This window comes from Lepisma saccharinum, chromosome 2 (genome assembly GCF_977018435.1).
Source record: "Lepisma saccharinum chromosome 2, izLepSacc3.1, whole genome shotgun sequence".
Taxonomy (NCBI): Eukaryota; Metazoa; Arthropoda; class Insecta; order Zygentoma; family Lepismatidae; genus Lepisma; species Lepisma saccharinum.
The window spans coordinates 97,234,099-97,306,187 of NC_139230.1; positions in this window are offsets into that span (position 1 = coordinate 97,234,099).

The following is a 72,089-nucleotide window of genomic DNA, read 5'->3' on the forward strand; positions in this document are numbered from 1 at the left end:
GGTCGACAGAGTTTTGAAGAAAATTCTACACCACGGAAGAGTGCGCTTAATATTGGGGAAAATCAACATCTCGTTCCCTAAATTGAAACTTTCATTCGATTTTGCTCAACACAATTCGAGCGGAACATGTATTCGTGTTCTACTGCTTGAGACTACAGCATGAAACGAGCCACGGTGTTCAGGTTCCTTTACTAGAGCACCCTCAATAGAACATTCAACACAATATTTCTGTTTTTGCACATCAAGAAACTATGATGGATGAAAATATATATATAAAAAAAACTACAATATGGGCTAACTTTGCGGATATCTAACACCCTGTTTGTAATTATAACTGTAAAAATTATTTACGTAATATACAATGATTGTTGTGGAATCTATGGCATCACAGTCAATAGGTGAGGGAGAATTAAATTAGTAATTTCAAATATCGAAAACCTAGCATATTTCGAAATCTTCTATTAATAAAATTAAAATGTAACATACGAGGGTCACTATTTATATTTTGAGCCTAACAATGAAAAAACAGGAATTTGGCATTGAAAACTGCTTTATTGTTTTTCGAAGTATCCTCCTTTATGGTCAATACACTTTTGCATTCGTTCGAACCATTTGTCAAAGCACTCTTTCAAATCTTCTTGAGACACCTCCATAATATGGTTTTTGAACGCATCAACGGCATCTTCCGCCGACGAAAATCGTTGTCCACGCAATTTATTCTTGACATTCGGGAACAAGAAGAAGTCATTGGGTGCCAAATCAGGACTGTACGGCGGATGACCCATCAATTCGATATTTTGACTGTTCATAAAGTCGGTTGTTAGACGAGATGTGTGACAGCTGGCATTGTCTTGATGAAGAATGATCCGACGGCGTTTGTTTGTTTTCCGTATTTGAACGAAGACCTCTGGCAAACAAATTGTTGTGTACCATTCAGAGTTGACCGTTCTACGTTCCTCTAAAGGCATAGTTGCCACATGACCAGTTTTCCCGAAAAAACAGGCGACCATTTGTTTCGATGTGCTTCGAGCGCGAACAACTTTTGTTGGATTGGGTTCATCTTGAAACACCCATACAGTCGACTGCTGTTTACGTTCCGGCTCATATGCATATATCCATGATTCGTCACCTGTTACAATCTTATATACGTCTTTTGAAGCACCACGATTGTATTTATTGAGCATTTGTTTGCACCAATTGACGCGAGCGTCTTTTTGAGTTTTTATCAAATTGTGTGGGATCCAACGAGAACATACCTTTCTCACAGCTAAATGATCATGTAATATTTTATATATGCTGGTGGAACTAATGCCTATGGTTGCCTCAATCTCACAGTATGTCACATGACGATCTTGCAGTATTAGGTTTTTCACAGCATCAATGTTTTCTTGAACAAAACTGATTTTGGACGACCTTCGCGAATCTCGTCGGTGAGCGAATGGCGGCCACGATTAAATTCGTTATACCAGCGTTTCACAGTGGCAAAGGATGGGGCTTCTTCGCCAAATGTGGAAGTAAGTTGATCGATGCACTCTTGTCTTGATAATCCACGTCGAAAATCGTAAAAAATCATCGCACGAAAATGTTCACGAGTTAATTCCATTTTATTGTTGTCGCGCAATCTCCAAGGCAACATAAACAACACGAATCAAGCTATTGGCAAAACATTTGAAGTATGTTATGGTCAGTAATGCCAGACGATTCCGTGCAAACGTCAAATCGCGCCTAACTTCAATCAGTGTTGCCAAGGCTCAAAATATAAATAGTGGCCCTCGTACAATTGTAATATACACACATAAAACACAAGACGTCCTGCGCATCTGTGAACGTATTTTGAGCAATGCAAGTATGCAGAAATATTTGTAAATAACGTAACGCTTTCAGACCATTTGCCTTTAATGGATTCGTTTGTTATCCTACTATAACTTCCAATAAAATAATGATGTTAATGACAGGTGGTGAACACAGTCCTGGAATATATAATAATTCTGATTCTTTATTCAACATTAAGCCGGCCTCCGTGGAGTTATTAGCACAGCGTGCTACGACGTCAGGGGTTCCGGGTTTGAATCCCGGCCTGGGCATTGGTGTTTTTTGTACGTATCCCTTCATCAATTTCATCAAGTCATTACTGATCCTCATAGTCGCGACTAGTCAATAGTGAAAGAAATGGACGTTAAATAACAACAATGAAATCAAATCAAATCATTTATGCAACATTAAAAAAAAAATGAGGAGTATAGTTCATGCAGAAAGGAGGATGCATGCCATGAATCTGAAGAAAGGGGGTCTAATGGATATTAATCTTCAACATTATGAAACCCAAACTTCCATAAATGTAAAATGTTTGAGCTGATATGAGTGATATGCAATGTGTGAATTTTCCATTCGAACGTAATTTGCAAATGTGATAAAGATAGCTGCTGAAGGTTTTCAACGAACGTCGATGGGTTTTATTTTCTTATCTTTTAAACATATATCGGAGTATTCGCAGTAAGCAACTGAATAATGTGGCCATTCTAGGGAAGTAAAGCAGAAAAATTCGAACACACTTGGCACGGTTCATGCACGTAACCAATATTTTGTATTTAGTGTGATATAACATACATAAGTCTCCATTCTGAGCAGTTATTATTATCATTATTATTTATTTTTTTTACTTTTTGAATATACCAATAGGAGCAATTCCGGAAATTGGAATATATTTAAGATTTTAAAAATTTATAATACAATTATGTTATTTTCTTCATTCGTCACAGTGCCTTTAAAAACCTTATTCTAGGTTCCTAGTACTTATTCAAATACTCCAGTCAAAATGATCTTTCTACGCCTTAATCTGGAATTTCAGCGAAAAACAAATGTTTCTCTCTTCCCTGATTTTTCTCAACTTACAAGACCACAGGGGTTGAATGCTCGGTCGATATTATAAGGCCCTTGCAGGCAAACTGAAGCTACTGTTTATAAACGGAAAAGTCAAATCCTTTTCTCATTTCCGATATCCAAAACGAGCTGAGATGAAACGGAGGAAGAGTATCCAGAAGAGTCTAGGTTTCGTGCCAAATCTTTAATTACTTCACTTTCGATCAGACAAAACAACCCAGGAAAGTTCCATGACTCTGCCCCTGGTGGAATAACCGACATTGGAACACGGAGATTTTGCGGAACGAACTGTTTATTTGAACTTCCTCTTCCCCTCTTCGAGTGAATTTAGTACTATATAGAAGGATATTTTAATTAATAAAAGAAAATTCAAATTCCTTAGAAAAAATGATTTTACTCTTTTTCAGATCTACTTCTTCTCCTCTCGTTTTCTCTTTTCCTCTCCAATCTCCTCTTGTCATATCATCTCATCTTGTTTTTCACCTCTCTTCTCCTCCTTGCTCTACTTTCCTCATATCTTTTCGCATTTTTCCTTTCTTCTCATTACTTCTCGTCTCCTCTTCTATCCTCTCTTTTCTTCCCTTCTCTACTTTTCTTCTTCTCCAACCGCTTCCTCTGTTCTCCTCTCCTTTCTCCCCTTTCCTTTCGTATTTTCTCTTATTTTCCTTTGTGAACACTCATCAGCGATGAAATAGTAGAAAATCGATTTTCTTTCCTTCAGAAAGTATGTTGTCACTTGTGATACGATACTCATATTTTTACATTTTATACGCATAATACTTGGTTATATTGCTTTTGCGTATTTCATACATATACAGGGTGTTACAAAATACCTGTAACAACTCTTGGGAGGTGATTCGACAAGTAAAAACAAGAAAAAATGTCATGTGAAAAAATGTTGAGATCGGTATCGTTTGCGAGTGACAGGCGTGTGAAAATGGCCTCACACCATGTTTAGAGCACAATAACTCAAGAAGGTAGAAAGATATCAATGTCGCAATAAAAGAATACAAAGAATGTCGTACCTGACGAATACAATGGTGCAGTAATTGAGGCTAAGTGTAAATTGCGCAAGGGGACTCTCAAAGAAAGTGGGGAATCCACTGATGGAAAATACAGGAAATTTACTACTATTTTCTACATAATGTTGAGATCGGAATTTAGTCACTAAAAAATGACGACATCTATCCACATGTCCCACTACCGCTAGGACACCGTCCCACACTCGGTAAATAGGAAAATATCTGCAAATCTCCTGTTGCTCACGGTTCACATTGCTGTACGAAGAAGAAAATATACCAATTTGTCGCATGTCCCACTACTGCTGGGACACCATCCCAAATGGAAAAAAAGATACGGGAAAACCAGGAATATACGTTTCCAATCCCCTAATGTTGACACACTACTTTGCAGAACGAAAAACAAAAGTTAAACAATGGCCACATGTCGTCAGGCTGTACATACTACAAGAGAGCTCCCCAAAGAAAGTGGGTAATCCTCGAATGAATGAAGACGGAGAATGGCGAAGAAACGCACACAATGGCATGTAACATTTCCAGGCACACCACATCTTGAAGGGATTCCCCTGAGAAGCCCACAACCTCCGCACATGCAGATCGACGGTATGTAGTACAGCGATCTCCAGCATCTTCACTCTCACCTTTCACTAAAGGACACTATGCGGTGCTGATAGGGGCTCACAAACACCGGTATACTCAGAGACGCTGTTGAAAATGTCCGCCATTGACATCAAGACAAAGCTGGCATCGGCGTAGCACTGATTGCTGGTACGCGCAAATACCTCTGTCTCACCGGGACCTTTGGTACATGACCTCTGTTTGACATTTAGTCCGGAGACCGAAGTCCCCTTCCTAGGTGTCGGGCCCAGCTAACGGTTTTGATTCCAGGGTACGTGTGACCGAATCGGTTTTTACCCCCGACGAATAGCCGACTCGTGCATAAAGTGACGTTGAATAATAATAATAATAATCAATAATAATAATAATAATAATAATGACGTAGATAATAATACTAATTGATGTTAGCCAGCAGAAATGCTTTCTGACTTAACGCTGAACTAAAACATAAATACCAACAGTTATGAGGATAAGTATACTATATGTTCAAACACAAATCATAGTCAAATCATATATAACAATAATGTATATTATATAACACACAAAAAATAGACACATTACACAACCCCTCACTATCATTCCACATTCACACACTCATTCAACTTCAGGGGAACAATTACATTAAAATAAGTACATTGGCCCTTTTTTAGACACCATGCAATATTTAGTTTTTCTTATGAATATTAAACTGCGCCCGAAGACGTTAATTTGCTTAGAATTAAAGATACTAAACTTTCATCTGCGCGTGCTCATTACATTCTGCCAACGGGCATGACACGTAAACTTATTATTCTTGCAATTTATTTAGACATTTAAATAATTGTTGTAGAATTATCACTAATGCGCCTTGGAACTTCAATAACATTAGGCATAGATATCAACTGCAAGGCACACATGTTTACAGACTGAAAAGTGAAGACACTTATGTATGAATATATTAAAAATAGCACGAACTTAACTTACTTCCTCACTTAGCAAACTTGAGAGGTGATCTCTGCAAGAGATACACGATTTATGCCGTTTTAAACAAATATTTACCGAGTAAAGCATATAAGGTGACATAAATAAACATTTTTACTCAACAGTTCGGCGCAGAGCGTGGAAAAACAACAGTATGCTGTGAATATATCTTCCGAATTAGCAATTGTCGTGAAATTTAGATGATGCTGGCGAGAAATAATTATAATCAATACCTTCGCGACTTTTAATTTTAAATACTGGTATCTTTTCGTCCGACGGCCGATCTTTGGAGGCTTGGGTAGATGATCACTCACACATATAGAAAATGAACAGTAGTATACTATACCATCTCGGCGTTCTAGACGTTTCAGCGACGTTTACCGTAGTCCTCTAAACGGCGGCGGGACGTCGATCCGCGGTCCTCTTTGCAACACTAACACTTCCCCACGCTACTTCTTTGTAGCGGCACTTCGCAATCTTCTACGCTTTTACATCACGGCGATAATAAACGAGGGAAAACAGCCTCTCTGTCATCTTGTCGGCCTCGTAATGAAGCGATTAATTGATTCGCATCGTCTCTCTCTCTACTCGGGGGACGGCGAAAAACGGGCGAAGTTCCTTTACCGGGGGTACTCGTGGATTCTCGCTGCTAATCTCACGCGGGACGTCGGCGTCGTCTCAAGACGCAGTAGGTGTCGCTTCATTATCTCAATCTTCTCTTCTAGACGGTAGATCTAAGTGTGGGCTGGTGTCGCTTCATCTTCCAATTTCTCTCTCTCTCTCTCTCTCCGTAGAATTCTCGTCGGGCGTCGGTGTCGGCGTCGAAGTACTCTAGGAATGCTGTTTCGACTGGCGGCTTTCGGCGGTATCATTTCATGGCTTCTAATCGGGCTGTGGGCGTCGTTTGTGGCGATGTGTCGTTTGTGGCTTTTGTAGCGCTTGTGGCGGCGTTTTAGTGGTGTGGCGTCGCGACGCTGAGCGATGATCTGCCGCGTTGTCGGCTTCATGCAGGCTAGGAAGACCCAAGGCCCTCCTTCTCTTGATTTTAGCCCGCCATAGTTGTATTAATGATCCTCGTCACAAAACGAATAACGCGAATCCAGTGCACAGGTCACAAATTAACACGGCGTATTCGTACAAGTAGTCACTGTCACTCACTCACGCAGGTTAAAATACACGGCGCGGTAGAAAAAGACAAAGTCCCGAATCTTTACTCCGACTGTCGCAGAGGTGTTGTCGGTTCGAAAACTGGCGGTAGACTGTACTTGTTTGTTCGTTCTGCCACTATATAAAGACAGCTTGAAACTTCGAATACAACGGACTGACTTTTAGGCGCGGGAATCTGAAGTTACGACGTTGGTGGTCAAGCGTCCATTTTTTGCCTGGTCCACCTTCTTCAAGCACACGTGTTGCGTTAGAATGGGGTGAAAAGAATAGTTCTACCCTCATCCGGTACGTAACATGTTCCTTCAGTAATTGGCCTCCCAAGTTGACTTTCCGTCGCCAAATGCACAAAAGTCGCTCAAAAACAGTGAAAGATTTATCACAGCACATTGTTGGTTCCGAGCTCCAACGACCGAAAGGGGGAAAAGTTGACAAAAGCAGAGAAACACAAAAGGTTCAGAAACGTGGTGTTTTTTCTACCGAAGCTTCAAGCGGATACGAAGGTTACAGAAAAATATAAAATAACGAAAACCTAGGATAAAAAAAGTAGGTGACAAAAACTGATTGTCATATCTCGCCCCCCCTAACTTCAAAAAAAATTGTAGGCTTAAAAATCGCTCTCGGCTGGGGAGATTTTTGAAGGTTACACATTTTTTTAAAAACACCCTGTATATGAATACTTTTTTTTGAAACATCCTGTATATGAATCTATACATGAAAAATATTTTTTATGTGAGCACCCTGTATATAAAATTTCACACAAATTCCTTGATAATTCACAATAATAATACACAAGTAAACATGGCTCAAATAATACATAATACCAAAATACATAATGTTGAAAAATAGCAATGATATTAATAATATAGAAATAAGTGATACGAAAATAATAATACAAAACAAATCAAATTGTACATTCCCTTCACAATGTCTCTTAAGTGCCCAATGGCAAATTGCAGATTTCGCGATACCTTTTCATCCAAACTTCCCGTCTCTTCAGAGCAGTTCCATCGTTTGCAATTCTCCACGTGCTGCGGCGCGAGTTGTTTACGCAATCATCAAGATCCAAGATGTTCGTTGCAGGTTTGCCCTTACAGAAATATGGTCCATCGTACATGAAAAATAACTTCTTTATTTTTCCTTCGACCTGCGAGCTCAGGCCGTGGTTCTTTACAAGCACGAGATCTCCTTGATTGATCTCAGCGCCGGTTCGCATCGCCTTTTCATTCGCCTTTCTCCTGGCGCTCTTGGCACGCTCTACGGCCATCATGATTTTGTCACTGACCTTCGGGTCGCGGTCATCCTCCTGTAACCCGAAGTGACGTATCACATCTCCTCGTTGGACACTTCCGAAGTGAAGCTCTGCGGGTGTAAATCCTAACCTGTCGGACTCGGTGTTGTGTGAAGTGACATGCTTGCTCCATTCCTGGTGGTTACCGTGGCAGAACACTCGCAGCAGTCGGTTCATCTCGCAGTGCATCTGCTCCACCTGGTTCGCCTGCGGCCTGTAAGACGGTGTCCAGAGGGGTTTCACACCGTAAGCTTCAAGGGTATCTTTCCAGACACTGCTGCTGAACTGTGGCCCTCGGTCTTCCATTAAGCCTCGCAAAACCAGGATCCTTTCATTATCCCCTAAGGACAGCTCCTCTGAGGTAGTTTCAAATCCCTCCAAAAATGCAGACGGTAAAACCCGATCAGCCCCGTTGAATCTTTTGAAATGGGTTTTATATTCAAGAGGAAAAATAGCTCTTCTCGCAATTGTGGGTACCGAATAATGACCTTCGCTGCTGGTGGTCGCTAGTCGAGTGGGTAAACCGGGGAAACTCTCATTTACCGCTAGCTCATTGATACTTTTCAATTCAGGCAAACGGTCTTCGTTATTGCTGGTGGTCGAAGTATCTGGGTTCGTCCTCGTAGCGGTGGACGTTTCTCGTCTCTGAGGGTGAGAAAGGTCCAAACTGCCCATTCTTTTTTCCAAAGCCTGTATCTTTTGGGAATGGTCATCAACGTCGCCTATTGTTTTCGCCAGGCGCTCTCTCAAACCTTGCGAGTCCTCGTGACAGCTCGCCTCAAGTAGTGCCAGTTCCTCGTCCGTCTGGTCTGTCCGTCGCGACAGTGTTGCCAACTGCTGGTCCTGGTCATCAACACGGGAATCCAAGCGATCGACTTCTGCGTCGAGTTTCTCCTCATTGTCTTGCAAGCGCGTGGAAAAACGTTCAGTTATTTGTTCCGCCGAAACACGCACCACTTCCTGAAATCGGATCTCAAGTTCTTCGATTCGCGCTTGCGTTTTCACATTAGCTGCGTTTATCCTCTCATGGAGCCTCCCTTCCAGTTTCGCGTGTTCCGCTTGCAACAATTGCCGTAGCATTTCAAAAACTTCGTCATTGGTGCCGGTGCTTTTGTTCGACACATCAGTGGCCGGGATGGCTTCTTTCGGGGCAGGGGGGTAGCGGTGGATTCAGTATTTACAACTAAGCCCCCGTGTCCTGACGAAATAACACAATTACTACAACGCGGCTGCGCTTCGTTCAACGGGTCTATTTCACCTAATGGGATTTCAATCCCACAAATTACACAATTCCGTGCTTCGCTCATGTTTCCGTAAATAATTTTATCACTTCTCAATTTCATTAGATTCTAAAAGCACTCACTATGTCCTGAGGTTGTCAGAAAGTAAGTCTACACTTCAAAAACATGAAACGCACTACAGAAAAAACAATACAAACAAATAACTATCAAAAGTGCAGAGAGGAGGGCACGACGGGTCCCCTTTCTGCTACCTACATAAAAGCCTACGCGCACACACACAAAAGAAAGTCGCCACTAAATTTGCATGAAATAATTCCTAGAAAATTCGCCCTTGCCGATATTCGCCTACATAATTGCCCTTACTTTAATTCAAATTCGCGCCAAGAATGAATAACGCAAACACAAAATACTAAATGACACAAAAAATAATAAAAACGCCTCAAGAATACACGTAAACACAAAATACCTAATGAAATTTTTTCCAAAGCAATGAAAAAATCCTCACGCTATCTATCAATTAAAAAAAATGAAAATGTACTTCCCTCGACGAGGGTAAAAGATAGAACGGTCCCTGTTCGGGATGCCAAATTCTCACCGGGACCTTTGGTACATGACCTCTGTTTGACACTTAGTCCGGAGACCGAAGTCCCCTTCCTAGGTGTCGGGCCCAGCTAACGGTTTTGATTCCAGGGTACGTGTGACCGGATCGGTTTTTACCCCCGACGAATAGCCGACTCGTGCATAAAGTGACGTTGAATAATAATAATAATAATCAATAATAATAATAATAATCATAATGACGTAGATAATAATACTAATTGATGTTAGCCAGCAGAAATGCTTTCTGACTTAACGCTGAACTAAAACATAAATACCAACAGTTATGAGGATAAGTATACTATATGTTTAAACACAAATCATAGTCAAATCATATATAACAATAATGTATATTATATAACACACAAAAAATAGACACATTACACAACCCCTCACTATCATTCCACATTCACACACTCATTCAACTTCAGGGGAACAATTACATTAAAATAAGTACATTGGCCCTTTTTTAGACACCATGCAATATTTAGTTTTTCTTATGAATATTAAACTGCGCCCGAAGACGTTAATTTGCTTAGAATTAAAGATACTAAACTTTCATCTGCGCGTGCTCATTACATTCTGCCAACGGGCATGACACGTAAACTTATTATTCTTGCAATTTATTTAGACATTTAAATAATTGTTGTAGAATTATCACTAATGCGCCTTGGAACTTCAATAACATTAGGCATAGATATCAACTGCAAGGCACACATGTTTACAGACTGAAAAGTGAAGACACTTATGTATGAATATATTAAAAATAGCACGAACTTAACTTACTTCCTCACTTAGCAAACTTGAGAGGTGATCTCTGCAAGAGATACACGATTTATGCCGTTTTAAACAAATATTTACCGAGTAAAGCATATAAGGTGACATAAATAAACATTTTTACTCAACAGTTCGGCGCAGAGCGTGGAAAAACAACAGTATGCTGTGAATATATCTTCCGAATTAGCAATTGTCGTGAAATTTAGATGATGCTGGCGAGAAATAATTATAATCAATACCTTCGCGACTTTTAATTTTAAATACTGGTATCTTTTCGTCCGACGGCCGATCTTTGGAGGCTTGGGTAGATGATCACTCACACATATAGAAAATGAACAGTAGTATACTATACCATCTCGGCGTTCTAGACGTTTCAGCGACGTTTACCGTAGTCCTCTAAACGGCGGCGGGACGTCGATCCGCGGTCCTCTTTGCAACACTAACACTTCCCCACGCTACTTCTTTGTAGCGGCACTTCGCAATCTTCTTTGACCCACTTTCCTTCTACGCTTTTACATCACGGCGATCATAGACGAGGGAAAACAGCCTCTCTGTCATCTTGTCGGCCTCGTAATGAAGCGATTAATTGATTCGCATCGTCTCTCTCTCTACTCGGGGGACGGCGAAAAACGGGCGAAGTTCCTTTACCGGGGGTACTCGTGGATTCTCGCTGCTAATCTCACGCGGGACGTCGGCGTCGTCTCAAGACGCAGTAGGTGTCGCTTCATTATCTCAATCTTCTCTTCTAGACGGTAGATCTAAGTGTGGGCTGGTGTCGCTTCATCTTCCAATTTCTCTCTCTCTCTCTCCCTCTCCGTAGAATTCTCGTCGGGCGTCGGTGTCGGCGTCGAAGTACTCTAGGAATGCTGTTTCGACTGGCGGCTTTCGGCGGTATCATTTCATGGCTTCTAATCGGGCTGTGGGCGTCGTTTGTGGCGATGTGTCGTTTGTGGCTTTTGTAGCGCTTGTGGCGGCGTTTTAGTGGTGTGGCGTCGCGACGCTGAGCGATGATCTGCCGCGTTGTCGGCTTCATGCAGGCTAGGAAGACCCAAGGCCCTCCTTCTCTTGATTTTAGCCCGCCATAGTTGTATTAATGTTCCTCGTCACAAAACGAATAACGCGAATCCAGTGCACAGGTCACAAATTAACACGGCGTATTCGTACAAGTAGTCACTGTCACTCACTCACGCAGGTTAAAATACACGGCGCGGTAGAAAAAGACAAAGTCCCGAATCTTTACTCCGACTGTCGCAGAGGTGTTGTCGGTTCGAAAACTGGCGGTAGACTGTACTTGTTTGTTCGTTCTGCCACTATATAAAGACAGCTTGAAACTTCGAATACAACGGACTGACTTTTAGGCGCGGGAATCTGAAGTTACGACGTTGGTGGTCAAGCGTCCATTTTTTGCCTGGTCCACCTTCTTCAAGCACACGTGTTGCGTTAGAATGGGGTGAAAAGAATAGTTCTACCCTCATCCGGTACGTAACATGTTCCTTCAGTAATTGGCCTCCCAAGTTGACTTTCCGTCGCCAAATGCACAAAAGTCGCTCAAAAACAGTGAAAGATTTATCACAGCACATTGTTGGTTCCGAGCTCCTACGACCGAAAGGGGGAAAAGTTGACAAAAGCAGAGAAACACAAAAGGTTCAGAAACGTGGTGTTTTTTCTACCGAAGCTTCAAGCGGATACGAAGGTTACAGAAAAATATAAAATAACGAAAACCTAGGATAAAAAAAGTAGGTGACAAAAACTGATTGTCATATCTGGCATGTCACCAATTGTCCCAGAAGCGGCACTAACACGAGCAACGAGGTTCTCAGCACTTTCCACAGGAGTGTCATATACAAGCCTTTTCATATCTCCCCACACAAAGAAATTTAGTCGTGTGAGGTCAGGGCAGCGAGGTGGCCACGGTAAAGGTCCACCCATGTCAATCCAACGATCATCAAAAATATCGTTGAGTAAGGCTCTGGCTCCCTGGTCGAAATGCACTGGGGCGCCGTGGAGTTGAAACCAGATACGTGGTCTACCTGTCTGTCGCACGTTTTCCAAAAGTTAAGGTAATACATCATGTAGAAACATCCGATAATTCCCACCACACCAAGTAGAATGCAAAATGTACGGGCCTATTAAGTGATCACCTATTACGCAACACCACACATTCACTGCGAACCTATGTTGATGAGGGCGCACAATGATTGCATTCGGATTGTTCATATCCCAGACGTGGTTGTTGTGGCTATTGAACATGCCGTTTCTGGTGAACATTGCCTCATTGGTCCACAAAGCCATTGTTGGGGAATCTGGAATAGCAAGTGTTTGTTGCACGTACCATTGGCATAAATCTATGCTTAGGGGAAAGTCCGTGGGCAGTATGTGGTGCACCTTATGCAATTTGTATGGGTGCAATCCCTCCTCCTGAAGAACACGGAACACATTGCTATGGTGGGTTTTTCGCGTACGAGCAATGACACGTGTGCTGGTGCCAGGACGGTCTCGTATAGTGTGCAATACGTCCTCTTCAAATTGCACAGTCCGCAAAGTGTAGTAGAGTAGTAGAGATCCAGTTTCACGCAGTCGAGCATCAAGTCTTTGAAAGAGTGCATGTTCTGGTAACCGCCAATTGGGAAAACGTTCGTGATACGAACGCCGTGCTTCACGGCTGTTTCGGTTTGCCTCTCCATAAACGAGATGCATATCAGCAAGCTCGTGGGTAGAGTACTCCGCCATTGTCCTGTTCGAGAACTAACCAGCAACGGGGCCACTTTCCATCCGAGTGACGGATCACAAATACCGTAATTAGCAAGCACGTAATGTCACACAGGTGTCTACGCAGTTGTTGAAAACCGAGAAAGAACAATGGAATACGTACTCTACGTACAATACTCATTGGCGCACACGCCAGACTAAACTCCACGCTGCGACACGCAGAACATACAGGAAGAACAACGGTGGACTACACTCTCTACGTAGTATCCACCAACTCTAATACGAAACAGGTGATCTACCCCCCGCGCCTCTAGTGGGGTTTTCTGTATCACTTAGCTGAAATCAATCTCAGCGTAATCTGACGTCATAGCGTCATTTCCGGGTAAATTTCCTATTTCCCGAGTGTGAGACGGTGTCCCAGCAGTAGTGGGGCATGTGGACATACGTCGTCATATTTTACTGGTTACATTCCGATCTCAACATTATGTAGAAAATAGTAGTAAATTTCTTGTATTTTCCATCAGGGGATTTCCCACTTTCTTTGAGAGTCCCCTTTCGCAATTTACACTTGGCCTCAATTGCTGCACAGTTGTATTCCTCAGGTACGACTTTCTTTGTATTATTTTAATCCGACATTGATATCTTTCTTCCTTCTTGAGTTATTGTGCTTTAAACATGGTGTGAGGCGATTGTTGCACGCCTGTAACTCGCAAACGGTGCCGATTTCGACATTTTTTCACATGACATTGTTTTCTTGTTTTTACTTGTCGAATCACCTCCCAATCGTTGTAACAGGTATTTAACAACACCCTGTGTGTGTGTGTGTGTGTGTGTGTGTGTGTGTGTATATATATATATATATATATATATATATATATATATATATATATTACCGTTACCATTATTTATTACTTTATTTTTTTTTATTTAGGATATGTATATTCGTGCTGCCGATGCATAAAATGAAATGTTGTCCTTTGCTCAGATTCCACCCTAACTGTCTTTGCAATAATATATTTTCACTTTGTAAATACATTGAAATAATTTTGGCTAGAATAAGTAACTCTTTGCAAGAATGTGAAATAACAATCTAAAGAGAATTACATTATTCCAAACAATATTTCCACTATGAATGTCCTTTAAAATTCTTAAATAAATTAAATTAATATTTATGACTCCTAGGTACAAAGTTACTCAAAAACCAACTACATTCTGCTAGATATTGTATGCTTTTTGTATTACAACGAGTCTTCGAGAAATTATTTATTTATTTATTTATTTATTTCGTCTTCTTTTACATGGCGAAGTTAAGGCTGTGGAGCCTTTTCTTCCACTTGACCATGTTTACAAAACAAATTCAATATGAAATAATTAAAATATTAAAAAAAGAAAGAAAAAAATATAAAAATTACAGAGAAATAAAAAATACAAAGAAAAATTACATATAAGAAAGGTAATCTAACCTATAGATACGGGCACACACACTCACACACACACATACATATTTTTGCCCTTACACACGTACAAGCAAATACATAACACTACACTTACTTAAGCACAGTCCAATATTACACATACTTAAAACACAGTCCAAAACGATATACTTTGACGATAATTCATTGTTACGAGCGAACGTTGCGTTCGAATATGGTTCTTCTTTCACTTTGACTGGCGTATCTGGCATGTTCTCGTGTTGTGGGGATGCGATTTAATTTATTCTGGGAAGCAAACAGATTGCATCGAGGCCATAAATCTTGAGCTGAGCTGGAACCTAGATCCTGGAGCAATTGAAGACTTGAATTTCCGAGGTCCAACTAGTCTTTTGTCAAGATGGTTTGATTAATGGTCTGGCAGTACGAGAGAAGAAAATTAAAACCAAACATCCGAGGAAAGAGTCTCGTCTAATCAATTTTCATCGGCCAATTCATTGGAAACGATCTTCTTGGATGGCATAATAATACAAAAGAAACTCATCAAGGAAAGTCAAAATATGGCCATCACTTATGGATTTAACGTGCAACAAAAACGTTGTCGTAATTACTAATGTTATCAACCAAAGTTGCACTGAATAAGTATCCAAGCTGCAGTACAAGCTAGGTTTAGAATACTGCATTAATGAAAATGTATACTGGAGAGTTTGGGCTACTTTTAACAAACCAGCGTCAACAAAAGACTTGTACAAGTTGTACGTACAGTCTCGGACTGTTCAGGGTCTAACGAACCCATCGTAAATTGGTTTGTTACAACACAGAAGTGCCTGTGACTGTACAACTGTTCTTAGTCCTCTTCTAATACAACAGTAACAGTGAAATCATTCTTGAAATCTACCTACATGTGTGTGTTTCGTATCCTGTAGTTAATCCGGAAAATATAAAGTTCTCTATACTTTTGTTATTTTATGTATGTGTTATAGAATGGACTATGGAATAATTTTATTTAATAATCATTTGCTAAGGAATTTTTACGAATCAATATGAATATTCACACTGGGAAGAAAGCTTTCCTCTTCACTCCATTTCAGCACATTGTTTATTGTCAACTACGACCATAAGATGTTATAATCATATGGTGTTTGTTTTATATGTATTACTACTATTTCTTCATGGTTGTTGTATTGTAGTATTAAATGTATAAATTCCCTTTTTTCTTATATGAACCGTAATTACTCTGTGAGCGAATCTCACAGGAACTTTGTTTTCCGAAGAGTGCACAAAGAAACTTGACAAGTCAAATCATCATTTGCAAATAATAATAATAATAATAATAATAAGTAATAGAAAATGATACTCTCGTATCACACTTGAATAATGTACTCTCAGCTCATTACTGGTATGAGTGGAATCCCTTCTATCGTCTGCGATCCATACAGCCATAGAGAATTGCCAATTTACATACATGTGCTCTATCCCACACAATAACGTGTATTATTATTATTATCATAATCCTCATCATCATCATTATTATGTGCCTATTCGTTATCGTGATACGTGGAATGCTTATTGAAATGAGGACTATAAGTGGTAAACGTTGTAAGTTCCAAAAGCGAAAGTGTTGGGAAATCGCATCGTTACGCACATCAGCCCGTAAGAACGTTCACACTAGTGACCTCTTTACACGCCTTTGAACTACTTAGAGGGCTACCAGCCACTTTTCACAGTTTAACGTGGAAAGCGGTGTTTGAATTATTTTGGCACTTACAGCTTTTACTAATTTTAGTCTTCAAATCGTAAAGTAGATTTTTTTAAAAAAAAAAAAGTGAGAATGCATTGTTGGTAGTCAGGTGGCTACTTTTTTTACAAAGCAATAGGAACTTCCGCCAATTTCCAGAACTCAGCAAAAGAATAATTGGTCAAATACGGAATATGATATACGCACAACCCATCCTGTTTCCGCACCTATCACGTGATATCTGATTGTCTGCTGACCTTGAGATCGCTGTATGCTATCCTAACCTTACCGTCCCTTCAAAGAAATAAATATTTAGTTTATAAATATTTAGTCAAACGCCCGGTGCTTTCTGAATAAGATTTTGACTGAGAATCCAACCTTGGACCTCCCTGTAGAAGTCGGGCAAGTTACCGCTTGCCAGGGGCGGCGCTACAGGTTGATTAGGGAGGACTTCCGTCAAAACAGGCCTCATCCCCCATGTAGTCCCCCTAGATTTTTATAGTACGGTAGATGTATTTTTACGGAAAATCAGAAAAACAAAAAGCTTTCTTATACATTAAAATTTTCCATTATAAAACAGTGCCATGGGCCAAGGCCATTAGTCTTCAAGTACATTTTCCACTTTTGTAAGATCGAAATATTACTTTATTACCATGTTTTCTACGTGCTCTTAGTTGTTCAGAAGCAGTACATAGCAACGCTCATATTCAAGTATGATGAAAATCCTAATATAGATTATGTGCTTCTGAAAATTATTGCAATACTGATTTCAACAATTTACTCCATGCTTTCATTGAAATACATTGTGGACAAGCGCAACATACTATTTTTTATAGGTCATTTTAACGTTCGCTGTATAACAAACACTAATTACAATTAAGACCACTCGATGTTCTTGTTAAGCGGCTATAATATATTTGTGTTAACTAGCGAACTCTAGGGTTAAATATACGAAGTAGAAATGACGTCAGGCGTGATCTGATTGGTGCTGCGCAATACGAGCTCGAGTGTTCAAGAGCGACCAGGAATTCTGGGACACACGAGTTCGGAGTAGCACGCCGAACAGTTACATTGCACGCTCACTCAAGACATTAATGTAAAGGTAGAGGTCATTAGATCTAATTTGTAAAACAGTAGAGAGTTGTTCTGTGTATTTAAGTTAACTTATGTGTTAAATGGAACGAGAGAATGGTTCCAAGGATTTCTGTTAACTTTAGTATATTTTGAAATTGGTTTTCAACAGACGTGTAATAAAGGTCATGTTAATAGATACATTTATCTGCTTTCCTTGAAGCATGCTGGTAGTAATTTTAATATCTTAATTTCCAATGAACATCCTCCAGATACATAGAAGACTCTATAATACACTCCACTGCGCGGTCACATCAGCCTCGATTCCTCCCGGGAGTTTTCCTCTAAGGAATCGAGGGTGGTGATAAGAGAGAGCGTGGTTGATCGTGTGTTTTCGAGGCATGTTCCATTGACCTTGTGAACCGGCTGCTAGTTTGCTCCGCTCGTTACAGTGAAAAGGGTCATTATTCACTCTGTTGATCATAAACAAAAAGGAAAATAACGACTACTTTGTTATAGAACAAAAATGGGGGAGAGAGAACATTAGAATTCAGTATTAACGTATGTTTCTAATTACAGATTTGCAATAAAAGAAAATGGATGGTGTGAATTATTTAATAACTTAGATCAGGTGGGATATTAGAACCTCACGCAATACCGTGAGCCTTTTTCTTCAACTCTTAACAGAGACCAGCGATCTGAAAGTTATGAGAATAATCTTATTAGTGTACTCGACCAAAGAAATGTAGAGGTGCAACCTAGTTTTAGAGTCCCGATCAGGACTTCATGGGTAAATAGACGCCCTCGTCATAATTTAATACAATTCTCTCGTTCAGACGAAGAAGCTAGACTGAATATTAATGATAGAAGTAACAATAGTGTTATTTTTACTGACTGTGTGTTGAGCAAGTTAAGTAATCATATTGCACAAACTACGTAAAGTCAAGCTATTGCTGATGTTCCACTCCATGTATCCTAATCGTCGGATAATATATTTCAATTTTTGCTAGCAATTGAGAAAATTGTGGAAAAGGGGTTGTTTCTGTTGAGAGAAATCATGTTGTCAGTGTTAATTAAATAAAGTGGGTCAAAAATTGTATATTTTGTGTGTGACTTGTACTTCAAGGAACAGCACGTGGCAAGAAGTTGTAAGTAAAATATTGGATATTCATGTGACGTCCCAAGTTCGTCATTGTGAACTATGTATTGAACAGGCAGTATAATTGGGAAGACCCAATAGAATTCTTAGAAACTAGATTAAGAAGAGCCCGAGTTTGGCAAGTTTGGTGGACAGATCCGGAATTTTGTGTCTTGTTGGTCACAAGACTGTTGCCTAGGTATTCCGAGAAATTTCTTATAATGAATGAAGTTCCTGACTTTCTTGAAACATTCAAATCGATTCCAAAAAGAATGCAGAAACATCATGTTATTGCAAGTGAATTTTACGCGGGAAAAGATAGGATAAACTTGTATCCCGCCACTTGCCTAAAGACAAAGTTCCAATGCAATGCAGATTTTGTACAAACTTGAATCATAAAGAATCAAATTGCCCCTTAAAAGACAGGCGTATATAATGAATAGAGATCTTTCTATTGCTACAAATAAACAGGGGCTGCAAGCCATTTTCATTGACTGTTCTGTGGAAAGGGTACCAGTTTTGGCTTGTGTTGATACCGGTTGCTCTGAGAACAATGTTAAAGACAGTATTTGGAAATTAATTAAAGAAAAAATAAATTTTCAAGAGCATGACGTAGACATTAATGCTACAGTGGATAATTCTTCCAGTTTACATTTTTATAAAAGAGTGACAGTTGGAATTCAAATTAATGAAATGTCGTTGCCAGTAGATATGTACACTTCTGTTCACAAAAGTGGCACACTCATTTGAGTTGAAGTCCAGCTTCTTAGGCTATCGTGTCTGGCAGTACAGCCGAAGTAAGTGTTCGAAAAGCAGAAGGGTAACTTACTATCAAACATTTTAAATACATGCAGAGAATTTTGTGTCTCTCAGACTCAAAGATAAGGGCTACCGGAAGGATTGCAGCGTAAATATAAATTAACTGGACTGTCCACGTCTACACTGAAAGTAATGTAGATGCGAAAAATTCGTGAGAAATATATTAAAACAACACGTTTTTGACGTTCGTGAAGAAGTGGTTATCACAATGCGTTAGAATGTGAGGGCCCCGGGTTCGAATTTGGCCTGAGCGTGAGTGTTCTTCTTGTGTCTCTCTTCATCGTTGCGAGTAGCCGAAATGGGAGAAAAGCAACACTAAATATCGAAATAGAAAGTAATCAAAGTAAGCGAGCGAAAATAGTGTTGTTGTAATTCCTTAAAATGATGCAAATAAACTTATCTTCTCTCTCGGAAAATATGTTATTCTATATTCTTGAAGAATACATAAACTCCGTCCCCATCGACTCTGGCAAAGAGAAACGCAAAGTCCGCACTGAATATGCGATGGGAAAAATTATAGAAATCCGAAAGCAAGAAGAGTTTATGTCACAGCCAGGGAGGCACACAAAAGAGTCATCCACGCTATTAACAATACGTCGATGATTTTCCTCTCATTTAACTTTAACAGTAAATGAAATTTTTGTAAAATAAAAATTGTCGGGCTTTCTTTTTTTACACGTGCACGTTGTTCTCGTAATGGAGCACAAAAATAGAATGGTGATTCAGTACCGGCTGAATGAATGTCTCCGTAGATTCCAAAATAATAACTCTTCTTTTTAAATAAATAGTTTAAAAATAATATAATATCTGTGCCGTTGGTTAATAAGATTCGTCGTCACATAGAAGAATTCGCTATGTTGATGGAAGCTAATTCACGATGATCATTGATGGTTATAAACACTAACGTTCCACAAGAGCACAACATCCCAATGTCTTCATTAATTTTCATGCACAGGCTTGGCTTGTATTCTGTCAGCAATGTGCACAGCATGCAAACACTAACTGATGAAGCATATTGCTTTCAAGTGAATGTAATTAGCGAGAAGCGACATCAAAAGTTTCGAGCTTGACAGGAAAGATGCAATCTTATGGAGATATTACCTGAATAGCTTGGTTTCCTCACCGTGGTTTGTGGCCATGTTCAGTCAGTGCTTGAGGACGGGAGAGGCAGGTCGAAGCTAAGCAGTCGTGCGGGCTTAGATAACGCGTGACGCGTAAAACCGAGTGCGAGTGTTGGGCCAAGTGGAAAATAGGACTCTGATAGGTAATAGTATTGACAATAGTTAATAAGAACAAAAAGGTTAGGAATGGATCGTGAAAATACCATTTTGATAAATTTCGCATATGGAGCAGGAAAACCTAGTGTAATGGACTTGCATGAGTTCATTTACAGTCAGTTTAAACTTAGTATTGATGAAATTTAACAATACAAATACCGACAACTGCGCGGGGTGTTTATTTGAAATTAGTGCGACAACGTACTATGTTAAAATTGCTAGAACAGTACCCAGGTGAATTAGAATTTAAGTATGATAATGGGAACGTAGTGAAAGTAAAAATTAGCGACCCAAGTCGAATAGTGAAATACGTACGTGTATTTAATTTACCTATGGAAGTTGAATTAAGACAAGTGCACGAGAAATTCAGTGAATATGGAACAGTGGATGATGTGATAGAAGAAATGCGGAGTGAAAATTTCGTTACACTGTGCCTAGTGGCGTACGTATGGTAAAAATGCCATTAAAGAAGCCAAGACCATCATTCGTAACTATTGGCAAATATAAGGCCCACGTGATATATACGGGACAAATTCCAACGTGTGAGTTTTGTGGTTCGGATGAACATTTAAGATACAGATGTAACCAGCGGCAAATGACTACCCTACGGGTCCCACCGAAAGTAAAGGTAACCTACAGTAAGGCAGTATTGCCCAATGAAACCGACATAGTAAGCTCGGAGGGATCAGCAAGTGCATCACATCAGCAGAGAAATGAGGTTACCTCACAAATGAAGCCAACCTGTAATAACGAGATGGATAAACAAATAGGAAGAACATCAGAGGCGAGAGCAAATAAAAAAAAACGACAGAACCTAAAGAAAAAAAACACTCGAAGGAAGAAAAAGAATCAAGCGAATTATTGAAGAGTGAGGAGAAAAAGGAAGAATTTATGGACACATCCCTCCCCCCACTACCTTATTAACAGAGGAAACTGCATCCGCCACTAAATCACTGAGTGACAAACAAGAATCAGAAGAAGATAGTGATCTCATTTTCACTTGCGGGAGTGAGAATAGTAATCAAATGAAGGTAAGTGAAACTAAGCTTAAACGAAAAACAAAAACAAAAAAACTCTATTGCAAAACGGCGTTCTACCAGACGATTAGGAAATAACTTTTCAAATAGTGCTCCAATTATCGGATTAAATGCTTCAGCAGGGAAGATGGGGAATGGTAATAGAAGTGAAGAAAGTGAAAAGGAAGCTCAAGAAAATAGTAGTTAGAGTAACTTATTTATATGGAAAATATGTATTATACAAAAGTGTGGATTATTTTAATACTATTAATAGCATTATATAGAAATATGGAAACATCAGAAATACGAGTAGCAAATATAAATATAAATAATATACAAATTGAAACAAAGTTAAAATCACTACGTAGTTTCTTACGTCAAAAATGTATAGATGTTTCGATGTTGCAAGAAGTAGGGCGAAATTCGCTCGAATGTAATCAAAATTACATAGAATATAATAATTATAATTCAAGTGGTACAAGAACTGCAATTTTAGTTCGTAAAGGACTATCATTTATTAAAGTACAAAAAGAATCCAGTGGAAGATTAATCATGGTGAAATTGGGAGACTTGACATTAATTAACGTTTATGCCCCGTCGGGATCAAGATACCGGAACGAAAGAAGTATTTTTTATACGAGGCGTATTCGTAAAGTAAGGACCGTTTGCAAATGTTGCCGATGTAGCGATGCAGTCCCGACCGTGTGAGTTCTCGCTGACGTCATTCATCCGTTAGTTAGCCACAGGCACGAGTGGGAGCAGGTCAAGCTTTTTCTTCGAAGTTTTCTGAAGGTTTGAAATGTTCAAGAAAATCAATTGGCCCGCCGACTGTGAAGTCCGGTCTGTGATTTGTTTTCTCAATGCAAGAATGGTTGAATTCTTGCTTAGAGGACAGACCACCAACAAAGATGCCTGCTGTGACATATTAATCTGGCTGCGTCGTGCAATTCAAAACGAAAGACGCATGACTCCCAACAAAATAAATAGGGTAAGGACGGGGCAAACGGACACCCTAAGGATATATTGCAAAATAACTATCAAGCTGTTTATTGAAAAAATACAATTATGGTCGATATAGAAAGTGTGAACATTGAGCTAACAAATAGTACAATGTATAATTCAAAATAATGAACCTTGTCCTCCAAATTGTTAAATGAATCAATGTGTGTAGTAGTGTCCGTTTGCCCCACTATGGCGGGGCAAACGGACATGTTAGAGGTGCAAATGGACACTAGCTCATTTATGGACTGTCATGTCTCTCAGAAGAAGAACACACAAAGTATGGGTCATTTCCATTCGCAACGCACTTTACGTGGAACCAGACAGAACACACTAAGCACTGCACCCAGTGTTGACCCTGCTTGTACACAACGTTGCATACACGGCACACATCTTGTGCGGTGCGTTTAACATGCTTTCCCAGTCTTGTTGTTTGATTAGCTGCAGTCAGTTTTTCTCTTTGAGGCGAGCGATGAAAGAAGGATCCGTTAATAAGTGCGATTCCCCCGTTTTTCGTTTCCTGCTCGAGGTCCCAGAAGTGGATGTCAAGGGGTTGAGTTCTTGTCATCTTCCTTGGGATGAGACATCGTCTGTCGCTAAAGGTTCTGGTGATCGCTGATCTTGACCATTCACTTCATGGACAGTTCCAGGAATAAATGCGTGTTCAGGCAGGCGTTGTGGATTAAATGGATGAATCCCACACGCATGAAACCCATTTACTGCATTCCCCACTGTGGCCGCACGATTTCAAGCCTCTGCAAAAATGCCACCAAAGGCCACTTTATGGATAGCTTTCCCCGGATTTCTTCGCACGTAAACTCTACAGCCGTCGTTGTAAAATGTTTTAAGTGACCCAAAGAACGAAACGTCGAGCGGCTGAAGTTTGTGTGTGCTGTGTGGAGATAAACACAGAAGGTACATGTCATTGGCTAATGCCTTCTACAGAGTTGGGGATCTGAACAATGCGATCCGTGTCCATCAAGAATGAGCACTACAGGAGCAGGGGGTTTGACACTAATAAAATGAGCAAACTATTCCCATTGCATGTAGCCACTATCCGAAAGAACTATTTTCGTCCCAGGAGGCATGCCAATTTCATAGTTCTCGTTATATCTTTAACCCTTCATGATAACAAAAGTAGGCACATAGTGGCCAGTTGCAGATACACATGCCATAACACTGACTGTTTCTCCCCTTTCACAATCCGTTTGGCTCACGACTTCTCTTGCCCCGCATTGATATGACTCGTTTTGGTTTGTAGATCAGTTACATGCCTGTCACGTCACAGTTGTATATGTTGGCAGGTTTGTCCCACATATTGTGATCGTCTAGCAACTTTGATAAATTATTGTAAAAGATGTTAACACTTGCCTTAGATAATCCTTTAGCGCGAGCATATGGCAGAGCCTCTGCAACACGCAAGCTGAGTTACTTGTGACGATCTAAAAATCCTTGTATCCAGTCCTTCCCTGCCATTTGTAGATCATTAAAGGAATGGGGCACACCATTTGTAAATGCATACCGATATACCAAACTGCGGAGTTCCTTATAGGTCAGACCATATCCTATAGAATCAAGTTTCAGAAGGTGCTCCACCAGTTATACCTCCACTGCATTTGAAAGCGTAGTGTGCTGGCCAAATTTCGGAATTTGCACGTTCCTACTCACCCGTCTCTGTAAAGTGATCCTCGGAACAGACAATGTTCTTTCGGCTGTAGCTAGAGGCATGCCATCTTATACTGCATTAACAGCCCTCTGCATATTGTCATCTGTCCAGGAACAGCGGTCTGTGGATCGTTCACGATGTCGCACTATCCTGTAACAAGGACATATTATTTTAGAAAGGCATACATCTGAAGGGTAAAACATGCATTACATACAATTCACACATGCCCTTTCGTCTTTGAGTTAAATGTAGATTAGTTGCTGAATTACATAATACCTTATAGTATTTAAATGATATGCACTTTATGCATGTCCGTTTGCCCCAACACAAGCCTGTCCGTTCGCCCCGCCTGTAGCCTTGGGCTTTACATTTTCGAAAAAGCCCACCAGATGGCAGCAGCATGTTGACACAGGCTGTGTATGTAGAGGAGGCAATGACATATCGACACTACAAAGCGCAACTTTGGCGGGACCATCATAATCCAAGCAATCCTTATGTTCCACACACAGATTTTTACTGTTTAGGTTTTTGCTAGTACAAATATCCTTACCTGGTCAGGTTTTACGGCTGGATTGGCGTTTTTCTTCAAGATTTCAACCGATGTTCAACACACCTTCTCGCCAACGTTCTGCTTCAAATCACAACGCCAACCGATGCACTGTTGCAAACTTCAAAGCCAAATTATTCGTATTTTTCTTAGGGACTGTCCGTTTGCCCCGGTGTCCGTTTGCCCCGTCCTTACCCTACCTCGTAGCGGTTGATTAATCACAGGCATTTGATAGAGTAGGACATAATTTCTTGCTAAAAACAATACAAAAGATAGGTATTCATGGACAAATGTACGAAAATATCAGAACATTAGTGACAAATATAAGCTTAAAGGCAAAAGCAATGGGTCTTTAACTAATGAATACATAGTCAACAGAGGACTTCCGCAAGGAAGCCCATTACTTTTTGTAATGGCCTTGGCACCTTTCCTTCAACACTGTCGCACGACTGTAAATGATAACAATAAAGGAACGAAATTTACGATTGGAGCTTATATCGACGATGTCACAGTCATATGCCAAAATCAGGCAGCGATTAAGAACTTAATGGAATGTATGTGAAAATATGAAATAGAATCTGGTGCCTTAGTGAATATGACTAAAAAACAACATGAACAGTTACCTGACGTGATATTTAAAAAAGTGGATCAAGTTAAAATCCTAGGAGTGTTTCTTACAAATGACACTACAAAAAGCATAAAATTTAGTTATGATAATATATATCTGAATATTAATTATACCATACACAAATTTATATAACGACCCTTCACTTTATGTACGCGAGTCAAAATAGCAAATGTATATATTTTATCAAGATTGTGGTATGTAGCCCAAATTTGGCCATGTGATAATCGTAACTTAGCACGAAGAAAGAAAGGTTTAAACCGGTTCCTTTGGGCAGGAAATGTTTTCCGAGTGAATCAGCAGACACTTAGCTCACAAAAACAGCAAGGAGGAATGAGTTTGATGGGTGTTGTTAAAAAAAAAAAAGATTTGTTTAATCATCGGTATTTTTTAATGATTCAATCTAAATAAAAGGTCCAGGACGTTCCAGGATATACATATATAAGAGATATTCCATTAGAAGCACCAGTGAATGAGATAAAAATTCCCACTTCCGAAAGAGTATATCAAGAAGCTATAATGGAATATTTATATGGACTCATAAAGAAAATAGACTATAATGAGCTAACAGTGAAAGATTTGTATAAACAATACCTTACTCAAAATAAGGATACGGCTCAATATAATTGGAAAAGAATTTTTACCAATATTTCGGCAAAATATTTATCCAATATACAATGCAGTCAATGGTACCATGTTGTTAACGAACTAATTGATAATAAAGCAAAACGACATCGGCTGGGGTTTAGTTCGGACCCTAATCGTGAGCAGTGTTTAGTAGAAGATACAATAGCACATAGGATGACGCACTGTGGAAAGGCAAAACAAGACTGACCGGTACACCAAAAAATGATAGCACATGTAAGTCGATCATCAGTTTAGTGTATTACTCCGAAATTAATAATTTTTCCGGAATTTAATTTTTTCCCTGCTACAAAGCATCGTGCGATACAATGGATTATAGGTAAGTACATGATATATATTTTTTTTCAAAGGACAAACAGGAAACAATATAAGGGACTATTACCGCAGTGAATATGGAAAAAATTTACCTATTAAAAAAAAAGTTATATGCAAATTATAATCAAAATACACTGTATGATTCAACAATATAATGTAAGATTGGTGAATGTAACTACAAATGTAGTATGGTTAAACCCTGTTAAAAAGTAGTAGTATGTAATAGAGTTATATTGTTAATAAAAAAAATGTCTGTTAAAGGTCAGCTTTGTAAGCTGAAATCCAAGGTTCGATTCCCCTTGTGGTTGCTTTTTTTTTACAAACTTGTAACACATTAATTATTTCATTTTCCTTGTATTTAAGTGCTTTAAAGTGTGATGCAAACCACTATGTGCCTTGACCTTGTATCGATCACGGGACCTCCTGATTACGAGTCGTCACACCGAATGTATCGTTATATTTGGTTATTCTTCGTGTGGCAAGATGAAAATAAAAATATGACACCAACAGATCTTCTGACAGTCCAGATAATTTTGAGTGTAAAGCATGTTTTATTTTCTTCATTGTGTTGCATCTAAAACTCGCTGCTTACAATAATCAATACTAAAAACGCGTTGTTAAATTCAACTGAAGATGAAACGTTCAATATTCTTTGGAAGAAGAGTCAGTGAATTTAACTTCAAAAATTGTGAGTTACATAAAAATATTATTTCGTCATACATATGCCTGTTTGTTTGAGTTCGGCGTTTAAGTCTACTTGATGCACAGGAAGGATAATCGGAACTGGTCTTACAGTTTACAATTGGATCCAAACGACGATCTACCAGCAATAGACCCGGGACATTATCTATGTTTCCTTCTTCTCGTGTAAACGTAGACACAAACATTATACAGTAGTAATACTCCTTGGCGCGACAACTATGTAAAGGCCTTGGCCTATCTCGTGACTGCCAGTCTCCCTCCACAATCCTACCTAGAGGTGTGGAGTTCTTCAACTGGTAATGGGGTACGTGGGGTCAGCACGTCGAACTTCCAGAGACACATACTATATGTAGGTAGATATATAGACACAAGTGAGTGTCTGGGTGCACGTTCGCTTCTGTATCACATTTTTTTACGGAAGTTGTCACATCAAGATATGTCTTACCCTCTGGCTGCAGGGTGTTTTTATTAGCATACATAGCTGTCTTGTATCTACAGTAAAGTAACCGATGAAAATGGAATTCGTGTTTGACTTCAGTATCCGAAATTGACCGTTTTAAAAAATATTCATGTAATGCGACATCCTAGGATCCCATTTCGAATTTACACATTTTTGGTTTTAAACAACTAGCAGGAGGCTGTTGTTGTGTTGCAAAGTCATATGCATATTGTGTTAACTGCATTAGTTTAACTATTTTAAATAGTGAAATCGTAAAATCATTTACTATCTGCTGCAAACGTTTGGCCAAGCAATCAGACAAACGTAAATTATACACATATATGGAAACTTCTACTAGGGTTATGGCATTTCATTCTTCTGCGTGAAAAAGAAAACTGTTTCAACCAGGGTTCGAACTTACGAACGGAGATTATCTGTTCCTTTCACAAAAGTGAAGCGCCACGAAGCATGCGCTCTATATAGAGAGAACGTTGCTCGCAGTTCGGTTCCTGCTTTTTGAGGCTTACAGATGGTCATGCGTTACGTGGTTTGTGTTTATCGGCTGTTCTACGGCCTTGGCCGAGCAAAACCACTTGAAGTGATCTGAGAATAGTAGGTTTTTGGCAGAGAAAAATACCACCATGTGTTATATTTGTCAGGGCTTTCTTCGGTTTTAGTTTCCAACTATTTAAATCTTTGATAATACATTAATACACATTGGTTTTCAATACATTTCTTCTTCTACGCTTTTCATTCATGTCATGGTTCTACAGGCGCTTCGCTCTTATATCCGGCGCGGGAACAGCCTTAATGGCAGAGTCCCCCTGTTACCGCGTTTCCCTGCAAAGGAACTCATGGTCAAATAGCCATTTAGGCCTAGTGTTTGCACAAGAAGCGACAACGTTAAAAACCCCCCTCCCCAAAGCAACCAGTAGAGAAACAGGAATTTGGCTCCACAATCTGGACAAAGTAACACTAAAACTGAGGCAGAAACTGAAGAAAACGTATGTTAGCTACAAAGGGCAAAAACATGCAATTTTGACCAAAATCGCTTTTATGAAGTCACTAGTATTCAGATCCTAATTGTTACTGTACGTAATGTTTAAAATGGGATTCGCACCTAGGTGCATTGAATCTGGAATCCCTTGATTACCGGACAACGGTGTTGCCAGTACGCCATTGGGTAGGCACGCATATACAGCTCGCAAGGCAAATAAAAATTAGTAGTTAGAAGCAAAGCCAATATTTCTCCCTCGTCTGCTACATCATGAAATATTATCTAACTAGCTGCGAAATATAGCATTCACAACTGAAACGGCAAGAGAAGGAGGCCAGCCACAACTAGCTAAGAGTCAACATTTCTGTTTCTTAAAAATTTAAAAGATAAGTAACTTCGCATATTGATAAATACCCCCAATCAAAATAACCGTCTTTTCCACAACTCTGTCCTCACGCTGTATGAACAACAGAGAAATCAATGTTGGTCATCTGAATAATCCAGAAGCAAATAGTCGTTCTTTGTATGACCGTCCTTCTCTTTCTCGAAAAGTCTCTTCTTTGCTCAAGGAGAAAAGGCGAGTTGCAATGTAGCTGCACCCCAGTAACTTGAGCCCGGGAAAACGACAAACTCTTCTTAATACGTTATTCGTTCCTTTATTCTGCGTAGGATATTTACGTCAGTTTTCTACCTCTTGTGGTAAACGCGACAACCTCAATAATGCTTCCATCAGTTACCCGTGTTCAATCCTGGGACTTCTTGCTTTGTAACAAGTCACACTGATTATTTCGCTACAGAAACTGGCAGCTCAAATTAGTTACTCGTCATAGCATGCTCACCAAAAAAACCCAGAGAAGTTGCCTTGCCATATCATATTATAATATAATTTATATTATAGTGAGGAATATGTTGTTCCTACTTATTATATTAAGACACGTAAAACCAGTCATCAGAAAATTGGTTTCTTGGAGCAGTATATTCAAAGGCTGCAATTAAGAGATTGTAGTTCGATACTCGGTGGAGGCATATGAAATAATGTTCAGATCTCACTTAAAACTGTAGGTTCAGTCCCGAATATCCTTGCATGTGCATCAAGTGGACTTCAACGCCAAACTCTAACAAACAAGCATATGTATGACGAAATAATATTTTTATGTAACTCACAATATTTGCAGTTTATTTCAGTGACTCGTTCTCCAAAGAATATTGAACATTTCATCTTCAGTTGTATTTCTCAACGCGTTTTTAGTACTGATTATTGTAAGCAGTGAGTTTTAGACGCAACACGATGAAGAAACTAAAACATGCTTTACACTCAAAATTATCTGGACTGTCAGAAAATCTGTTGTTGTCATATTTATAATTTCATCTTGCCACACGAAGAATAACCAAATATAACGCTACAATCGGTGTGACGACTTGTAATCAGGAGGTCCCCTGCTCGATACAAGGTCAAGGCACATAGTGGTTCGCATCACACATTAGAACATTAAAATACAAGGACAATGAAGTAATTAATGTGTTACAAGTTGGTAAAAAAACCGACCACAAGGGGAATCGGACCATAGGATATCAGCTTACAAAGCTGACCTGTAACCGACATGGCCACAATCCACGGTGATGAAACCAAGTTATTCAGGTAATTTCTATATAAGATTGCATCTTTTCCTATCCAGCTCGAAACTTTTGATGTCGCTTCTCGCTAATTACATTCACTTGAAAGCAATACGCTTCATCAGATAGTGTTTGAATGCTGTGCACATTGCTGACAGAATACAAGCCAAGCCTGTGCATGAAAATTAATGAAGACATTGGTATGTCGTGCTCTTGTGGAACGTTAGTGTTTCCAACCCTAATTGATCATCGTGATGTAGCTTCCATCAACATAGCGGATTCTGCTATGTGACGACGAATCTTATTAACCAACGGCACAGATATTATATTATTTTTAAACTATTTATTGAAAAAGAATAATCATTATTCTGGAATTTACGGAGACATGCATTCAGCCGGTACTGAATCACCATTCTATTTTTGTGTTCCATTACGAAACAAACGTGCACGTGTAAAAAAGAAAGCCCGACAATTTTTGTTTTACAAAAATTTCATTTACTGTTATAGTTAAATGAGAGGGAAACCATCGACTTATTGATAATAGCGTGGATGACTATTTTGTGTTGGGGGAGGGGCTACCTGCTCTCATGTGCATCCCTGGCTGTGACATAAACTCTTCTTGCTTTCGGATTTCTATATTTTTTCCCATCTCATATGCAGTGTGGACTTGCGATTATGTTTGCCAGAGTGAATGGGGAAGGAATTTATATTTTCTTGAAGCCTTCTCGCGGTCTATGAGCAAGAACTAGGTAAGCTCAAAAGTAATATTCTGATGTACTTACTGATAATGATATAGGATGTATAAAATATTATAAATATCATATAAAGCAAAAAGATACAACTTCCGTTAAAGTCAATCCATATCCAGTAACTCTTGAAAAAATATTAGAAATTGAATAAATTGTTCAAGAGTTATTAGAAAAGGGGAATTATAGAAGAGTGCCAAAGTAAGTACTGTTCACCTTGCTTCATAGTGAAAGGCAAAAACAATAAAAGTAGTCTTGTTTTGTAACTACTCTGAAGTCAATAAACACATACTGTTTGATGTCATTTATAACACTGTGCACACTGTGCTAGAAGAAAGTTTGATGTCAATTAGCCAAGGAAATGTGTATAGTGTGCTAGACATTATTTGATTTGATTTTGATTTGATTTGATTTAGTTTATTTTACTTCGCGTTTTGTGCCTCTTGGCTAATTTGCGAAGATGGGGATGAGTGATGGAATGATGAAATTGATGAATGGACATTCACAAACAACCAAGCCCGACCGGGATTCGAACCCGGGACCCTTGGCGTCGCAGCGCGATGTGCTAACCACTCGGCCACAGGGTCGGGCTGTGCTAGACATTAAAAATGTCTTTCATCACTGAAACACCCAGGGTTCGACCACACATACGCCCTCGGTACAACGTTGCGGTTGCGGTATCTCAGAATAGTACTTGACTGCAACGTACCGGGTTCGACTTTGTGACGGGGAACATTATTCAGTTTTACCCATGATGTTAGCTCTTTTCTAGCCGGAGATATGATGTTCTTATACACTCAGGGTTCGGGTATATATATATGTATATAATGAAAGTCAGCTTCGACTGGGGTGAAATTAGATATTCGCACAAAACAAAGTCACAATCCTGATAAGATTTCACTGCACTTTTGTCGTTCTTGAAGTTCCAGGTTCGAATCTCCTCTGCAGATGTCTTGAAGAGGGAGGACAGGGACCATTCAATTTTTCTCCAGTGGGGAATAAAGGACCTTATTTTTCTTTAAGGGCATTGGGTCGCCTCTGTGCTGACTTGGGGACAATAGGGCATTAATTAAACGACTCAAGGAACATTTAAATCTGCTTTCCTAGTAAAGAGTAATATCAACATAGCATCAGAAATTTACTATAAGCTTACAAAGGATAATGCTTAGTTAAACTTTATTTACTTTAATTACTTGAATAATGCTAAGCTGAAGGCAGTAATAAAACACTGCTCATTTTTCCCTTAATGAAAAATTAACTAACGATGATCACCCTTCGTATAATCTACCTGGTAGGCCAAGAAATATTGCTATCGCTCGTATAATCTACCAGAGTAGGCCACACTGTAAGAAGCCCTCTTTTATCCCTAAGCACCCGTGTGCTTGCAATGCTGGGCTATTTGCGGGAGCAGAGCTATCAAACTAACAGTTTGATATAACTTGGCATAAATGTTATTAATATAAATGAAACTGTATATATGATTAATGACGATGTCTGTCTCTGGCTGCCACATACAAAAATCCCCGACTGAGTATGATCAAAGTAATTTACTAACAAACAAATGAAAACATTCTCTTCGCATCCTTCCTGCAGTTACGTATGAAAATATTCCGGAAATTTTAAATAGGTCTACTGTATTTTGGAACACCAGGAAAGAAATGGATAATTTAATATCTCCCATGTTCATCGTAATTCTTATTTACATGTGTTAAAATTTTGAAACTATTAATCAAACCTGATACTGCACATGCATAGTGATTAATACGCCGAACTGAACATAAGAAGTTATTTTCTCGTCTTAGAAGGCACACAGACACAATAAGATTGAACAAAAGAAAAATAAGTCGCTTCACAGACTATCTCACACAAAATTAACGTGGACATATTTGAGTATGACAATGTTTGGAAACATAACATTTTAACACTTTCCCTTACTCAAATATGCATACATACATATGACCATAATTATTTTAAACCTTACTGTGATGCATATTTGTCATGCACAATTTTAGATACATATTGTTAATAAATCTGCAATCATGTCATTCGTTGGTTGATAAACGAAATGAAAATCTCCTTGTTGAACAGCATCTTTAATATAATGATGTCGTACATCAATGTGTTTTGTACGCCTATGGTGCTGAGAATTTTCAACAATTTTATGAGCACTAAAATTATCATTACAAATTGTAATTGGCACCTTAATATCAATTATCTCTAATTACAAATTTTTCATGCCTCTTTGACGGCATCACCCAAATTATAATACTCTGCCTCGGTACTTGAGTAAGCAATGGTACGTTGTTTCCTCGATTCACAATTTACAATTGAACCTCCTAATTTTACAACAAGACCACTGATGATTTATGATCTACCAAATCATTAGCCCAGTCAGCATCTGTGTACATTTTTACTTCATTTCCACCTTTTTGAAACTTAAGTTTAAAACTTAAGTTGCCAAATATCTCAAAACTCTTTTTGCTGCAACCCAATGTCTTACATCATAACAATTATTGAATTGACTGAGTTTACAACAAGCCAAAGCAATATCTGGTCGCTTTCAAACTGCCAGATACATGAGACTACCTACCAATTGCTGATAGGGAAATTTGGTTTCACATTTCTCAGCTTTCTCTAATTTTACATTTAGCCGCATAGGAGTTGAAACTGTTTTGTAATTATTCATACCAAAACGTGTAAGCAACTGTTTAGTATACTTCTTCTGAGATAAAGTCAGAGTATTCAGTTTCTTATTCCTGTCAACCTCCATTCCTAGACTGGTTTTACTGGTTCCAGTAGTTTGACATCAAAATTTTCTTTCAGTACATTGATCAACTTTTGTTTTTGACATGCATCTTCATTAAATACAAAAATATCATCAACATATAATGCATAATAACACATAATAACAATCATCTTTTCAGCCTTTATACATTTTGTATACACACAAGGTTCACATTTTGATTCATTGTATTTCATTTTGATTAACACATCATTTATCTTTTGATTCCAAGCTCGATGTGCTTGTTTTAGACCATACATACAAACTCTTTTTGAGTAGACATAGTTTATTATCAACCTTATAACCTTGTGGTTCTTCCATAAAATTGTCTCATTTAAATCACCATTCAGGAACGCAGTACTTATATCTATATGCTCTATGTTCATATTGTATTCTACACCAATAGCAAACAAAAGTCTGAGAGTAGAGTGTCTTACAACAGGTGCAAACGTCTCTTCATAATCGATACAGTATCGTTGCGTAAAGCTCTGTGCTACTAATAGAGCTTTGTACCTATCTACATATCCATTTTCATCTGTTTTTACTTTATATACCCATTTACATTTAACTACACTCTGGTCCCTTGGACGATCTACTAATTCCCAAACTACATTTTTTAAGAGTGATTTATATTCATCATCCATCGCTCTCTTCCATTTGGAATGTTCTTTGCATGTTGTGGCATCTTCAAAACTTACAGGTTCTTCAAAGCCCATAAAAGATGTGTCGGACAAATCATAATCCTTTGTCCAAATTGGTAATTGCTTATTTCTAACAGGTCTAACATTTTCTTCTTCTACATTTTGGAATAAATTACTATCTACATTTGAACATTCAGCAGATTCTGAATTTGTTACTTCTGATAATTGGGCCTCCCCCATGGCGCAGTGGTAGCGTCATTACCTTGTAATCGAGGGCTCCCGGGTTCGATACCCGGTGGAGGCACAAGTGGTTCGGATCCCACTTTAAACTGTAGGTCCAGTCCCGATTAGCCTTACTGTGCATAAAGTGGGCTTAAAACACCAACTCAAACCAAACTTCTGATAATTTACTGACATTACTATCTACAACATTTTGACTGTCATTGTTTTTAACTTGTGATCGATTATATGGTATCTGTACAGTCAGATGTAAAATTACATCGGAAGACATGTCAGTGTTGACATCTGTCCCATCGACACATGATCCTGCAACATTTTCCAGGAATATAACACTTCTTGCTTTAATAACCGTACCAGGATTTGAAGCATCAGCTAATCTATATCCTTTTGTAAACTCACAGTAGCCTACCATAATGTACGATTTTGACTTGGTAGCCATCTTCTTTCGTTGATGGTTTGGGGTCAAAACATACGCTGTACAACCAAATACACGAAGATGACTTAAATTAACTTTATGTCCTGTCCACTTTTCCTCTGGAGTAGCATCTTTAATTGCAACCGTCGGACAAACATTTCTCAGGTACACACCGGTTGAAATTGCTTCAGCCCAATATCTCTTACTGAGATTAGCATCGTGAAGCATGGTTCTAGCTTTTTCTACAATTGTTCTGTTTAGTCTCTCAGCAACTCCATTTTGTTGCGGAGTATGTGGAACACTTGTCTCATGGATTATACCATGTTCACTGAGATATGCAGAATTTTTTTTTGTTACAGTATTCTGTACCATTATCTGATCTAAATTTCTTGATCTTTAAATTACACTGATTTTCTACAAAAGCTTTGAACTCTACAAATTTTTCAAATGCTTCATGCTTAAATTTAAGAAAATATACAAAACTCTTCCGAGTATAATCATCACTAAAAGTAACAAAATATCGTGCACCAACGCAACTTGATTCGGACATTGGTCCACAAATTACAGAATGTATTAACTCTAGTTTTTGTTTAGGTCTTTTTGCCATTCCCTTGGGTAAAGATGCAGTTTTCTGCTTCCCCTCAAAATACATGGTTTTGGGGTGTAATCCTGAAAACATATTCCATCAGCTAAATCATCTCTTAATTATATCATTCCTCTTAGACTCAAATGACCTAAAAGTTGATGACATACATGTTGTGAAGCATTAATTGTCTCTTCACAATTTTCAAGAGAATTTACAGTAGTATTGTTTAAATTCATCATGGACAAATTTTCAGCCTTGTCTAATTTATAAATACCACCTACCTTTGTTGCTGTAAATTTTGGAGTAGCCTTAATCTCAATATCAGGTACATCGTAACCACTATACCTTCTGTTATCAAAAAGCATAACACAACCTATTTCAGTAACTTTGTTAACAGACAACAAATTAGCTGTACTATCTGGAACATACATCACTTCAGATATTAACTTCTGCACATTATTTTTGAGATTTACTTTCACATCACCAATTCCATTACTTATCAACTTTTGATTTTTTGCAATGGTAATTTCAGATGATTTAGAATTTGAATAATTAACAAACCAAGCTTTACGTTTACTCATATGTGAAGTACACCCTGAATCTAGTAACCAGTCACCATCATTAAACATTGTAAGCACTGTGTGTAGTCAATAACAATGAACTGTTGTGTTGCGAAGAACTTGGTCCTTGCTTCGTAACTGTGGATTTCTTCATCCGCTTCTTAGACTTCTGTAGTTGAGGACATCTTGGTTTTATGGGGCCTTCCTTCTTGCAATGATGGCAAATAGGCACAAATGGACCCTTCTTCTTATCTGAAGCTAAATATGCAGAATCCTTCGAAACACTTTCACTTCGTCACCCTGCATGAGCCGTGACTTCACATACTCGCATCTAAGTTTCGTCTGAGTCCATTCAATACCCATTACCAAAGGATAAAACTCTTCAGGCAATCCAATCAACATAATTTCGGCGTTTTCTTCATCATCGATACTGCATCCCACGTTCGCTAACTTGTTTCAATGAGATGATTTCACCCAGGTACAAGTCCATTGAAGGAAAATCTTCATAACGTACTCTGGCCAGTCTTCTTTTAATTGCTAACCGCCTAGTTTTACCTTGGTTTTCGTAAGCTGCCTTCAGATTATCCCATGCTGCCCTCCCAATTTTCACATTTCTAACATGTGGGTAGCAAGGAAAATGCACGCACAAGGAAATCTTGACAGACGCTTTCTGGTTTCGAACTGGATCCACTGGAGTAGTAGCTTCGATGCAGTCCCATAAACCACTATCGATCACAGTTAATTTCATTAAGAACTTCAACGTGGCGTAATTCTTAACACCTTCCACCAGGGTTGTTAAAGGTCCAGGAATTTTAAATAAATTTAATTCCGCTCCAGGAGAGAAAATGAGCAAGCGTAAATGGGTCTGGACCGTAAAGATCCTTTATTCCAGGATCAATTTAAGTACGGTCCAGGAACCTTTTTCTGAATGAATTTAAATACGGTCCAGGAACCTTTATTCCTGATGAAATTAAATACGGTCCGGGAACCTTTTTTCCGAACCAATTTAATTCGGTCCAGGAACCTTTATTCCAGGATCAATTTAAATACGGTCCAGGAACCTTTTTTTCCGAATCAGTTTAAATAGGGTCCAAGTTCCGTATTGAAATGAAACAATACGCAACTTGGAACAAATACGGACCTGACGATAAACAATTATCAACTTGTGAGCATGAAAGACTAATCCAGGTGCTGGCTGTCTCGAGAATGTAAGGTACAAGGTAGAAATGGGCGACACGTAAACGAAGCAGTCACGTTACCACTCTCCATATAGCCCCATTCTATCGCGCGCGTTCCTTCACTTGGTTGTAGCAGCACTGCCGTTCCCTGTTGTAATATCGGCTGGGAACACAGCAGCCTCACGTTACCTCTACGACGGCTCCTAATGGCTGCGGTTCCTGGATCGGATGCCGGAGCTACACGTGACGGGTTTGTTTGAACTCAATGTGACGCTATGCAATCCATTGCGTTATGTACAGTAACCAGAGGCGTCTCGTGAACGCATGCGTCAATTGTAGGAAAAAAGACAGCTTGCTCTGCGACGACATTCATGAGCATTTCTACATTCTAATTTCTTCATATAGGAGATGTATTTATTTTACACGAGAGCGCTGAACTAAGCTTATATTACATTTCTTCGATCTGAAGTGACGCATGCATCAATTGTGGGAAAATAATTATTACTTTTTTTCACTTCAGATCCAAGAATTGTAATATAAGCTTAGTTCAGCGCTCTCGTGTAAAATAAATACTTCTCCTATATGAAGAAATTAGAATGTAGAAATGCTCATGAATGTCGTCGCAGAGCAAGCTGTCCTTTTTCACACAATTAACGCATGCGCAGCATGCACCGCATGCGTTCACGAGACGCCTCTGACAGTAACTCTTCGACAAGAGAGTTTTTTAATCTAGCCCACGAGAGAACAACAGCGTTTTGATTTATTCCCTGCGCTACGTTTTCTACAACCGCAGTGTGACATTCCAATGTAAATCGTACTCGCGGACATTTTTAGAAGGCAACTTTTAATCCGTGAAGCCTGGTCAGTAATTGTAAATAAATTTAATTCCGGACTGGAAGAGAAAATCAGCAATCGTAAATGAGTTCTAGACAGTGCATAACCTTTTCATATTTAAATCATATCAATTCAGTCCAGGAACCTTCTTTCCGGATGAATTTAAATTCGGTTCAGGAACCTTTTTTAAAGAAGCATTAAAATACGGTCCAGGTACCTTTTATCAATGTAACAATACGCAACTTAGACCGAATTTAAATTGTGCGAGAAAAAAGGTTCCGGTCCTGCTGCGGGACCCAATAGAGCCCATTAGAATTTATGGGTTCCTGGACCTTTAGCAACCTTGCCTTCCAGTTTCTCGATGTTCGGCTGTCCACCACTATTAATCACGATTGGAGTAGTCATTGTTCTAAGTCTATGTAGTATCGAATTTGTTTCAATTTTCTTGTCACCGTACTTTCTAGGTTACATACAAGAAAAATTACATAGCACAAATTTCGATTCAAAACTTCACAAGCACTACATGCTTTATCATATCATGTGATAAGTCATGAATACATAACAAAATTTACCACTGTGATGAAAAAAACTCCAAAGTACATTGCAGCACAGTTTTTTAACACCTGGGCTGGGCCTATAACCTGTTAAAATTTGAAGCCATTAATAAAACCTGATACTTCATATGCATAATGATTAATACGCCGATCTGAACATAAGAAGTTTTATTTTTTTTCTTAGAAGCCACACAGACAAAGTAAGATTGAACAAAAAGAATTAAGTCGCTTTACAGACTATCTCACACTATGAAAAATTTACGTGGACATATTTGAGTATGACAATGTTTGGAAATAAAACATTTTAACAACATATTATCTTCAAGTAATAATATGGTATGCAAAATAACAACTTTTACATTCGTTCTGATTAAAAAGAAAGAGTCATTAAGAAGCACTAAAATACAGAGGTGACTAAATTTTCATATGCAACAGTTCTATGGGTTTGAGAATAAGCTACCTAATTATTGAGTTGATAAGAAGTAGGGTGCGGATTTTTGCCTATTTGTCTTACTTCAGCTTTTTTAACCCGCATTTGGCTTTTTCTATATTGAGAAGGTAAGCCTTTGGGCCCGTTCCGAACGTTGCACGAGTTTAACGCGTTAAACTAGTTATTGCAACTGGCCGTCCCATATGTTCTTCTGTGTGCTTCGTGAGGTTCATTATGCTGTCCGAAAAGTCACATTCCGTGCGTTTCGTGCAAGAACGAGATTCACCCAACGCACGGGCCAGGAGGCTGGTTTGTTCGGTGAGAATAGTCTGCTGCTTGCAGACAACGCGCGTGCATGATAGCTTCAAACTGCACTAGTTCGGAAAATGTATAACAACTTCCAACAGATAGCAATATGATGCACAAGATGAGTGTGCTTCAACTGTTCTTGCAATGTGATTAAAATGAGTAACAGAATCAGTATCAGCAGTAGAGTTTATTTCTGCCCGAAGGACATGTCTTCCCTTGGTGGCAATGCAGAAACTTTCTCTAAACAAAACGCTGCGCCTGCGCTTTTGCCTAGAGCGTCCCATAAGTCTGTAAAATAACCGATTTCACCAGATTCACAAGCCCAGTTATCTTAGTGGAATTCGTTCGTTTCCTTAAGACTTTTGTAACGGAACTTTTTTTGTTTTGAGCTGTTTGAAACCTGTAATTCCCAAGATTTGAGGGTCTCAAGGGATGTCAGATCTTTAGAAATACCAAATGTCCTTGATTCAATGTAAGCAAACTGGACAACTGGTTGGTAACTCATACCTGGCCAAAACTACTCCAACCCACCCACCCCCTTTTCACCACCTAAAAGCTTGTAAGAGTCAATCAGTACTCATTTGTTTTATTTTGTGTGTGAAAGGAAGTAGGTAGTTATCTGTGGAGATATTTTTCAAAATGCGAAAGCCTGAGGCGACTTGTTTTACCACTGACGGGAAATGTGATTGTTGTTATTTAGAGTCGCTTTTCTCAACGTTTTATTAATCGCAACGATGAGGATTAGTGATGATGAAATTGATGAACGTACACTCACACAGAACACTAAGCATGGTTCTTCATATTATTACGACACTTGGCTGTCTTTACAGCAACAAATCAGGGGGTTGCGTATGGTCATATGAACACACAGGATTTTGAAGAAATAAACAAGTTCGTCTCTCTGAGCGAAATTTGTGGGAAGGAGGGAAGTCGAGGTATTTTCTACTCTTACGGCGGCCGATCAGTATTTCATATCTCAGTCAATATGAAAACCCATGCTACGCTGCCGCCCACTCCCCCGAGTTTTATTACACATGATTTAAATTATTTACAAAGGCTACCTTTTATTAACATGTGATTCTACAGCGGCAGTAACTGCTGCGAAAATAAATAAATAAACGGCATAGTAATTATTTTTGGAAACATAAAATAAAATGTATCCATTCAAAGAAAAAAAAATGTTAAAGGTTTCCACCATTATATAAAATTTTAATTTCAAACTGTGAAATACGAGATATATAATTTCTCAATTTTCAATTGAAATCATAATATTTGTATTCGACACTTTTATTCTCGCCATTTCTACCATTGCCATTTTCTCCCTTTGTCATTTTTTCCTTTGCCATTTTTACCTAAATTTAAATTGGGATTTCTTGTAAACTTGCATCAATGGTTATAAAACAAAAGCTGCTTTCAAATTTTCTAAGAAGGGACACTGGTTTCTAAGAAACTAAAGCACACTTAAAACACGAATATTAAAAGATAAAAAAATTGTACAAAAATTAATAAATAAATTAATAAAACGAAGGCATGTGTTATCTCAAAATTTTATATATTTGTTTCAAATTCATGTTTAGAAGTTAGTTCGTACTTGTGTGGTTTTAATTTACATATCGATTCATATATCTCTCAATGTATTACTCTTTAAGGTCTATATCCATTAAGGACTTTATAGTTATTTAATTGTTCTTTCTGTGTCAAAGTACAGCTGTTCTATTCAAGTGAAAATATCTGCTGGAAAATAAAGTACCAGCAGTTCTCCTTTTCCGCGGAAACTTTCGTATGAATCATCCAGCGCATTCTAAATGGTTCAATAAGCACGCACAGCGTCCAAAAGCAGGGAGGAATGTGGGTAATTCTTGGAATCAAGCTTGAATTCCATTCGACGTGATGTAAAATAGTATGCAATGTAAGCTAGAACGGGAAGAAACCATTACTGAAAAAATAGAAACTTTATTTTGAATGAACGAAATTTATAATATTTTTCTTGAAAACAAAAATTAATGATATTTAATCGTACGTATCTCCTTGAGTCACGCCATTGGGCACGCCATTACCCTCACCCTCACTCAGCCTACATCATTCTTCACATGTCCTCACCCTCCATCGCCCTCCACACGCCCTCACCCTCCACCACCCTCCACACGCCTTCCCCTCCACTCACCCTCACCCTCCACCACCCTCCACACGCCCTCACCCTCCAACACCCTCCACACGCCCTCGTCCTCCACCACCCTCACCCTCCGAGATTTCAGTCGCTCTCGCCTTCCACCGCCCGCACCCTCCGAAATCGCAGTCGCCCTCGCCCTCCCATGCCCTCACCCTCCGAGATCGCAGTCGCCCTCAACCTCACGAGTCTTTGGGAGGGTGAGGGTGAGGTCTGCTCTCAAGAGGGTCGCCCTGCAGAGGGTGAACACCTCTGGTTCTGGTTAGCACGCCGAACAGATACACTGCACGTTCACTCACGAGAGTTCGTTAGATCTAATTTGTAAAACAGTGGGTTAACTTATGTGTTTAATGGAACGAGAGAATGGTTCCAAAGGATTTCTGTTAACTTTAGTATATTTTGAAATTTGTCTTCAACAGACGTGTAATAAAAGTCATGTTAATATATATATTTATCTGCTTTCCTTGAAGCATGTTGGTAGTAATTTTAACATCTTAATTTCCAATGAACATCCTCCAGACACATAGGACTCTCTATAATACACTCCACTGCGCGGCTACATCAGCCTCGATTCCTCCCGAGAGTTTTCCTCTAAGAAATCGATGGTTGTGATATAATCTTATCGAGTCAACTCTCGCATGTCGCGACCTGTATAATTTTATGTATTTCTACTAATTAATTACACAAAACAATGTTCAAAATAACAACAACAAAACCCTGGATCTCGTAGATGCAAACGTTTCTAGAGGACAACACCATCCGTGTCTCGTTTTAGAAGTGAAGCATATAAAGCAAACACCTTGAAAACACTCATAGAGCAATTAGGTAAAACAAAAACCAAATCACCACAAACAGTGGAAACAATGTATAGGTGACCCGACTTACCATGATAATAAATTTAGAGAAAGCAGATCACTTGTAAAATAAAGAAATATCCGCGGCATATGATACCTATTTATTAAATGTTGGAAATAATATACAGGATGCCACTTCTCTCTCGTGGACATATATAAATAGGAATTAATGTGACAAACAAAAACAACCTGTTTCTGAGGATTTGCAACGCGGTTGCAGAAGAATTTCCGAAACATTTTCAGTCTGTGTACACAGACAAAGTGTTGTAAAAAGCGCGACGACGGGTTCAGAAGTAATCAATTAAAGTAAAATGTGCACTAATTAATTAATTAATTCAATAATGTAAAGTATAACTGCACTCAAGCCATAAGGAATAATAATAATATCATAATGAATATTGTCTCAGGGATCGTGTTTACGCAGTTGGACCTTTAAAGCGAGGTAACTATGTTTATACTGTTATATTATTCAATCCTGTAAATTACGTAACACAAGAAAATAGGTTTGAAATCTATGTAATTAAATAAATCAATTCACATGATACAAGCTGCCCTCTTACGCACAAACCACACACTCACTCACGCATTCATCGGCAGATAACACAATACTAATCCTACTACAAATACTTTCATTTTTCTGAAATAATATCATTGTCTAGCTTTCATTTAAATACGGTGGTCAGCAACCTTTCAAGCAATGTGATTTTAAGATTGATAATTATACTCAAATGATTAGAATATTATTTATTTAGGGTTTGGATCCATTATAAAATTACTTTCTCAGTTCACAAAGGAATAACTACGGCGAAATGTTAGTATGCGAAGTAGATAATGTTTATGTCAATTTGGCTACGGAATATTGTGTAATCCAATATTTAGAATCACGCGCTGATATTCTGGATCGATATCCGACGGTCATAAAAATGCTTTCTTACCTTACGGCTGGACTTGGGTCATTGCTACCTGGGATGACATCTCAGATGGACACTCGATTAACGGAATCACTTTCACTTCCAGTACTTAACTTACGATTGTCAACCCGTATTCCTCTCTTCCTTTCTCTGGAGTAATCTTCGTTGAAGCACGGATCTTAAGTTCGCTCAACAATGAATCGGCATCTCAACAATGGTTCGGCATCTCAACAGTGGATTGGCACATCAACAATGGTTCAGCATCTCAACAATGGATCGACATCTCGACAATGGATCTGGATTGGCACTTCAACAATGGTTCAGCATCTCAACAACGGATCGACATCTCGACAATGGATCTGGATTGGCACTTCAACAATGGTTCAGCATCTCAACAATGGTTCGGCATCTCAACAGTGGATTGGCACATCAACAATGGTTCAGCATCTCAACAATGGATCGACATCTCGACAATGGATCTGGATTGGCACTTCAACAATGGTTTGGCATATCAACAGTTCACGATCTCTCACACATTGAAATCAGAGTTCACAGGGCTACGAATGCGGCGGTTAGCTTTAAATAGTTCGGGCGGCGTTTCTACGATGTTATGCAATTATCGGGCTATAATTTATCACGACGGTAATCAAATTCTCGCGACGACAGATGGAATTTTGTCGCAGACGTAGGCGCGATCGGAAGGGGGAGAAAACCCCTTGGGCTCTGTAGCGTTCTACTCACCCATGATGTGGCTGTTCAACGTGTCGAAAACTAACAAAGACTCTTTCGCGAAATCAACCAGCACGGATGTGATCCGAACGAATATTCCACTAGTACTGTCTTTTCCTTCAGCTTCGCGCGAAGACTTCCATGTCTAGCCTCTATGCTTAAGTCCTTTTCTACTTTCCCTCCAGAAAAACTTGTTATCCGCCATCTACCCCTGTATTGATGAAATGCACCCTTGAAGAGATTAGGTGATTGACCCGTTCATTGTCCATCAGCATGGAAAGTAGGACAGCTCAGCGTGAATGCTATCTTCTCAAGCGTCCTTTTGTTATCTTCTGTGATTTTTGATCCTCAATTACGGCCTTATCCTTCACTCGATTTTTATTAAACTTCGGAATCTTGACTTTTAGAATGTGTTTTACTAGTATTAAGTGTAGAATTATACTGAATAAGTTTCTTAATTGGAATAATTTAATCTATAATTATTTTAATCAGATTGGTTAATCTGTAAGGCGTGATTTTCCGTTATAAACTTTCCCCCTCTTACACATGAATTTTTTCTGGAATTAGCTTTGCTGACTAGAGGAAAATTCATCCCACAATAAATTTCATAATAACGTAAAATTATGCCTACTTTTTCTTAAATTTAAAACGTCCGAATCAGGGACTCGAACCCTGGACTGTTTACATCATTTTCATAAACAATTTCATAAGCACAATTATCATTACTATAAATCATTACCTTACATATTAAATATTTGCAAATGAATATTAAATATTTCTCATTCGTCGAATAAGTGAACTTATATATATATAAACCTTTAGACATACCTACGCTTGATTTTCAAAAATGAATACAATTACCACACTTAAACCTAATGATTATATGCGTAAATCAATTTTCATAACTTGAGTAAAACATGGAAAATTATATACTTATAACTAATTTAGTTTTCATGAAGTAGACATGGTTATATAAATGTGATTAATTAACAATTCTTTAAACCTTTCACTTCATTATGTTATATTTATATATATATATATTTATACTGTATGATATATATATAGATATTTGCTATATACAAGTTAATCTACATGTAGCTTTCAGCTTGGTCGTTGGTAGGATTTGTTTGGTTCATTTTTAGCTGTTGAATCCACGAATCTCTCTTTCCTGTCGAACAATTCCCTTTTTTTTTTTACATTATCGATGTGCTGAGGTGTAGTTTCTTTGCCATTTTTGCAGTTCGTGAGTTTTAAGATGTTATTTCCTAATCTAATGATGTCCCCATCTAACATCTGCCTCAGCTGCTTTCGTATCTCGCCCCTGTAGGAGTAGGCCACCGGATATACACGTGACACGACTGGTTCGTCACCTTCAACTTTGATCTCATGAGTGTATACTCTGCATCTGCCTGGTTTCTCTGAAAAGATCTCTGCATGCTCTCGTAGGATGTTTCTGAATTTCTCTCGGGCTTCCATGTTTATTTCGTTGAGATTAGACACTAATACATCAATTTTTTCCTCAGGGCTTAAGGTAGCGCAATTTTCTGTAGCATTAAAACACTTTCCTTCCTCTGGGAAGTACATTCTATTATTTATAAATTCAGCTTCCTGCTGACTGGCGTCGTCACATAAACGTAACGTCCCTCTACGTAGGTTCAAATCTGCGCTATACTGTATAAGGAACTCCATGCCTAAAATAGCATCCACATTCAATTCTCGAACGACGTAAAAATCTATTAGAGTCTCCATGTCTCCTATTTTGCCACCTACTACCACGTGCCCTAGTGGTCGCTGTCTAACCTTGCCTGAGAAATCTACTATAGCCTGACAAGTTAAGTCCCGATATGCGCAGATCGCTGCGGAGCACTTCCTATTACGTCATCCTCCCCACCACTCTTCTACTCACTGGTCTGGCGTTGAGAGTACCAGTGGTGCCAACTCAGCAAAATTAAACTAGAACATATATGACGATTTTCATGTTACCGTGGCTCTCAGCAACAGACAAACCTGCAAACGAAACTGAAATCGATGCGGAGAATAGAGTGAAAGCATTGTGAACAATAAACAAAAGGAAATTGTACTTAAAAATTCAAAGTGTACCTTATGTGAAACAGTATGCGATTGACACGAAATTTAGAAACGCGGGTCACACCATAATACGACTTCCGCCTTACCACGCAGACTTAAATCCCATTGAACTTGTGTGGGGGGGAAATCAAGGGTAAGGCAAGGGAATTCATTTCGGATTCACTGGACGCAAAGAATGATTTGCTGGGAAAATTATTTAGTGGATATTCTTTACAGAAATGGATTAAATGTTGTGAACACGTGAAAAAAATTGAAGATTCTTACTTTGAAAGAGATGGACTTATGGACGAGCGTGTAGATGAACTGGTAATTAGACTTGGTGAAGCCGATTCAGACACGGACACAGATTCATCGGTAGACACAGACTCGGATGAGTGGGAGAGTGAAACTGAAGTAGGAGAACTGGTAAACATTTAGAAGGTGAGCTCAGTTCTATCGTTTATATATTTTTCATTTTTCTATCATTTTATTTGTTACGTTTCTTATGCTGGTAAGAAATATCCCTAATATAACTTAATTCATTTAAGGTTTAAAGGGAAAATATCAAAATGTATTTTGAATTTAGCGTAATCAATAGGTAGCGTAGGTGAGGGGATACTAATTCATGTCTTTCACATTCAAATTTCGTTGAAAATTCTCAGACGATTCTTCTCCCTCCACGTTTGCAACACTGCGAACGAACGTCGCCGCAGACAATGGGGTGGGGAAATGTGATGCGAGGTGCGCAAACAATGGATTGCAGCGTCTTGTTTTTAAACTTGTCAAGTTATAGCCTAATGTCCTTACTGCTACTAAGCTGCGGTTTCGTTATATCCTTAGAGATTTTCTTCCAGATCTGTTCCCCACATAAGTTCAATTCCGACCCAGTGTCCACGATGGCATTAATAGAGTGTTCTCCTATTTTTAACTGTATTTGAGGCGTTTGAGATGGCCATAATTTCCTGCTCGAATTCTCTGCAGCATCGCTTTCATCATCATCTTCTGATAAGTTATTTATGAACCAACAACTTCTTACTTCTATGTCTGTCATTTTGTGTCGTCGATTCACAGGTGAGGATTGTGGCTCTAGAACCTTTTGCATATCAGATTCTCCGCCGACACGAGCCGAGCTGTCGTCGGAAGGTGTTAGTTTTCCGCTCTTGCGCCGTGGCTGTTATCCTGACGAGTACCTGACTGGTAATCTGGCGCGTTGGGATTGAGTCCCCTACTCGTTGATGGTTGAGGCCATTGTTCGTCAGTTTCTTGCTTCTCATTGTTGTAGGCTGTTCTTACTAAGTGAATAGCTTGTGTTCTGCCTTCTTCCATACGATTGTCTTCCTCCCGGCGTGAAAATCGTATGTCGCCACGCCTTCGATAACCTGCGTTTGTGTTCTGTCTGCCTCCACGGTAGTTTCCTCGATTCGAGCGTTTGGTAACCCTGTCTCGCTGTCTTGGAGGACTGTACTGCGATTGTTCTTGTCGATTGAATTGTTGTCGACGTCCATTGTATGTATTGCGTGTAGTCGCCATTTGCACTCGTGGAGAATTTTCTCCTCTCTTCCTATCAAAATTATTATTCCCTCTTCTGCTCGATTGATCTTCCCATCGATGTTTTTCGTTCTCCTTCAGCAAATCCATGTCTTCAAGGATAAGCGACATTCGGTCAAAATTTTCTAACACATCTCCTGTAAGCTGCCTCTGTACGTAGCTCGGGTACATCGCTCTGATGGCCGTGAGGATTTCTATCACTTCGGTTCCGGGCTTAAGCGAACGGAATTCATTCACCCTCTGCCAGAAAAACTGTTTGTATGTGAGCTTTCCGTTGACGTCGTACCGCTTGTTTCTTAACTGGGTAACCTTCCTCTCTACCAATGATCTGCACTGAAATTGTTCAATGAAAGCTTTTTCGAAGGTGCTAAAGGTCTTGAACGCTGGTACCTGGTGGTCTAACCAAATGCGTGCGGAACCGCGAAGAAGTTTCTGGATGAGCTTCAGGTAATCCTCTTCGTGAATCCCATATAAAATGCAATCTCTTTTGAATTCTTGAAGAAACGTGGATGGCAAAGTTTCTGTCTTCTCTTGGTCGAAAATCATAAAGTTGTCCAGTGAAAACTTCGAGAAGATGGCACGCCTGCCTATTTCCGAGGTGGCCACACTGGTCTGTACCACGGAGTGGACTCGCGAGCAACTGCTATCCTGCTCCATGACGTCATCGCCCGTGGACTGACTCCCCGATCGAGATGGTTTCTGTGCTGATGTCGCCAGGGGCGTTGATTCTCGCTGTTCTTCCTCGTTCCTCGTTCGTGGTGACGTAATAACGATTGAAGAAGTCTCTCTCTGCATCGTTTCTTTGATTCGTGTGACGTCTTGGCGTAAGTCTTGTGTCATGTTTTTTATCTTCCTCCATTGCTGTTGTTCTGAGGTCATCTTTGCTTCGATTTGTCCGAATCTTTCTTCCACCATTCTGGAATCCGCTGCAAGTCGACGATCAACCATTCGGAATTCCTCTTCCATTCTCTTTTCCACGTCATTCTTCTTTTCTTCTATCTTCTCTCCCAGGTGTGTCATGTGTTCATGGATCTGCCTGACTTCAGTTTCCACTGTTTTTTCCAGGTTCTCAATGTCTTTCGAGTTATCACGATGTCTTTCAACACACTCTTCTTGGGCTTTTTCTATTTTCTCATCATTCTTTTTTAATGCTTGTAGAAACTGATCCATCATCTCTCGGTGTTGTTGTTCTTTCTCTCTTCTTCGCAATTCTTTTTGCCTTTCTTTCTCTTCCTCTTTCAATTTTCTTTTCTTCTCCTTCTCTTCTTCTTCCAATTTTCTCTTCTTCTCCTTCTCTTCTTCTTCCAATTTTCTCTTCTTCTCCTTCTCTTCTTCTTCCAATTTTCTCTTCGTTTCTTTCTCTTCTCTTCGACGTTCTTTCCCTTCTTCTTGTTGCTTCATCATCGTAGTGAAGAGCGCCATTATCGCTTGAACATCCATGGTGCCTTGGGTTGGTAACACTGCCGTTGGCTGCTCACTTTCAGGGATAACGGTATTCTCCGGAGCACGGTTGCTTTCTCCTCCCTGGTCGCCTTCCAGTAACGTCACTTCCTCTCCTTCCTTTGGATTGTCCATTTCTTCAATCTTCTTCCTTTGTCGAGTTATTCTCTCCATCACCCTTCTCCTCGGTCGTTATTCTCTCTCTCTTCTTCCTTGGATTCGATGCGTTCTCGCAGCGAGATATAAATTTCTCTTTTCTATTTCATAAATAGAGCCTACGGGGTTCCACTTTCTTCCATCGGCCTAGTCGTTTTCCGTACCGCTGGATTGCTCAAAAATTTAATTCTTCGCCCATTTAATTGTTGATCGATAAGCCCAAAATATATATACACACATGCAACATAATAGTATTCACAAAATCCTCTATATACTCTTTAACTACACTAACCACTACAAATATCAAAATACAATAAACAAAACATGCAAATATTCCAGAATACCTCAATAAATGATAAACATCCTAAGTTTGTGTTTGTTACGTAATTATTCAAACTCAATTAATTTGGTTACGCGTTCATTGTTATTATTCTATTATTTAGCTTAATAAAATTTTCTCACAAGCTCCTTTCGCTTTAACGTCCCGTCGCTAAACATGGCAGGTTTATGGCTTATAAAAATATTCAATCAAATTTCAATTCTTGAAATTACAGTTATACTAGCAACAACAAATGAAACAGTTTACTTTCCTATCCATACTGCCTACGATTATCTTAACATATTCCTTTTTCAGTTACCACAGCCCACTCAGGCCTACCTATCTGATCAGCTGATTTAGAACGCAAATACGACACATTAGCCTAAACGTAACTATGTTCGACCTGTCCTATCGCATGTTCGACCTGCCCTGTAGCATGTTCGGCCTGCCCTGTCGCATGTTCGGGCTGCCCCGTCGCATGTTCGGCCTGCCCTGTCGCATGTTCGGGCGCCATCTTGTAAAAAGCGCGACGACGGGTTCAGTGGTAAGCAATTAAAGTAAAATGTGCACTAATTAATTAATTAATTCAATAATGTAAAGTATAACTGCACTCAAGCCATAAGGAATAATAATAATATCATAATGAATATTGTCTCAGGGATCGTGTTTACGCAGTTGGACCTTTAAAGCGAGGTAACTATGTTTATACTGTTATATTATTCAATCCTGTAAATTACGTAACACAAGAAAATAGGTTTGAAATCTATGTAATTAAATAAATCAATTCACATGATACAAGCTGCCCTCTTACGCACAAACCACACACTCACTCACGCATTCATCGGCAGATAACACAATACTAATCCTACTACAAATACTTTCATTTTTCTGAAATAATATCATTGTCTAGCTTTCATTTAAATACGGTGGTCAGCAACCTTTCAAGCAATGTGATTTTAAGATTGATAATTATACTCAAATGATTAGAATATTATTTATTTAGGGTTTGGATCCATTATAAAATTACTTTCTCAGTTCACAAAGGAATAACTACGGCGAAATGTTAGTATGCGAAGTAGATAATGTTTATGTCAATTTGGCTACGGAATATTGTGTAATCCAATATTTAGAATCACGCGCTGATATTCTGGATCGATATCCGACGGTCATAAAAATGCTTTCTTACCTTACGGCTGGACTTGGGTCATTGCTACCTGGGATGACATCTCAGATGGACACTCGATTAACGGAATCACTTTCACTTCCAGTACTTAACTTACGATTGTCAACCCGTATTCCTCTCTTCCTTTCTCTGGAGTAATCTTCGTTGAAGCACGGATCTTAAGTTCGCTCAACAATGAATCGGCATCTCAACAATGGTTCGGCATCTCAACAGTGGATTGGCACATCAACAATGGTTCAGCATCTCAACAATGGATCGACATCTCGACAATGGATCTGGATTGGCACTTCAACAATGGTTCAGCATCTCAACAACGGATCGACATCTCGACAATGGATCTGGATTGGCACTTCAACAATGGTTCAGCATCTCAACAATGGTTCGGCATCTCAACAGTGGATTGGCACATCAACAATGGTTCAGCATCTCAACAATGGATCGACATCTCGACAATGGATCTGGATTGGCACTTCAACAATGGTTTGGCATATCAACAGTTCACGATCTCTCACACATTGAAATCAGAGTTCACAGGGCTACGAATGCGGCGGTTAGCTTTAAATAGTTCGGGCGGCGTTTCTACGATGTTATGCAATTATGGGGCTATAATTTATCACGACGGTAATCAAATTCTCGCGACGACAGATGGAATTTTGTCGCAGACGTAGGCGCGATCGGAAGGGTGAGAAGTAGTGCAGGTTGGGGAGTTCTGCGCCCGAAAGTGAGGCTCGGTGAGGCTCGCAGTGTTGCCAACCGCTTATTCGAAAAAATCACCAAGGTTTTTGGTCTAACCTAACCTAAAACAGCAAGGAGTTGGCAACTTTGCTTGAGAGTTCAGAAAACCGGAAGTGAGGCTCGGTGAGGCTCGCAGTGTTGCAAACATTTTACTCGAAAAAAAATCACCAAAGTTCTTGGTCTAACCTAACCTAAAGCAAGAAGCTGGCAATTTTGCTTGAGAGCTCTGCAACCGAAAATGGGACTCGCAGTGTTGCCAACATCTTACTCGAAAAAAATCACCAAGGTTTTTGTCTTGGTCTAACCTAACCTAAAGCAAGAAGCTGGCAACCTTGCTTGAGAGTTCTGCAACCGAAAATGGGACTCGCAGTGTTGCCAACATCTTACTCGAAAAAATCACCAAGGTTCTTGGTCTAACCTAACCTAAAGCAAGAAACTGGCAACCTTGCTTGAGGCTTGTTTTACAGTGCATAAAGCAATTTTTACCAACCTACATATACTAAACAAAGAGAGCCGGCACTGCCGTAAAAGAGAGAGATGGATGGATGGGAACACTACACGGGTTCAACGTCATCAAATAAAAATCGCCTTAATGGTTTTTTCTTGTAAGGCATGATCTCTATTTTCTCGCAGTGCTGCCAACTCCTACCTACACTTTTTTTTAGTTGGCAAGGGCTAGAGAGAGAGAAAAACTTATAGCTGGGAACAGTAATGAGCGAATGTGCCATATCGTAATTTTCCAACTCCCGGGGGCCAATGTTTGTATATCGTGACCTTTGTAAACCTCTCTCTCTCGGGGGAACGACGTGCCACACACACACACACACACACACACACACGCACGCACGCACGCGCGCGCGTATGTATTGTAACACAAGCAAACAAACAAAATAATAATTGTTGTTTTTTTAGGAGGCCTGGCCCCTATAACCTCGCCAGGGTGCGTGGTGCCCAACCAAAAATGTAAAAGTTTTCTAATGGCTGCGGTTATAGATTACCGCACCTCTGTAGAGTTTCACGTGTTTTTTTTTTCTGAAAATAAAAAATGTGTGTATGGAAAAAAAATACGATTGTGTAATTTTTTATGATGTATGTTTGCATGTAAAAATAAGTATACCTGAAAGTTTTAGAATTTCAAAATAGCTATATATATATATATTTGCTATTATATCAGCCGAAACAATAGAATATATATAAACAAGTACATTTTCATAGTTTCATACCTCTACTAGATTGGTAGAAAAATATACTAATGGGCAATAAAATCTGAAGAAGATTCGTGTCTAGCAAAAAATAAACTAAATAGAATTACACATGCATACAATATTTATTGTGCTTTTTCCTATCTACAATCATATTTTTCTTATATATTTTTTTAAATTTTTTTACAGGGTTTATTTTGTAAACACTCTACCACCAACAGATCACATATAAATAAACATACCCCCCAAAAAAATGCGCTCCATGAAAAGTTGTCCTGTGTGCAAGGAAACCAAATCAAGCAAAAATTTTGCAAGACATTGCCGTACCTGCGTGCCAGGCAAGCATTTGGCTGCCACTGAACTATGTTCCGGATGCAATATACAGATCACAATTGCGTATGTCAAGGAGCATAAGCTTAATTGTCTAAGCAAAAATACATCTGGGGCCCAGCCTTCGACCTCCACCAAGAGGAAGGCAGAAGCAGCCTCCATCAATGCACCACCCACGAAACGCGTCAAGTCTGTGGCGAAAGCGAACCAGACTGCTTTCCAGCGTTTGTTAGAGGACTTTGTCCTCACTTCGGAGGGCTCATGCGACGTGCGTAGTTTTTTGGAGAACGTGCAAGCCGAAATTATTTCCATCCTCGGCGATGCGCTTGCAACGCACTCCACTAAATTCTACGCATCGCTACGTTGCCAGTACAAGAAGCCGTCCGATGAAATTTACAGCTTCTGCCACAACACCAAGGCGAAGACAACCTCGAGGTCATCTACAACCAGTTTACCGATGAGCTGGTGGCAAAACAGGAGGAACATCAAGCTAAAGGCTCGGGGGGTTCGCTGTGTGGCGAGCCTCACGAACTGTGCGTCAAACTTTGTAAGTTCATACCTCTCTCCGCCTCCAGCTACGCCCTCTTACCACCTACCATTGTGGCAAAGAAGGCTGTCCTGAACATTCAGAACAATGACGACAAGTGCTTTCTCTGGTCGGTGCTTGCAGCGTTGCACCCAGTTGAGCGAAAAAACCATCCACACCGAGTTAGCCACTACCGACCCTACGAGGCAGAGCTGGAAGTTGCGATGGCTGGGATCAACTACCCGGTGGCGCTTTCGGACATTCGAAAGTTTGAGGTTCGTGCGCGGTTGGCTATCAACGTTTACGGTCTCACTGACGAAAATGCGGTGTACCCCATCAGGGTGAGCGACGTAAATGTTGATGGTGCGCAGGAAATTCACCTTCTGCTCATCAAGGACGAGACCCAGCACCACTACACCCTTATCCGTTCCCTCTCTCGGTTGGTGTCGAGCCAAACAAGCAAGCATCATGGTAGCATAGAAGTTTGTCGCAGGTGCTTGTCAACTTTTGACAATCGAGAACAGCAGGATTATCAGAGCATCAGAGGTCCCAACATCGCTGCAGAGAAGCTCGCTCGCCACAAGTTCTACTGTAGTAACAACGAGCCTGGTGTGGCAGTCTTGCCCAAACCTGGCACTGTGGAGCGTTTCCACATGCACGGTGCCATGGTAGAACATCCCGCTATCATCATCGCGGATTTCGAAGCCTTCCTCAAACCCCTGTCCACTTGTGATCCCGATCCCGAAGTTTCTTCCACCACCCCTTACCAACTCCACGAGGCTTCGAGTTATGCATACGTTGTGGTGAGACGAGACCAGCACATCGCCCCCGAGCCCTACGTGTATCGCGGTCCCGACGCAGCCAAACACTTCCTCGAGAGGATGGTTGTCGAGGCCAACGAGATAGGGAAGGTACTGTTGGCCCCCAAGTCTATGCTCCCACTATCCCCCGACGATCAACGTAGACACGACGAGTCCATCGCTTGCCCTGTCTGCGTCAAGGAGTACACCGCCAACAACCGTAAAGTCCAACACCATGATCACTTTAACGGTAGGTATGTTGGTCCATGGTGCAACGGATGCAACCTCATGGCCCGGGACCCGCGATTTATCCCTGTGTTTTTTCATAATGGCTCGGGATACGACTTCCACCATCTGGTGCCTCACTTTGGGTACGACGACATGCGAATCAACGTCCTGGCGCAGAACGAGGAGCGTTACATTAGCTTGAGCAAGTGGGTGCGAATCTCAGAATTACGCTCTACCGTCGAGCTTCGCTTCCTCGACTCTCTGAGGTTCCTCCCGGCCAGCCTCGATGCTCTCGCAGGGAAGCTTAGCGACGAGCAAATGCTCATCACCTCCGCGAACTTTCCGAACTTGGACGCAGGTCTCTTCAGGCGTAAGGGGGTCTATCCCTACGAATACATCACAGACCCTTCCAAGTTCGCAGAGACGTCGCTACCTCCTCGAGCAAACTTCTACAGCAAGCTGCGAGGCTCGAACATCACCGACGAGGAATATCACCACGCCCAGTCCATGTGGCGCGAGCTGGGCTGTCGAACTCTCGGGGACTACCACGACGCCTACCTCAGACTTGATGTGACGCTCCTCGCCGACGTGTTCCAGACGTTCCGTGCAACTGCGAAGACCATCTACAAGCTGGACCCTGCCTACTTCTACAGTCTCCCCGGACTGGCGTGGTCAGCCATGTTTCTGGTGACGAAGATCGAGCTGGAGCTTCTTTCGGACGTGAACATGATGCTGTTTGTAGAACGTGCCGTGCGGGGTGGAATGGTCCAGGTGTCCCAGCGACACTCGCACGCCAACAATCACCACATGTCCACCGGTTACGACCCCTCACAACCGTCCAGCTACATCATGTACACGGACGTCAATAACCTCTACGGACACTCCATGATGCAGCCACTCCCCTTTAGAGGCTTCGAGTGGGCTGACCCTTCCAACTTCGACGTCGAAGCTTTCGACGATTCGGAACATGGGTTCTTCGCCGAGGTGGACCTTGAGTTCTCCGAGAAGCTGCAGGATTTGTTCTGCGATCTTCCCCCTGCACCCGAGTTCAAGTGTCCACCCGATTCCAACCAGAAGAAGCTCGTCATGGATTTCGAGTCCAAAGAGCGTTATGTCCTGCACTACCAAAACCTCCGGTGGTTGATGAAGCAAGGGGTTACCGTCCGCACAGTTCACCGCATCCTCAAGTTCGAGCATTCTCCATGGTTGAAGCCATACATCGAGCTCAACACCGAACATCGCACAGTCGCCACTTCTGATTTCGATCGCGATTTCTTCAAGTTAATGAATAATGCGGTGTTTGGCAAAACTATGGAGAATGTACGGAATCGCATGGACATAAAATTGGTAACGAGGGAAGCACAATGTCGCAGGCTCGTAGCAAACCCATTATTTAAATCGAGGACCATTTATAATGAGCAGCTTGCTCTGGTGCATATGAGGAAGAGTGAGGTGAGGCTCGACAAGCCAATTTATGTTGGTGCCTCAGTATTAGACCTGAGCAAGCTGCACATGTTCGAGACGTACTACGACATATTACGTCCACATTATAGCCACAACATCTCGCTTCTCTACACGGACACGGACAGCTTGGTGTACCACGTCCACTCAGCCGATGCATACAGGGATATAATCAAGGCACCAGCTTTGGTTAACCTCTTCGACACCTCGGGCTATCCCCAGCCGAACCAGTACGGCATCCTGCCCCGAAACAAAAAAGTACCTGGCAAACTCAAAGACGAGAAGGACGGTGATGTAATTCTCGAGTTTGCAGGTCTTCGTGCCAAGGCCTATGCCATCAAAGCCGAGGGCAGCGTTACCAAGAAGGCCAAGGGTGTCGGCAGACAGGTAGTTCGGGAGCATCTCGCATTCGAGGACTTTGTCGATTGCCTCAAGACCAGGTCGTCGGTTCTAAGAGAAGAACAGCGCATCCAGAGCGTCGACCATGTGTTGACCACAAACAAAGTTAGAAAAATTGCCCTGGATCCCAACGACGACAAGAGGTGCGTCCTCGAGTGTGGTATTCACACATTGCCGTGGGGGAACTATCGCTTAGCAGAAAGCAAAACCTGCAACATATGCCCATCTTCAACAGAAGATTCATAAAAACAAAACAAAACAAAGAAAAACACTTTGACTGTCATTACAAAAAACTTTGACTGTATTCTTAAATAACCAGCATGCCTATGAATTTGTTCGGTTTCAAAAAACAGATCATTATGGAAACCATACCAGATCATGGAGTCTTACCTTCCGTACTACCTAAACTCAACGGTCTGTTGATCATTCACCTCAACAGCATTTGGACGAAACTGAATGACGATGTGGGCAAGATGTTTTATGTTTTTAATAACAATTTACATTTCTACGAAATTCCGATCGACGGGAAACTTCAAATCACCGTGAATCCGGAAAACGCAGGCGAAATCAAAATTTCTACCGGCAAGAACATTTTTCGAATCAAGCACGACAAGATGCTTTCTAACATTACGTACGATGTGTCCGCAGGAGATTATCTTTACATGGAACTCCTCGGAGATTACGACAAACTTATTCCTCTCTTCGTAGAATTACGAATCGTCTATCCTATTATAAATAACCGTTAACCAAAAATGCCTAACGACATTTTCGGCAACACCAAGCGTGTAGACCACGCAGAAGAGATTCTCATGTTGGACATTCGAGTTAAGAAGTTGAGGACCGATTTGATCGCTTTGCAGGAAACCTTAAACAAAAGTTTAGAGTCGGAAATCGCTACGCTCCAAACGCAATGTCTCGACCCCATTCTGAAAATCGATTCCGAACTGAAAACGCTGATAAAAAATTATGTCGACGTACCTTCTTACGACAACGTTCAAAATATACAGTTGAGCGTGGATTCGCTTCAAAATGATTTGGCCAAATTACAGCAATTTCAATCGAAAAATGAAGATTTGGAAAAATTGAAACTCGAAATCGAAGAAAGAACTTCCGCAATAGAAAAGAATTTCTCTGAACTTCAAACCGTCGTGAGCGATATAGACGCAGAACGCTTACATGTCGTCGTTTCCAAATTACAAGAAGAATTCACCAGCACGTTGGAAGAAATTAAATCCAAGTTGCAGACTTTGGAAGATACAATGACGAACCTACCATCGTCGGACGAACTGCAGGTCATCGGTAAAAGCGTAGCGAACATAAAAATTCAATTGGAGGACTATCAAGATTTCGAACACATTCAAACCACCATCGCTACGCTTCAGGCGTCCTTGGAATTGATCAACAAAGAAATTAAAAATATTCACGCCGAAGCGAGAGCGTTGACGAGCATACAAGACACGTTAAGCACGGTTCAGCAGAAGATCGAATATTTAGAAAATTTGAACGTCGAAACGAATCTTGCTCATTTTCATCACGTACTGGACAACATACAGGGTGACTTGGAATCGTTACGGACGAGCGTGCCTTCGAGCGAAGATTTGGAAAAATTGAAAACGGCGGTGACGGCACTATCCGATTCGAACGACATCAAAAGCTCATTGAGCGATCTCGAGAGTAAAGTGGCCAATCTCCCCACCTCCAAAGAATTGCACGCTTTGAAAAGAAACATATCTCGAATGCTGAAACGACTAGAAACGGAAACGGCGAACGTGGAACAGATTCGAGACGAAATTAGTTCGCTGGTGTCGACGCTGCCCACTTCGCAGAGCGTCGCCGACCTTCACACGCAGTTTACAGAGATGCGAAGCATCGTGAACGATCTTACCGAGAAGAGCTCGAAATTGAATCAAGTCGAGAACCTTCAGAACATTGTCGTCAACATCAGAGATCAAGTTGGAGTGCTGGAATCCACGCAGGAATCGACGCTGGCCTCTTTCGGTGCCAAGTTGCAAGAACTCAACGAAAACTACAAGCAGTTGAACGTGGAAGTGAAAATCAAACCGTCGTTTTCTGCCGTAACGGATACCATAGTCGAGCATTTGCTGCCCATCGAAAATAAACTCGGACAAGTTCACAGTAATCTGCTCGGCGTCGACACTAAATTCGCTAAACTGCATTCTCTGCAAGCCATCGAAATCAACAGCGTACCCAATCAACAGAGAATCTCCACGTTCGTCGAAGGTAACAAACTGTACATGTTGCATCCTTATCATCCGTACTACAAGTTTCTCCTCGATGGCACGATTCAGATAAACGAATTTTCGTACTGGTCTCACGGTAGAAAAGCTAGCGTTCCTACCATGACTTTGATATCGAATCGTGGTGTCCAGAAAGCAGGAAACATTCCTCTGGCACGTTGGAACGAAACGCGCAACATATATGAAATACACGAAGACGAAGATCTCACCGTTTTCGACGTGAGTGCCGGCGATAAGCTGATCATTCAAAACACGAGCGAAGTGCCACCCTCTTTGAATCCCATCACGCTTGTGCTTCTCTTGAAACGTAATCTCTAAAAAAAATGTCTAGGCAAGCCATCGTCGAAGAATTGCATAAACCTGCACGCCGTAACTATGAACGTTTGGCTGTGGTAACCAAGGGCATCGACGACCTCTGGCAAAGTGACCTCGTGGAGATGAGTAGCGGCAATTTGAAAAACGTGCATAAATTGAACAAGGGCAACAAGTACCTTCTCACCGTCATAGACACGTTTTCGAAATTCGCATGGGCTCTACCTTTGAAAGCCAAAACGGGAACGTGCGTCACGGAAGCATTCAAGACAATTTTTCGCGAAAGCGGTGGCAGACGACCACGGTTTCTGCAAACGGACAACGGTAAAGAATTTTACAACGCCGTATTCCAAAAGTTTATTCAAAAACACAAGATTCGGCATTATTCGACCTTCAGTCACATCAAAGCCAGCATCGTGGAAAGATTTAATCGAACCTTGAAAACACACATGTGGAAACGATTCACGCTTCGGGGAAATTACAAATGGGTCGACATCCTGCCGGAACTCGTCGACACCTATAATCACACACGGCACAGAACGATAGGCATGAAGCCAGCCGACGTTACGAAATCTGACGAGCAGCGTTTAATTTCTACAGTTTACTGTCCAAAGTACACACCCACGACAAAAAAAGCTAAATACAAAATTGGAGACCGGGTGAGGATCAGCAAATTCAAACGCACCTTCGAGAAGGGATTCACAAAAAATTGGAGCACAGAACTTTTTACGGTGGTTCGAGTTCTACCTGGAAACCGACACACGTATATAATAAAAGATAGTAGCGGCGAGATTTTGAAAGGAAGATTTTACGAAGAGGAACTCTCTAAAACGAAACACCCTGACACGTACCTCATCGAGAAAGTATTGCGTAGGAAAGGTGACAAACTGTTTGTCAAATGGCTGGGACTTCCGGAAAAGAGTTGGATCGACGCGGACGAAGTGATCTTGTGAGTACGTGGAACGTGGTGAAGCGTCTACAGGATCCGGAAAGTCAAACGAGAAAAAAAAAAGAACGGCGAGTTGCTTCCCGACAGCATCCGCTGTCTGATCGTAGGTCCTTCGGGATGTGGGAAAACGACACTGCTCGTGGACAATTTTCTCCTCGCACCGAATTGGTTAAATTGGAAGAACAGGCACCTGTACGTGTTCTCGAAAAGTTTGGAGCAATCCAAATACCAGCAACTGATGAAACTGTACGATGGTCTGGACATTGCAACATTCGCTTCGGAAATAAAACCACTCGACGATTGTCGTGAAAATTCAGTTGTTGTGTTCGACGACGCCATCCTGGAAAATCAAAATGAAATTCGCAACTTTTTCACGCAAGGTCGTCACAAAGGATTGGATTGTTTTTACCTAGCTCAAACGTTTTCCAAAATTCCAAAACAGTTAGTACGCGACAACGCCAATTTCATATGTTTGTTTCGTCAAGATCACACCAACCTCAAGCACGCGTACGATGACTACGTAGGCGGAGACATGAACTACAATCAATTTTCGGAAGGCTGCTCTTCTTGCTGGAACGGTGACGATTTCGGATTCGCTACGATCGACATGACGAGGAAACCCAACGACGGAAAATACAGAAACAAAATCAACGACTTTCTAAACGTTGCAACGTTGTGAGAAACGACGTGTATAAATAACATCATGACGAAACGAAAAATCGAAGACGAAAATCTCAAGCTTCGCGATTACCTCGCGAAACGCTTCAAAGGTTGGAAATCCGAGAATCGCGGATTCTACGAAGAGAAGAAACGTCAGGATCAACCCGTGATCGATGCCATCAGCAGTCTAGGTAAAGAAATTAAAAGTGTCACGGAGCAAAATAAAAATTTGATCAACGAACTCGTACCGCTCGCAGCTAAAAGTTACGCCGTACCCACGCCCATTTCGAGCATTCCTTCGACGCCGTTCGAACTGAAGGATGCACCGGCACGACGTCGAGCCATAGGCAGCACGTCGTCTTCGGATAAAATCGAGTTGGGACCTTTGGCACGAGACTACCTGAGCACGGGGAAATTCGACAAGGATGAAGTGTTCGGATTGTATCCCAGCATGGAAACCAGCGAAGGCGGCGGTGTGGTGTGGAAGGTTGGGAAATCGAAGGTGACCTTCGAAGGCAACGACATTAAAGTCAATTTAGGCGACAAGGATAGTTGGAACAGGTATCCGGGTACGGTGGGACTGTGGGAACTCGTCGCCAAAAAGCAGCCGAAAGATTACACCGACGAAGATTACCAAAGTTACAAGGAAATTCTGATCATGACGGATGCCTTGTACCAGAACAACGACGCCTCGCAGAATAGGGTGAAATCGAGCAGCGGCGAGAAGTACAGGAATCTCATCAAACCGATTTGGAACCAGGTCAAAACAGGCAGCGTCGTCAAACGCTACAACACGTTACCCAAAGAATTCGTTTGGGTGGACGACGTTAGGAAACTCGTGGACCGATTGTTGGTGATAGCCGGCGAAGAGAATGCAGGTAACCGTAATTTCTACAACGAGAAGGTTGGCATCGTGGACATGATCAGCACGAAACTTTCCAACTTCATCGTGAACGACGACAAGGGCATAGGTTACCTGATCAAAATCATCAACACGCTGCCTCCGAAATTTTGGAACGTGGCCGAAGGAAAGGGACTCGTGAACGACATCATCAACAAGTTACCTTTCGAGATGCATCTACCTGGCTACCAGTACTGCGGACCGGGTACCAAACTCGAGAAAAGTTTGGAGAGAGGAGACAAGGGTGTGAATCCGTTGGACGCGGCATGCAAAGATCACGACATCGCTTACAACACCACGCAGACGGATCTGGACGCACGTCACAAAGCAGACAAAAAATTGGAACATGTAGCTTTCGAAAGGTTCGTGAGCAGAGACGCATCGTTGGGTGAACGGGTCGCCGCACTGGGTACCACCATCGCCATGAACACAAAACAAAAATTGGGGTGGGGTATATAAATAACATACAGTAAAAAAAACAACATGGCTTGCATAACTGATTTGCCGCACGAACTACTATCTAAAATATTCAAAAAGGTAGTTAACGGAGATGTTAATAAACTTGTGATCATAGCAAGAACGACGCCGGCATTTCACATGGGATGCGAAATAGTTCTCAAGGACCGTCTTCGGGAGATCAGTGGCCTGAGGTGCGGTGATCTCAACATTCTGCTTTCGGCTGCAGGGGAAAAATTAAACGAGAGGTTGGACGAACTGGACGAGGCAATGCAGGGAAGAAGACGGTATACTGATGATTGGTACAAGTCTATGCAGGAGAGGGAAGATATCATTACGCACATCATCGCGTTCTCCGAAGCACGAACTTTCTTCCTCTGTTAAAAAAATAATAATATATATACGTGTCAAAAAAAACTTGATATATAAATAAATAATCTTCGGTATATATAAATAACACGCATCGTGAAAAAACAATTAAATTTCTCTCTAACACTTTGAAATTTTTTTTGATATGACGACTGAAAAAATAAGTGATCTCCAAGCATTAAAACAAATACTAAATTTGTCAGTCGAGTATGTAAAAATTCAGGAATTGGAAGTCGACAAACCTTACACGATAACTTCCGGTTCAATCGTTTCTACCCAGTATGGTCCCAAGGTACGCCTGTTGCTCAACGCACAATACAGTCTATTTTTACCAGATCGATACGCTAACATGTTATCTGACGAGAAGCTATCTATTTTAATCGAGAACAAAACTCGAATTGTGTACAAGGGGACAAAGGAACTTTTTGGCAAGAAAACGAAGCACGTAATAGAATTTGTGTAACGACTGCGAGGCCTTGAAAATATATAAATAACATACCGTAAAAAACTACACAAGAAAAAATCTCAGAATATATATATAAATAACATACCGTGAAAATAACACATAGAGCATCAACATGAAGCCCAAGGGTGTCGTGTACCAGATACCATACTCCAATCTTAAAAATCTAGGTGCCCTCGATGGGTTACTCACCAAGAAACAACGCGAGAAGAAACGTTCTTGCTTGTCGAAAGGACACGGAATGAAATTACTGCTCAGCACACCTCAATTGAAAAGATTGCAGCGTTCGCGGAAACAGCAAAAGATCGGAGGTTTCATATTCAGCATCCCGGCCATCCTGGCAGCATTGGGGGCCGTTGGAAGTTTGGCCGGCGGAAGTGCCGCCATCGCGAAAACCGTCATCGACTCGAAGAAGAACAAGGCCGAGTTGGAAGAACAGAAACGTCACAACCTGGCCATGGAGAAGAAGGGGAAGGGCGTGATGAAGAAGTTTAAAAAAAAGAAACAGAAGCACTCACCAACCGAGACATTGAATCTCTGATCGAACCGTTACGAATCAAACACTTCAGAGGAGTTTTCATGTCCGACTCGTTACCTTCAAGCGTTAAAAGAAGAGAATGCGGAGTAGTCAACTTGGACGGTCAAGAAAATCCAGGCACGCATTGGATATGTTACCACAAAAACGATAATGATAAAGCATTCGTTTTCGATTCTTTCGGAGGTGTTCCACCTACAAATTTAGTTCATTATCTGAAAACGAACAAAACCTCCATATACTACAACGACGAACGCATTCAAGATTTCGGAGACGTGAACTGCGGTCATCTCTGCCTCTCCGTGCTCGCGTTTCTCTCTAAAATAAATAACCCTACGGTCGAAGATTTCCAGAAAGCATTGTGGAACCTCAAACAGCATCACTAGGATGGGCGTGTTCCATCTCACGAGCGAATCTTCGATCTTGAAACTCACGCTGCACGACGACATCGTCTATCCTAAATCCGTGGCTCTGCGTGCATTCTACAGCATGTACCTCATACCCAATGTTACGCAGCACAACAACAAAATTAGCGTCGGAAGCGAACACATCGTCGTCATGCCAGGACAATACAATCTTTCCACTTTGCAAGCTCAGTTACCCAAAGGCACATACCTTTCTCAAAATTCGGTCACGCACAGAGTGGAAATCCTATCCGCGACGGAGACCGTGGACCTGGGCACCATGGGAGAACTTTTAGGTTTCGAGAACGACACCAAACTCGAAGCTGGCATCAAGCACGTAGCAACCAACATTCCTAAATTCTTGGCCATAGAGACTCTGAACGTACACTGTAACGTGGCCGAAGGCATGATCACGAAATCTTCGGACGGATTGTTAGGAAGTCACAAGCAGACGGGAATCATAGCCACTTTCAAACCAAGTTCCGAGTTCATGGAACCGATCATCTACACGCCCTCTTCGCCGATCTATTTTCCAGTATGTCGCAACCGCATAGACGACATAGAGTTGGTGGTGACGAACGAGAAAGGAGAGGTGGTGGATTTCGCAGGTGCCACTACGACGGCCATCGTGGAGATCAACATATAATAAATAACCATACATGTAAAATGGAGCAAATCGAAAGTTACGAATTGCAATCTTTCCCTCCCAACCGTCGCACGTTCGCCAATCTCAACGAGGCGAACAGGGAGATCGAATACGACGTGGACGTAGGCGATGGGTTCATTCATCCTCACAGAGCGGACCTCTACCTTCAATTCGACGTGGTGAAGAAAGAAAGCGGAGACGCGTTTCCCGCAGCAGCAAACTTGATACTCGTGGACAACTTCGTGCCTCACCTGTTCTCGCAGGTGGAGGTGAGGAAACACAACACCGTCATCGACAGAATAGACTATCCAGGCATCACGTCGACGGCGGTGGGAACGTTGAAATTATCCAAAACGGACGCAGCGTACTACCAAGCCGGGGGATTCGAAGCCGGGACCAAAATATCGACGAGAAGTCACACAGTGCTCTTTCCCATGCGTCTGCTGCCAGGTTTCTTCTCGGACTACAAGGAGATCATGTGGAAGGGAGGACTGAGGGTCACGTTTCGAAGAGCGGCCAACGACAACGACGCACTAATGCGATACGCAACTTTGGGTCCGGACGGCACCACGCCGATAGCCAACACTACCCGAAGCAGCCAAGTGCGTCATCCAAAGCATGGAATTGAGAATGCCGGTGGTGGAATACGAAACGAACTACGCCCTCAAGTACAAAGCGGAGATCTTGAAAAGTCCGCAAGTAGGGGCAAATAGACAGTTCACAATCATCAATTGGGGCTCGGTTGCGCTCGGTGGGGCTCGATCGCCTTAATGGATTTCTCTCGTAAGGCGCAGTGTTGCCAACTCTTACCCGAAAAAAATCACCAAAGTTTTTGGTCTAACCTAACCTAAAGCAAGGAGCTGGCAACCTTTTTCTCGCAGTGTTGCCAACACTACACCCGAAAGTAAAGCTCGGTGGGGCTCGCCTTGATGGTTTGCTCTTGTAAGGCATAAGCCCTATTTTCTCGCAGTGTTACCAACATCTTACTCGAAACAATCACCAAGGTTTTTTGTCTAACCTAGCCTAAAGCAAGGAGCTGGCAATCTTGCTTGAGGCTTGTTTTACAGTGCATAAAGCAAGGTTGCCAACCTACTGGTACTTTTGCCATAGCCTTTTACAAAAAAAGAGAGAGGAGAGAGAGAGGGAAGAGTTAAACAACCGACAGCCTACCTACAGCTTTTTTTTGTCTAACCTAGCCTAAAGCAAGGAGCTGGCAATTTTGCTTGAGGCTTGCCTTACAGTGCATAAAGCAATTTTTACCAACCTACATATACTAAACAGGGGGGAGCCGGCACTGCCGTAAAAGAGAGAAAGATGGATGGATGGGAACACTGCACGGGTTCAACGTCATCAAATAAAAATCGCCTTAATGGTTTTTTCTTGTAAGGCATGATCTCTATTTTCTCGCAGTGTTACCAACTCCTACCTACATCTTTTTTTAGTTGGCAAGGGCTAGAGAGAGAGAAAAACTTATAGCTGGGAACAGTAATGAGCGAATGCGCCATATCGTAATTTTCCAACTCCGGCAATGTTTGTATATCGCGACCTTTGTAAACTTTTCTCTCTCGGGGGGAACGATGTGCCACACATACACACACACACACACACACGTGCGCGCGCGGGGCCAAAATTTTTGAATTTACGGCTGGAAAAATGTTTTTCTATGACATGTTTTTGTTCGAGGCAAATTCGTAGGTAGATATTGTTAAATAAATATTAATATTGTAAATATATATATATACTTATTGTATTTAGTTTTTCGGTATCGAAAAGCGACTGTCATATTGTATTTGAAAAAAATATTACGCTTTTGCCTGTGGATATCTAAAAAAACGACAATTTTGTTCCCTCTCCCTCTCTGTATTTTACACGGAAAGCATTTCCCGTCAACTAGAAAGAGTTGCCAACACCCACCCTAACCTAACCTAACCTAACCTAACCCACCCTAACCTAACCTAACCTAACCTAACCCACTCTAACCTAACCTAACCTAACCTAACCTATCCTACTCTAACCTAACCTAACCTAACCTAACCTAACCTAACCTAACCAGGTCTAACCTAGCCTAAAGCAAGAAGCTGGCAACCTTACTTAAGACTTGCCTTACAGTGCATAAAGCAAGGTTGCCAACCTACTAGTATTTTTGCCATAACCTTTTACAAAAAAGAGAGAGAGGAGAGAGAGAGATGGAAGAGTTAAACAACCGACAGCCCACCTACAGCTTTTTTTTTGTCTAACCTAACCTAAAGCAAGGTTGCCAACCTACTGGTATTTTTGCCATGGCTTTTTACAAAAAAAGAGAGAGGAGAGAGAGAGGGAAGAGTTAAACAACCGACAGCCTACCTACACCTTTTTACAAAAAAAAGAGAGAGGAGAGAAAGAGAGGGAAGAGTTAAGCGTATTATCTGCTTTCATGTCAGATTTTACCAACCTGTGAGCTGTAGTGTTTAGGTGACAAGCGACCTGCTCAAATATGAGTTGGCAGCACTGACTTATAAACCCATTGGGTCCTCTTGGCATGTTTTTTCATGATGTGTTGCTAGACTATTGAGCATCTTGGTGTATACAATGTATATATTTTGAGAGGGGGGTTATAGCTTTTTATGCTGTACGAATACTGGAAGCTTGACAATGACAACCAACAGAGTAGGTAATCCTACATCCAGGAACTAGCAACACTAGTTTCTGACAGTGAATTTGAAATAAAATATTAAACAAAATACATGAGTAAGCACTGTGATTACAAATAGTACCAGTGTTATGCCCCCAACTCCAACTGGACAACTGGGGAAAATAATTGTACAACAATTTGTACCTAATTGTACAATACTTGTACCTAATTGTACAACATATACACAGACATAAAAGAGAGAGCCTTCCCGTAACTTACCTCATGTACAATTTATATGATTTTACAACTGTGAAAAGAAAGCATATGTGTTCTGTATGCACACATTTATTCTTATTTTTCGAAGTTGAATGAAAGCACATGTTTTTACGCTCTCGTAATACTAACCTTGCTCCACTGATTTTAAATTGCTTCCATCCGCTTTTTTTTCTGTGTTATTTCCGCATGTATGCAACATTTGCTTTCAATAGACAGAAGGAATGTTAGTATAGCAGGCTCCGAGTTTACAATTTATTAAATTAAACAATAATTTATGTAAGAATATACTTGTACTTACCGAACACAAAATAATAAAAAGCACATGTGAATGTTTGCGTGTACAAAATGCTAATTAGCGAGAGTTAATTAAGCAAGGCAAGTAAAAGAAGCAAAATAGAACAACATATGGCGGCGTGAAAATATGTAAAAAATTCGATTCAGAGGTGGATCGAATTAAAGTTGGGGGATATTTTGCATTTTTTCTTTATAATGTACAAAACATTTACCGTACATAATCTTTTCCATTTACAACAGTATAAAATAAGAGGAATGTGTGACAATATCCATATTAATTAGGAAAGTATGTTGTATGCTAGGTTAGCTAATTGTGTCTTCTACAGCTTCACTGTATAGAGGGAAGATGGAAAAAGAGAGCTCTACGGAAACTGACGCTCTTAACAATATTGTACGCCCGTGAAAATTATATATAAATAAGGCATAAGCGTATTATCTGTTTTCATGTCAGATTTTACCAACCTGTGAGCTGTAGTGTTTAGGTGACAAGCGACCTGCTCAAATATGATACTGTTGACAATATTGAACGCCCCGTGAAAATTATATATAAATAAGGCATAAGCGTATTATCTGCTTTCATGTCAGATTTTCCCAACCTGTGAGCTGTAGTGTTTAGGTGACAAGCGACCTGCTCAAATATAATACTGTTGACAATATTGTACGCCCCCTGAAAATTATATATAAATAAGGCATAAGCGTATTATCTGCTTTCATGTCAGATTTTCCCAACCTGTGAGCTGTAGTGTTTAGGTGACAAGCGACCTGCTCAAATATGATACTGTTGACAATATTGTACGTATATTGTATTGTATAGGAGACTAGAAGCATATAATTTGGCGAAAAATAAGGTCATAGAAAATAGTTAAAAAAAAGTGAACAATTATATTTTACATTACACAACATTGGATATTAAATAACATACCCCCAAAAAATCTCTGCATTATGCGTTCTGTAAAAAATTGCCCTACGTGCCAAATTGCTATGTCAAGTGAACATTTTCAAAGGCACTGTCGTACTTGTGTGCCGGGAAAGCGAATATGTGCAACCAAACTGTGCTCTAAGTGTGGAAAAAATTTTTCCAACTTCAAGCGACACCAGCTTACTTGCAAGAGCACTGGAACATCTCTACCGCAACCTTCCAAGCGAAAGGTAGAAGTAACCTCCCTCGATGCATCGCCACCTACCAAACGCGTCAAGCTGACGAAGAAAGCAGACCGAATTGCGTTTGAGCATTTATTAGAAGACTTTAACATAACATCAAACAGCTTCTGCGATGTGCGTAGTTTTCTGGAGAGCGAGCGAGCTAAGATAATATCCATCCTCAACGATGCATTGGCTACATACTCCACTAAATTCTATGCTGTGCTATGCTGCAAGTATAAGAAACCGTCTGATGAAATATATAAATTCTTCCATGCCACAAAAGCAAAAACACTGCATCAGGCAGATGTCACTGACCTCGACAGCATCTACGACAAGTTTGTCGAGGAGTTTGTGGCAAAGCATGAGGAGCATCAGGCTAAAGGCTCGGGCGGTTCGCTGTGTGGCGACCCCCACGAACTTCGTCTGAAACTTAGCAAGTCCCTGCCACTGGCAGGGTCTAGCTATATTGCCCTGCCACCCGAGGTTGAAGCAAGGAAAGCTGTTCTCAATATTCAGAACAAAGACACTAAATGCTTCCTCTGGTCGGTGCTGGCAGCATTGCACCCTGTTCACTGGAAAAACCACTCGTACCGTGTTGCACACTACAAGCAGTATGAGTCGGAACTGGAGGATGCAATGGCCGGGATTGCCTACCCTGTAGAAGTCTCGCATATTCGCAAGTTTGAGGTTCGTGCTCGTGACTTGTTGGGCCTGCAATTAGCCATCAATGTTTACGGTCTCACCGAGAACAAAAATGAGGTCCACCCCATCCGGGTGAGCAACGTGGGCAACAACAACGAGGTACGAGAAATCAACCTCCTGCTCATCAAGGACGAAACCCATCACCATTACACCCTTATCCGTTCCCTCTCTCGGCTTGTTTCGAGCCAACGGAGCAGTGATAGTCACCACGTCGAGGTGTGTCGCAGGTGCTTGGCTACATTTCATAATCGAGAACAGCAGGATTACCGGCGCATCAGAGGTCCCAACATTGCTGCTGAGAAGCTAGCTCGCCACATGTTCTACTGTGGTACCAACAAGCCTGCACGAATTATCCTGCCCGAACCTGGTGCAGTAGAGTGCTTTCGCATGCACAGTGCTATGGTGAAGCATCCTGCCTATATTGTAGCAGACTTCGAGGCCTTTCTTCAACCTCTGTCTAACTGCGAGCCCAACCCCGAAACATCCTCTACCATTCCTTTCCAAATCCACGAGGCCTCGAGTTACTCCTATGTTGTGGTGTGGCGAGACCAACATATTGCCTCCGAGCCCTATGTGTATCGCGGTCCCGACCCGGTCAAACACTTCCTGGAGAGAATGCAACAGGAAGCCATCAAGATAGGGAAGGTGCTGTTGGCCCCCAAGCCCATGCTGCCTCTGTCTCCGGAAGACAAGCATCAGCACGAAATGGCTCTAAATTGTCCTGTTTGCAACTCGGTCTTCACTGACGATAACAAAAAGGTCCACCACCATGACCATTATGGGAGCGGAAGCTACATTGGCCCGTGGTGCAACAGATGTAACTTGAGAGCCAGGGACCCGCGCTTCATACCGGTCTTTTTTCACAATGGCTCGGGATATGATTTCCATCACTTGGTTACACATCTAGGGTACGACAATGCGAGAATCAATGTCCTGGCACAGAACGAGGAGCTTTATATTAGCATCAGCAAGTGGGTGCCGATCCCCAACTCAAGCAACAGCATCGAGCTTCGATTCCTCGACTCTCTGAGGTTCCTCCAGGCAAGCCTCGATGCTCTTGCTGGGAAGCTTAGAGACGACCAACTAGCCATTACCACATCAAGTTTCCCGAACTTAGATGTCGCACTCATCAGACGTAAAGGGGTCTACCCCTACGAATACGTCACAGACCCTTCCAAGTTCGAAGAAGAGTTGCTGCCTCCCCAGGATAAGTTCTACAGCCAGCTGAGAGGTTCAGGTATTACCGACGAGGAGTACAAGCATGCTCAGTCTATGTGGGTCAAGTTGGGTTGCCGAACTTTCGGTGATTACCACGATGCATACCTGAAGCTTGATGTGACGCTTCTTGCCGATGTGTTCCAGGCGTTTCGGGCGACTGCGATAAATATTTACAACCTGGACCCTGTATATTTTTACAGCCTTCCTGGACTGGCATGGTCGGCCATGCTCCTGCTGACTAAAGTTAAACTTTCACTTATCTCCGATAATGATATCATGCTTTTCATCGAGAGAGCTATCCGGGGCGGCATGGTCCAAGTGTCGCAACGCTTCGCACACGCCAACAATCACCACATGGCCACTGGTTACGACCCCTCCCAACCATCAAGCTACATCATGTACACTGACGTGAATAATCTTTACGGGCACTCCATGATGCAGCCACTCCCAACAGGACAGTTTAAGTGGGTTGATCCTTTATACCACGACATCGAAAAAGAGTGCGACGAGTTTGGGTTTTTTGCCGAGGTGGACCTTGACTTCCCCGAGAAGCTGCAGGATACATTCTGTGACCTTTCGCCTGCTCCGGAATTCAAGTGTCCACCTGGCTCGGATCAACCGAAGCTCGTCATGGACTTGGAGCCCAAAAAGCGTTATGTGCTACACTACCGGAACCTCCAGTGGTTAATGCAGCAAGGGGTCTCGGTCAAAGCAGTTTACCACGTGCTCTTGTTCAGGCAGTCTCCATGGTTGAAGCCGTACATCGAACTGAACACCAACCATCGCACTGATGCCACTTCGGAACTTGATCGCGATTTTTTCAAATTAATGAACAATGCGGTATTTGGGAAGACCATGGAGAATGTGCGAAATCGCGTTGATGTGAGGTTGGTGACGAAGAAAACACAGTGTCGTCGACTTGTTGCAAGCCCGCTGTTCAGGTCTCGAACAATTTACAACGAACAGATGTCTCTGATTCACATGAACCGGGGCAAGGTGCTACTCAACAAGCCCATCTATGTGGGAGCTGCAGTTTTGGATCTGAGCAAGTTGTGCATGTTCGAGACATATTACGGCATACTACGTGCACACTACAACCACAATATCTCGCTCCTCTACACAGACACAGACAGCTTGGTGTACCATGTTCGCACGGCCGATGCGTATGGTGATATAGCCAAAGTTCCAGCTCTTGTCAAGCTCTTCGACACATCGGGCTATCCCCAGCTAAACCGGTATGGAATTCTGCCCCGGAACAAAAAAATACC